This window comes from Varanus komodoensis, unplaced genomic scaffold, assembly GCF_004798865.1.
Source record: "Varanus komodoensis strain SLA01 unplaced genomic scaffold, ASM479886v1 scaffold15, whole genome shotgun sequence".
Lineage (NCBI taxonomy): Eukaryota > Metazoa > Chordata > Lepidosauria > Squamata > Varanidae > Varanus > Varanus komodoensis.
Genome location: NW_025335440.1, coordinates 17,213,258 through 17,285,346, shown reverse-complemented (window position 1 = coordinate 17,285,346; position 72,089 = coordinate 17,213,258). Strand labels below are relative to the sequence as shown.

The window sequence follows — 72,089 nt, the reverse complement described above, 5'->3', positions numbered from 1 at the left end:
GTCAGAAGGGGTCTTCTGGGCCATCTAGTCTGACCCCCGGCTCCAGCCAGCTCCACTCATGACATGCCCACCATGTGGACGTCCAGCCTATCCTTGAACACCCACACCGATGGGGCCTCAACGGCCTCTCATGGAAGCCCATTCCACACCCTCGGGGTCCTGACTGTCAGGAAGTGCTTCCTGGCATCCAGATGGAACCTTGGCTTCCTGAGCTTTGCTCCATTGGAACACGCCCTGCCTTCCTCTGCAGGGGAGAACAGGTCTCTACCCATCTCCATGTGACATCCCCTCACATACCTGTATGTCGCCAACATATCCCCTCTGAGTCTCCTCTTCTCCAGGCTGAAGAGACCCAGTTCCCTCAGTCTCGCCTCAAACTCCATCAGTGTTAACATTTAAATCTCATAGCTACTGAGACAGGGCATAGTTCTGGGGCTGATGGTACCCTGGGAGATACTTAGCCATGGGATGAAGCATCTGTGGGGAAAACCTTGTTTTTGCAGAATGCCGTCATGTACTGCCAAGTGTTTACCTAGGAATTATGTGGTATTGGCTGTGTGAAATCATTTTCCAAAGTATATGTTTCCATGGAATAGATGGAACATTGCTGTTATGGTCAGAGAAAGGCAACTGAATGACAATACTAGAAGAAAAGGATATAAAATGATTGAAGTTGATAGAAATCAGAGCCCAGCTGACCACCCCATCCACAAATAAGACTGCTACCGGCACCATTTAATCAGCACTTCCAGAATTCTTCCTGTAGCTGTTTTTGATGATGTGGCAGAATTCCAACCCATGAGAAAAGCTATACATGTGAAAACATGCCATTTCCTGGCTATACTTATTCATTCTATCCGACCCACTAGCTGAAGCTCTCTGGTTGGTTCACGACAATTCATCAAATGCAAAACATGCAATAAAAATATAAATACAAGAAAAAACAGTATAAAATTCCAGTATGCAAAATTAAAACAGCTAAAAATTCCAGTAGACAAAATATAGAAGAGTTTAATACTGAAAAAAATCCAATAAAAAGAGGGTTATTATTAACAGACATAACCCATCCTATGCTATTAAATGGCTGGGAAAAATATCAATTTTAACCTGATGTTGAAAAGATGACAATGTTAAAGCCAGGATGCTCCAGTGGGGAGGCCATTCCACATCTAGGGGGTCCCCACTGAAAAGAGCACCCTCCTTGATCCTCTTTCTGGGCTTCCCTTGGTTGTGACAGTCAGAGGAAGGCTCCAGATACAGATCTGGGCAGAGTTTGGTCCGCAAAGGGGTCCATCAGGTTCTGGGGTTGTCCAAGCCATGTAGGGATTCATAGGTTAAAACCAGAGCCTCGAATTGGGCTCTGAAGCATATAAGAAGCCAATTCAAGTGGGCCAAAATTGGTGTAATATGTTTGGATTTCCAGTCCAAGTTCTTAATTTTGCTGCCACATTTAGGACAAACTGCAACTTCTGAACAGTCTTCAAAGGCATTTCCCCATAGAGTGCATTAGAGCAACCAAACTGGACATTACCATGGCTTAGATGAACAAGAAGATGAACAAAACAAAAGATAAACAAAAGATGAACTGCTTTCTCTTTTACAGAAAGAAGTACAATATATATCAAAAATGAAGAGGAACCTAACTGCATCTTGCAGGACTGCAGCTAAGTCAATGAAAGATAATAATATAAAGTAACTTGAAAACTCTTATGAGGAGATAGATACAAAGAAGTTCCTGCACTGCATTTATGCATCCATCCCAGGACAAGTATGCTTTACATCATCTTACCTGATACAGATGTTTTAATTACAGCATTGTGGTGGTTAATTACTTCCCTGGTGATGGGTATTTGTGACAGATGTTGGACTCAACTGATAAGGTGTTGCTGAGAATGGTAAATCCCAGCAAAATTAGCAACTCTTTGGTCAACAGAAAATGAATGGTTCTTAGGATGCACCTGGAAGCGATGTCACAAGACCCTGGCAAAGAACATGAAGACGTTATTCTGGAAAGTCTTCAGCACTGGGCAAGAGAATGTTCTTAAACTCCTTGGCAATCTGGGTGCTTAGAAGAATTTACAAAAAAGGACAAACTGTTAACTGAGAAATTCATAGGTTAAGTTTATGTCACAGGGCCCAAAATAGCAGGGACTGGAGAGCTTTGCTAATAGGTGTTTACAAAAAAAGAGACTCAAGGTGAAAAGTTGCACTAGTGAAGACTCCCGAGTGTCTTTTATCAACAGAACACATTATCAGACTATGGAGTGGCAATATGCTAACCAGAAACATCAACATTTGCTATTCCCTTCAGAATTTGGATGGGAAATTAAAGACATCTAGCACTTGCCTGTTATGTCTTCTTTCCCATGCATACCAGACACTGTACATAAGCTGATAAGGTGTTTTTGTGTGCAAGATAGATATGTTCTGCCCTACAAATGTTGTGCATGGTCTCTTAGCTGCATTGAACTGTATACGTGCAATGGAGAGGAAGGTGTATGTGACACTCAGAATTCAAGGAAAAGGATTATAAAAATGATGTGAAAATGAATTTCCAACAAAAAGTCCAGTTTTTCTTATATGTTTTTATTCTGAATGATACATACAATGTAAAGTATTTACTTAGCTGAAATTATCTCTTTGTTGTTTAGTTGCAAAGTTGTGCCCAACCCATCATGACCCCATGGGCAACATTCCTCCAGGCTCTCCTATCCTCCACCATCACTTGGAGTTCGCCCAACCTCACACTCACTGCCACAGTGACTCCATCTAGCCACCTCATCTTCTCCTGTCCCCTTCCCCTTTTGCCTTCAATCGTTCCCAGCATCAGGGTCTTCTCCAGTGAGTCGTTCCTTCTCATTAGGTGGCCAAAGTATTTGAGTTTCATCTTCAGGTATCTGGCCTTCTAAAGAGCAGTCAGGGTTGATTTCCTTTAAGATTGACTGGTTTGATCTCTTTGCAGTCCAGAAATTATCTCTATCTACTATTTTTGAAAAATCAAGTTGAAGCTTCCGAATGAAATTAAAATCTGGTAGATTGCCTTTCCCTATCAATAACTATTGGGAATAATTTTGGTGAGACAAACTCCTACGATAACTGAATGAGGTACCAAGGTCATTTCAATCTGTTTTCTTTTCTTCACAATGAGACGTAATGTGCACATTGTTCATAAGGCTGCTGTGAAAGGATTTAGAATATCTTTTTGTCATTTGTATTCATAAGAACAGTTATCTTGGTTTTAGGATGTCACATGGTCTATATTGGTCACTTTCTAGCAATTTCGCCCCACCCCCAATAGCACAAAACTGTACATCACATGAGGAAGTTATGACAAATACTGATTCCTTCTCATCACTAATCCCATTGAAATGCTTAACTTTGACCCAGGACTAACAGTCTGAAAAGTAGCTGAACATGGAGGAAGGTTGGAGGTGCCCCTCTTCATGCACATGCCACTTTTGATGGTGGTGGACTTATATTCACTGCAGGAAAAAGAATCTGTTCAGCTTTTCTTCTCTGCCCCGTGTCCTCAGAGCTGCTTGAATCCACCCCACCCCTGTTTTGTATTTCATTACAACCTTCCCCAATTCTTTGCCTGAATTGCATTCAAACAAATAACACTACATGGGTATTTATGTGCACATTTCCCCCACATATACACATCAAACATGCATATTAATTGTTTCAAGTGTGCCTCTGTGCATTTTTCAGATGTAGCCATTTTTCCAGACTGTTGTTGTCATGAAAATCGCCTTGCAATTTTGGAAATGTACAGCTTTCAACAGAGGATTGTATCTGGGTTTCTATTCAAGGCCAGGAGGTGCAAACTGAGCGAATTCTTATCAAAACCAGAATGAAATACTCGATTCCATGAGTTTCCTTGAGCGGTTTCCCACAGCTGTATTTGTTTCCTTTACTAGCTGGTCTTCCAGCATTCTCCAGAAGAAAGCGAGGTGATAATCCACCAAGATTTCCTCTTGGAAGGCATATAGCTGAATGACTGCGCAGAAATAGCAGCATATTTTAGCTTTACTGTTTTACTACTTTTGACAGTATTCACCCAGTTTCTTTAAATTATATGCTGCTATTCTGAGGGGCAATCTGAATTTGACTTCATTATGTTCTTACTCCCAAAACACTGATCTAAGGCACATTTTTCTTCAGTTTGTGTCAGTGCAATGACAAGATGTCCTTGAATCCCATTTTTTAAAGCCCATGTTTTTGAAGTTGCTCAATAATTTATATGAACTTCACTCTGCCGACTTTTATATTTGGTGACTTTACAGGATCATTTTTTATTGATATGGAACTTTTAATTAAATATTTAAAGCTGGTACTGTACTTGTGAATTGATTTAGTTCAAAATATATTGTGATCAATATGTTTGGCATTAATAAGCAAATTGCACTGTAGCAAATGTTCATATAATCCTGGTAGTTTCCAACCTATTCAATAAAATCCATAAGGAGTGCCGTTTCAATGTGCAAAGCCAGACTTTGAACCTGATATATTCTCAAACCCACTTCCTTTTCATTGTAATTCATTTGATCCATGTGTCAAGTATGGCAAAAAATACTTGTTCAATGGATGGCAGCAAGGGTGGGCTTTGACTGGTCAAAAGGTGAAGCCTGCTTGATTTTGGAAGGCTGAAAATGGTGCTTGGAAATTTTGGAGGTTAAGGAGATGTAGTCTAATGAGGCTTGGTGTGGCATTGATAGAAAAACCAACAAAACCCTAGATCAAAATGCTATTCAACACCATATCTGAAACCTCATATAAATATTACACACGAAAAAGTTGGATGTCTCATGAAAGACTCGGGCAAATTCCCAGTGAAAACATTTTGGTCGCATGATACTGGGGCTAGTTTTCTCCTGATCTCTTCTCAAGAACATGTCCGAGAATGGTTGCCAATTTTTGCAGGCAGTAGGTACAAAGTAGCTGAGATTTTTCTGGTGTTTTTCCCTTTTCTTGTCTTGGTTAGGATTTAGTACAGTCCACCTCAACCCAATGACAGCTCCCTGCCAGCTGTACTTCCAGGAATGCTTTGGGAATGACGTGACATGGCATTGTCCCAAGGAATTCAAGGAAAGGGGGACTGGATGGAAGCTGCAAAGGGCATCACACTTCACTTCCCACCCGTAGAACTTCCCGGCTTACAGTGGGGGCAACGTGATAGGACATGATGTTGCTACCAAGCCATTCCAGGAGGTGCAGGTAGGAGAAGGTTGCAAAGAGACTCTCATGACCAACTAAGTGTGGCAGAGCTTTAAAAAAAATGAATCAGGCAGTATTACCAGTCACCATACTGGAAAATCTTCAGTTACTTCATAATACTCAGTAGAATAATCACCCACCCCACAATCTGAGATTTCAAACGTTTCTCCTTTCCCTTCTCCTATCAGTGAAAGTGAGCTATGTTTCCCTCATCCATACGACAAATGTTCAAAAATGCTTTTGTTTTCATTCGTCACCTTAGTTTAATGATTTACAGCCTTTCCATAAAGACGGGAAGCAGTTCCTAATTTCAGTAAGACTTGGAGCCATGCAGTGTTTGTGTGTATTTGCGTAACACACTACCCTCCATACACTTTGCAAAGGTCTGCTAAAACTGGCCATTTCCATGGAAACAGCCATTGAATCTGCTGCTCTTGTAACCCCGCTCCGTTTCCTTACTCTCAATTATTTTGTAAGTATAATTAACGTCTGAAAACAGCACCCTTATTTCTCTTCCTCCTCCTCCTCTTCTTCATTATCTCTGATCAGCTACTTGAGAGTGGTTAACAGTGCATTAAAAATTGAGTGGGGTGGAATCATGCACAGACTGGTGTATCCAGTGGTTTTCCTTTGCATGGGATGCCACAGCAGAGCTCCTCGCAGGAACGGTGTGGAAATGAAGCGCTGCTGCTGCAAACATTTTGGCCAGTTGAATGTGTCCATTTGTTCGGGCTGTTGGAGGGGAGGGATGTGAATCAGGACAAGGAAAAAATATTTGCGTATCAGAAATACAATGAAAATCGCCACAGCTGGGAGGTGGACATTTCTCGTGAATGAATAAGATAGTGAGAAATGTTCCATCCTGGGGTAAACAAGCCTTAGCGGATTACAAAGGGAAACAGATGTGGAGAGATAAGAAAAGGGCTTGTTTTGTTAGGGGAACACCAGCGAGGTCCAGTGTGGGGTGGATGGCCGGGGTAGAAGTTGTTCAGCTGTTTCCGCGCTGTGCTTAACAGTGATTTGGCAAAACAAGGATTTTGTACTCTGGCAAGGAAGTGACTGCTTACTCTGGTGTAATAAAACAGAGTATTCCTTTCATTCTTTTGCACAGAGATGACATCAGGAATACAGCCTGGCTTGTGGCAAAGCAAGGTTTGGAGGAGATTTCTTGGGGAAAACATCCTCAAAAACAAGGTGCAGAATATGGTTTCCAAATATGAAGGCTGGAAACTTAACGAGTCTAAGGTGTGGCCATACGGAGAAGAAGGCTAAGGATGTAGTCCTCCAGCCATTTTCTTGAGGGGAAATGTCACTGGACTCACTTTAATGTTGTTGGTACATTATTAGTAGCATTTAGAAAAATATTCACCATTCAGATAAACAGGATATGGACAGGGAGAGGCTTTGTAGATCACACAGATGTCCGTGTAAAGGTAGTCATTTGCTCTCCTGTTTGTGTCCCCTGTAAGGAGACACGCTGTTGGCATTCCTCTGAGTGAAGACACCTTTGTCCAAGGTGGTGTTAGCGGTGGATCACCAAAGCTAGAGCCCTGAACCCTTCTCTTAGAGCCCCAAGTCTCCAGGGACTATCTGCCCCACCACCGCACTGTCCATAGGAACTTTCTTCCAGGAGGATGTGGGACCATAATGGTCTCTCTTTAGTCTGAACCTCTTGGCTGTTTTGCCTAGAAATGCTTCATCTGCTGCTGCCGATTCTTTCTGCCTGAGGTGTCGCCCCATCACACACTCATTTAAGAACAGGTACATTAGCACATTCCAATTTGCACTCCCTTTTTGTCCCATGGGCCTGAGGCTCAGCTCTTTTAGGTACCCAGCATTTACCCTGCCCTCTCGTCAGAAAACCACTGGAAGAAAAGGTAGCTTTGTGGAGCGAAACCAGCTGCAACATGCTGCGCCCTTCAGGGTTCCCACCAACCAGCCCGCCATGCCCATCTCCCGGTTATACCAGGCCAATCCCCTTCCCACCAAGTTGTGTTCTCTTGTGTGTTGTGTTCTCACCCTGTCCCCAGCAATCAGGTGGCATTCTTTGGCCACCAAGCAAGCATGCTAAGTTCTGGTTAGGCTGGTTTGGGGTTCTCCAGCACATTTAACCTTTTTCCCTGCTGGTATGCTCTGTGCTTCTTTGGATCTCGGGATTCCCCCAAGCCTGCTGGGATGGAGCATTGCGGCTTGATAAACATGTCAGATCATCAGAACATGAGGCTGCCCTTGCCAGTGGTCTAGGATCAATGGCTGCTTTGCTCTTGTCATTTCCTATGGGAACACTCTTTCAGTTGGAGTCCTCTTCGAGTTCTAGAGTCTGGAAGGAAACCACAGAATGATTATGAGTGGTTGATAGAGTGGGTTGGCAGAGGAGTGGGTGGGCACACAAGAGGGGGCCTTCTCTGCCATGGCCCCACATTTCTGGAGGAAAAAAATGCCATTAGCAGTCTGCCATGCTCTGTCATTTTTAGGAAGGCCTTGGAAATGTGTATTTTTACCTTGACCTTCCCTTGATAGAATTGGTGCTCTTCTGCTCTTCTTGATGGCTTTAACATTGCTGTTGTTTTCACTGTGTTTATGTTTTTATCACTTTTAACATCCTAATGGTACTATATGTTTTGTTTCAGTAACATGCCTCAGAAAGGCTTCTGCCCTGAATGGTGGCCAAGAAATGCTTTAAATGAATGAATGAATGAATGAATAAGCATTTGTCATATTTGGAACATGCAGGGGGGCAACTTTTCACCAGGCCAGTCTCATTATGAACATGTTTCTGTATCAAAAAATGAAGGAAAGACTGGCTTCTTTGCCAAATGCATTTCCATGTGCTATCCTAGATGTGTACCTAGATTGCTCTAAAGATACACGACCCGTTAAAGTGTTTGAATCCCGTGTATTGTCTACCGATTTGCATTTAGTTATTCTGCACACAACGGCTCAGTCATGGCTGTACATTTGGTTTGTTGCAACCTGTGATCAAGACAATAAAACTATAACAGTCTGTACAATAAATCCAAGTAGAGCAAATTATCTGTCTTCCAGGCTCAAGGGGCAGGCAGGCATTCACTAGTCATAAACCGCCTCCGAATGTTCACTTCCTGTATTATAAAAACAATCACTGAACCATATATTCCCAGGGGAATATAGCCAAGCATTTTCTGTTCTTAAATGATAAGAAAGACATATCTTTTACATTTAATGTTTTACGTATTAAATCTCTTCTCCATTTTAGTAGCATATTGTGACTTCCGATAGACTTATTCCGTACGTTTTGTACTCTTGATTTCTCAATATAATACCATTTTTTAATGTTGGGTTCATAGGCCTGATTTTTTTTTCTGTTCCTGATCTTTTATTTATGCTTGGAGGGCAGTCAAAGTGCAATGTGCTGTCATCCAGCGATACTATAATTTAATGCTTTTAATAAAGCTTTTTTTTTTAATATAAAGCTTCTAAGATATGCTTCCTCTCTACCACCATCCCAAAGCCCCTGACAGAATTCCAGTAGGTAAGGCAGGAAAATAAGAGCACAGGACCAAAGTTGCGCCCCTCCCTGACCTGAAAAGCTCCAGGCTGGGATGGCACCGAGGAACGGAAGGAAGGAAGGAGGCAAGGGGTTCTGACACGGACACGCAGAGGGTTGGCATGTTGTTGCCAAATGGGGCGGAGGGGAGAGGCTGTCTGAGCGAAGCCTTGCCTCTGGAGTGTGCTTCTTGGTACGTCCATTGCCTTCGGGGTGGTCCTTCCACGAGGCAGGGTGCACCTGCTGCTTCAGGTAGCAGGTGGAGGTGCGGCACATTGCGCACTCACCCCGCCTTCATCAGAAGGGCCTGTGGCTGCTGGATCCACACGCACTGCAGAACCCTGCGGACCTCGTGCCTGAGGTGGCTCTTGCTGCAGTGGGAAAGCAGGGGCGGTGGCATTCCCCAAAAATGTCCCCACTCAGTGACCATGGTGGATGCTCAGGAGTCCTGCTGTGAGGTTCCGAGGTAGCACCAGGGCTCCCTCTTCTGGCCAGAGACCAGGATAGCAGCCCTGGTGGTTGCAGGACTGGGCCCACAGTCCATCGCAGCCACCTGGGATGCTATGAGCACGACCTGGGAGCCCTGAAGGAAGAGCTATAAAAGAACCGGCTCTTCCCTTCAGATGCTGTCTTAGCAACCATTTTTTGATGCTGTTGGAGCTCTCTGGTCCTTCTGGAGCCTGTCTCGGGAAACTCCGCCTGGCACCTTGCCTCTGCCTCTGTCTCTGGACCCTGCCCGGCTTCCCACTCTTCACCTGCTTCACCTTCCACTCCAGTCCCAGGGCCCTGCTTCTCCTTGGCTTGTCTCTCTGGTTTTCAACTCCTGGCCTGCTTTGGCTACTCTTCGTCATTCGGACTGACTTACCTTGTTCTCCAGTTGCTGGCCTTGAACTCTGGATTGCTTGACTGACATTTGGAACGGGCCCTTGTGGCGTACCGGTTGCCTGGGTCCAGATGCCCTGATCTGATACCTAGCTGCCCACACCTGCTGGTGGAGAAATCCCACAGGGAGCTTGCTCAGTGGGGCTCAGTGCATCAAGTGTCCTTCTTCTGGTTTGCTCTGGGAGTATCCTCACTGCAAACACAGGATGGGGAGCTGCTCTCAGCTCATATTGGGAATCCTCTCAGTGTGAGCCACGGCATGGGTGGGCTCTCCAGACAGAGAAAGTGACTTGCACATCTCCTTCAAGAACCAGGAAGGCCCAAGAGAAGTCGTCCTCAGAGCCCAGCAGTGCCTGTTTGAAGAGGTGTTCCAAGAAATTGCCTCTGCTGGAGATAACTCCTTTGGATAAGTACCTGTGCTCCAGGGTCCCACCTCTGTTCGGTTTTCTGTTTAGCCCAAAGAGAAGGGGTGGTTGCTCCACAGAAGAGGCATCCCAGGAGATCGTTCCTCTCCAGACAATGACTAGCTTTCTTCTCCTGATGTGGCATTCCAGGGACTGGGTGGCAGCTACCGTGGCCATGGGATGGTGCTTCTCTGAACCATCACAATCACAGAGGAATGTGGGGGTGGCCAGGCGTGATGGTGGTGGTGGCTGAAGGTCCAGAGGGGAGAGGTGCATGGTGCTATTGGTGGTGTAGGCACTTCTTCCATCTCAGGAGGAAGGATTGTGCTGGTGCCGACCCAATTGTACCACTGTGATGCTTTAAGGACTGGGTGATGTTAATAAATGGCCATGCCAGACAGATTGTTTCTTAGGCTCTGCACTGGTCATGGTGGGAGAAAACGGTTAGGTGATGGTTCTCCATTAGATTCATTTGGTTGCACAGCAGGAATATGTAGGAAATGTTCCAGGCTGGGATGATGCAGGTAAGCATCCAGAGGTGCATTTTATGATTAATTGTGTTTCCCAACCTGGCCTTTCAAGTTTATGGAACCCTTGGGCTAATCTGTCTCCTTCATTTGGAATTGTGGGACCTCCACTGGTGAATAATAGTGATGGCCATTTTTTCTGCAGTATTTGTGGAGGGAGGCTGGAAAGTTATGTATTTTCATCCAGGGATGGATGAATCTGACTATTTTTGCTTCTCTCACATTCTTCTTTCCACCCTATTTATGAAGAATGTTGTGGATTTCAGTAACAATTAAAAAAAGAACCAAAAGAAAATTCTTATACATCTGCATCCAGCAGATTTAATCAGTACAGCTATTCCCAGCACCACAGACATGGTTGAATGCATCAGAGTTCAAATTTAGATTTATTTACATCTAAACAGATTCCAGCATGTTGAAAAATACAAAGAAAAAATATAAAAAGAAGAAAACACTATACTAAAACAGAATATCAGAAAACAAAGCAGAGTAAAACAAAACCAATAAAAAACAGTGCCAAGTCTTCCAAGGAAGGCTTCTTGAAATAAATACATTTTCAGGAGGTGTCAGAAACACAATGCAGAATGAGACACTGAATCGCAGAGGAATGAAGGAATGCCACACTGAAGTGACTTCTCCACGTGGACTCCAGTCAGACCACAGGGCCATGCAAACCACCAGAAGCATACCATCTGATGACCTCAACACAGATGAGAGAGAAAGTACCCCTCACATAGTCTGGTCCCAAGCGGTTTAGGTCTCTGTTACACTAGTACCAAAACCTTAAATCTGGTCCACTAGTAAGAAGGCAACTAGAGTAGTTCCCTCAACATGCAGGCATGTAAGCTCAAAGCAGGCAAAATGCTGGGCCCAGATGGACAAATCTCACATTTTCCCACATGCATTTTTAAAGTAACAAGCCTTCTGTTTCATTTCTGGATAAGCTTGCAACTTGGTAAGGTTAAAAATGAATATTTTCACCTATATATATGGTTAGCCATGCATAGCAGCATCTCTTTAACTATCCATGTAATATTGCTTTAAGGGAATGCCTGATAACCTTTTCTAGACACATTTTTGTCAGAACTACATGAGCGTTGCATGAATAGAACCTTCTTTGGAAAGGATTAAACATGCCAAATTTCAGGCATGTAGGCACAGGTCTTTTCCTGAGTGAAGTCTTGATCTTTTGAGGATGTCCAAACAGGGATGTGCTTATCCGTCTTTGTTTATTGTGTACCATTATTCTAAAAATACAGATAGACCAGCGGTTTCACTACACAAGAAACTTGCAATGTTTCAGAAGAACAGGTGCAAAACTTCATATCAAATGGAGGACTTCAGATTTTGTGCACGAGGATGTGATCCATACTTGTCCTTTCCTCTAGAAGTGAGGGTTTGCTCGTTTCTTTTTAAAAAAATGTATGGAGAAGGCACACACAAGAAACTTGCAACTTCAGGAGGAAAGATTCATGGGTTAGATGAGTGAAAACCCAGTTTAACTTTCTCATAGTTACATTTGATGGTATTAGAAGAACTTGACTGATGATTACTAGGAAATGGAAGGCTCAAGGCATATTAGGAAATACTAGGGCATACTAGCAAATTGTTTGCATCATGAAGCAAACTAGGATATTCTTTGAGCTGGAAGGTTTACGAAACAGTTGAGCTGCAAGGCATATTCAGTTTGTCTGAGCCATAAGGAAAGCAGTTATTTTGAGCCAGCAGTCATTCTTGGATTTTATTTCAGCCACAAGATGGATTTTTTAGTGTATCTGAGCCACAAGATGGATTTTTTAGTGATTGATTGATTGGAAACATTTTAGGGCCCACCTCATCATAAGTGATTCCAGAATGGTCTCTATATTTTAAAGGGGATATTAGCAAGCCCCACTTGGGACTTGATCTTCACATGCAACAAAATGGAAAACCCTCAGTCACCTCATAATGTTAATTGAAGCACGTGAGAAACAGGACAAAATGCAAACATTAGCTGAACGCCTCTTCTTCTGGAAATCAGTAGAAAAGCAATGTATGTAATATCCTGAAAACCATTTTTATGAGGGGATACTATTTTGGAGGAAGAGGAAGCTAGAATTTTGACCCAGTATTCGGTTAACTCCCCGCTGTGCTGCTTACCACACAGAGAAGGATGTTTCAGAAGCTAAATTAAGGGTTTTAACTCTCTCTTAGCCAAGCTGAACAGAAAGACAGGCAATAAGAGGAAGCTGAGAATATGAGCCAAATTGATGCAGCCAACCGTGTCAGCTCTTCATCCCTCGTGCAGATCAAAATATGTTTCATGGTGTACCCGTCTTTTGCTGCATCCTGCCATGGTTCTAGTTTGTCTTCTGTCTTTTGCACAAATCAGAGAGTCTTCTGATTTTGAGAATAACATTGTATTGGTACATACTAACCAATTTATTCTACTCTAAGGCACAGTGGGCATGGCATAAGTACTGTTAATGTAAGTTAAATTAACTATTGTTAACTGAAATCAGAAGGAGTGAATTGGCAAGGATGTTAGGTCAATGCAAATTATATATCTGGCACCTTTTCTGCATTGTTGCAAAGTCAATATTTGTCTTGATAAGAAAATAGTAATTAAGGAAGCAGTTTCTACTGTCTGCAAGAGACTTTAAACTTTATTGTCAAGAAACCAGAAGGCAAAGTCCCCTTACGCCTCACTTGTGTATGAGGATAATTTAGATTTGTGACTTTGGAGGAACAGTTTGGTAGCCATCTGTAAAGTATCAATTTAGGAGGCAGACCTGAGATAAGACATTCAATTATCTTGAAGTCAGATTTTGCAGCCTTATTTCTGTTCTAGAGGGGGAAAGATGCCCCTAACTCATCACTGTCCTATGATGTCAGATTGGCACCCAGTAATGAATTCTTCCTGAGATGCATTTGTCATATATTATGGGGATTTACTGCTGTTGGATGAATTGATGCTAGTGAGCAGTAACCTCAAAAAAGATTAACGCTCCACAGGAGCTATGAGGTGGAACATGAAAAATAACGGAACCAATCGCAACTACGGGGAATGCTTGTAAGCATATCAATGGGGCAGATTCCTTCAAAAATTGTGCACCTGTCTCTCTTAACAAATCCACAACAGTCAGCCATTAGCTTTGTGCTGCTTGAAGATATTCTTGAAGATGATCAAGAGAGCTCTACCATTCATCCAACTCTGATTCCTTCTCTTCATATAATATGCAAACATCCCATATTTCTTTTGGATCCAAGGGTGCTGCTGGAACTAAACTGAATCTGTAAATGATATTCTAGAATCCAACTTTGATTGGCATTAAGTTTTGGGACAGGGGATTTCATCATTAGGGATACATTATTTTTACAATGCCCATTATTTGATTAAAGCCGCTTCTCTGTGCTTGCAGCTATCAACATGTTTTTTTTAATGTCCACTTTGGGTAAAATAGAAATTTGATTAATGCTGAACGTAAATCTAGAGTAAATCTACAGATGTCATGATTCTGAAACACAATCACTGAGATCAAATTCTGGCCTTTGGTATTTGTCCAAATGCACAGTTCAAATGGTAACCTTCTGCAAACTTAATTCAAACATAAAAAACAGACATTCTGGCCTGTGATTTCAGTATTTTGGAAGCATACTCAGAAAGGTCATTGAAGGGGGGGGGGGCATTTCTTTCTTTAAAAAAAAAGGATTATGTAGTTGAATCTTTATGGAAAACCTAGATTTTCATTCCACAGGCATAGGATTAGATCTCATGGGGAAAAGAAACAGTATTTGTCATGCCAGGGATTTTGGAACAGATCTAGTTTACAGATTAGCCCTCTTTAGGGAACACCAGAACATTTATTTCTTTGAGGACAATTTCAGGACCACCATTTATGGTGGTCATGTAGAAATCCTCAGCTTTCTCATAACCCCAATTAGAACAACTAAACTGTTTTGAAAACATGGTGCTAATCAAACATTATAGAAATGCTTTAACTAATTAAATACATAGATAGATAATATGTTAGTGTCAGAATCAGAGGCAGGACACCTTTATACACAAGTGCTGGGGAACATGGGCAGAAGGTTTCCTCATATCCAACTTGTGGATTTCCCATGGGCAGCTTGTTCAGCTCTGAACCCGATGGACCTTGGTCTGATCCTGCATGGCGTTTCTTATCTGCAGGTGTTCAGGTGGACTCTGAGAATAGTCAGGATCTTCTCCAGCAGCATGGTATGACTCTTGACCTCATGACATGGTGTCAGGAGAGAGAGGCCAGCCAACTAAGGGAGAAGCAGATAATAGGTTTTCCCACTTCCAAAAGGATCCTTCCAGAGAGAGGGGCCCAGGGGTGCTCAAAAAGACAGTTTTCAGAAATATTTGCTAGATCGGGTTCAATAAATCACTCTGCGCTTGCTCAGAGACTCTTTCTGTGAAGACTCTGCTCACTGGATGTACCATAGAGAATAAATACATTTTGCAAGGGAGTGCTCTGTTGCTTTGCATGTGTGAAGGGGGAAACCTAGCTTATGACAATAACCCTCTTTCACCTCTGATAAACTTCCTATATTGTCAGGCTGCCTTTTCATCTTAATTCTCCCACCTGTACACTAAATAAAGAACCCATGTTCATGGTCAGCTCACTTAGGGCTAACATATTGATTAACTCCTCTCATCAAATTCCATTTCCAGTTTCAGCTGTGATTAAGGTAAAAGGGTTTTATATTCATGTAGCTGAAGTCAGAAGGGGGTCTTCTTTTAGTTTCTAAAGACCAAAAACAAAAGCTTTGATGATATCAAAGTCAGTAGAAAAGGTCAAAGTCATAAAAAAATCACAGATGTTTTAAAACTGTGATGGAAAACCACTGGCTATTAAATGTTCAGGCTGGTGAAACTGAGCAGGAAGACAGAAAGAAAGACATTAAAACTTTTGAAATGGCCTTGTAACCTTGATATACCTCCCAGAATAACTGCCTCTTGTATTTCTGTTCAGTTCTCACTTTGAGAAAACTTACCTAGATGTTTCTCCCTCTCCCTCTCTCTCTCTCTCTCTCTCTCCCTCTCTCCCTCTCTCTAATAATATTTTACAAGCAGATGCTCACTTTCTCCTCAGGGGAAGAAGAAAAAAGTCCTTAAATATCTAACAGCTCCATAAGCTCAACTTAGAATGGCAGAAGGTTTGGTGGAGACTTGTCATTATTGTCCTCCATCTCTCTCAATTAATGCTCCTAATTTTAGTTAATAGGAACTTTGGTTAATATTGAAAAGTGGATGGCTAGAAAGTTATCATATGTCATAGACAGAGATAGTCAAGGATTTTGTTTCTGTGATCCCATTCCTTCCCCTTCCCTTCCCTCCCCTTCCCTTCCCTTCCCATTTTGGTTTTCTAGTTTGTTTTTGAGAAGCATAAAAAAAATTCCATTGCAGATTGCAATTAAAAAAACATAATTTTGAGAAATTCACTTTCAGGTGAGCATCTTTCAAAAAACACAAGTTTGCTCACTTGAGCCAATGGGGGAAGTATTCTTTTGAAAACTATGTGCAAAAATTTGCAATTTTCCACTCAAAATATGCACTTTTTCCCCATTCAGGAAAAGAACAAGAATTAGTTAAACTGAGCTTTAAGGTTCGAATTTGGAGATTCTCCCTGCACTTGAGCCTCCCTGGTTCTATGTTCTGTGACAGGCTATGGAAACAAACTTAAGTCGTGATTCTGGCCATTCTGCTAGTTTTTGTGGTATGGCTTTTCTAGCATGTCATGTGCATATTTGGAGAAATCTCTAAACATGCATTCTGCAGTCATATTCTGAAGTGTGCAATACAGTTACTAAAAGTAATAACTAATATGATAGGGAAACGGAGATGATATACGGGGTGGAAAATAGGTCTGGAACTGGGCCTGTTCCACCTTGATAAAGTAAGATTATGAGGTGACACTATAGCACCCTACGGGGGCCTCAAAGGCTGTCCCAAAGAAGGAAGAGACCTCCACATACTCATCCCAGATTGTAGGACCCGTAACAACAAACTTAAACTACAGGACACCAAGCGCAGGTGAGACACAAGGAAAAAGTCCCTGACTGTGAGAGCAGTACGGCAGTGGCAACAACTGTCAAAAGAGGTTGTGTGCTCTTCCACACTAAAATCTTGCAAGAAGCAATTGGACGGTTCTCTGGTCAGGATGGTCTAACTGGTGTCCTGCACTAGCAGGGGGTTGGACTTGACAGCCTTCTTGGCCTCTTCTGACCCAACTATTCTATGATTCTGTGAAAATGGTTTAAGGTGGAAGGTGGGCCTTGACCTTGAGCAATTATTGTTTATACAATTCTATCCTTTTTGTTTTGTTTTGTTTTGTTTTGTTTTGTTTTGTTTTGTTTTGTTTTGTTTTGTGGTGGATCAAATTTCCATTCATACATCTATGGACCATTCATCTTCACCATACACCAGGTGTGTGTGTATTGGTGGACAGTAACCACCACGTCTGTAGCGGATAGGTTTTAAAACTATACTTTCACAAACAAGGTGGGCAACCTTAATATTGATTTCTTTCACTCTATTAACCAAATTGCTAGCAGTACTCAGTGACTCCTCTCTGCTGGTTCCACAGTGCCTCTTCCGATGGCTAAATGATACTTAGCTGAACAACAATCTGAATTCGCACTGCAGCACTTTCCTTCTCTTGTTGCCCTCCTGGTCCAGAATGGCCCCTTCCCAGTACAATAATAGCCCTTCAGGTAAAATGCCAGAGATGTAGCCATGTTTATCTGCTGCAGCAAAGACCAACCAAGAGCCTTGTGGCACCTTAAAAACCAACACATTTATTTTGGCATAAGCTTTTATGGACACTGTCCATCGCATTTGATGAAGGAGGCTCGATCCAGGAAAGCTTGTGCCAGAATGAATGTGTTAGTCTAAGATGCCTTAAAGCTCTTTGTTGCATCTACTTAAAAAAAAACAAAGCAAAACCCTCATTAGTACCAGGCTGTATTTGGCACAAGAATTGCTATGGAGATTCATCAAATGTTATGCTTCTGAACCACTATTCAGCCAAAACTCAGTTTTCCTTTGGAATCTGTGGTTCTCAGAATTATAGAGTAGTCCATTTAAAAATGCATACAATAATTATATATTTAGCAGAAATGCATAGCAAAATGCAAGTATAAGAAGTGTACACAACAAGGTTCATCAGCTTTCATGCAAACTTTCTCTGACCTTCAGATTAACTGATTATAAGAATGGAGAAATTCTCAAAGTGTAAGAGAATTAAACTTGAACTGAACTTGAGAGGAAAGGAAAACAGAGGAGAGCACGGACACAAAGAGAAGAGGGGAGGGGAGGGGAAAGGAGGGGAGGGAAGGAGGGGACCAATTTTGACACTACTAGCCTCTCCTAACAAGCTTTAAGTATGAAAGAAAAAAGTAGAAGAAAACCCTTGGCCACCAAGTATGACAGCCTCTGAAATTTTGAGATATTTCCCCTTCCTTATTTCAATGGCAAGTTATTTTCACCCCTTACTCTACACTTATCCTGTTAATGCTCAGAAAGAAATAAGCTGAACATTCAGCCCATAGCTACTTTCATTATATGAGAGCCAGTGTGGTGTCATGGTTAAGGGTCCAGGACTGGACTCAGGAGATTTGGGTTCTAGGCTCCCTGCCATGGAGCCAACTGGGTGAATCTCGGCCAGACACAGACTCTCAGCCCACCCGACCTCACAGAGTTGCTGTTGTGTGGCTAAGACTGAGAAAAGGAGGAGAAGATGCCCTGTAAGCTGCCATTGAAAGGCAACATGGTGGGATATAATGCTAACAAATATGTAGGGTATGTACTATCTCACTCTCCACTTCCAACTTCAAGAAGATCTCAGAATGGTTTATGAAAAACTGAAACAAACACGATCATTTGTGGTGTCTCTCAGCATTTGTGTGTGTGCTAAATGATGGAGAGTGTGGTCCTGCGGCCAGGCCAGGAGATGCAATCCAGATAGCCAGAGGATAGACTGGGGTCTCGACTCCAGCTTTAGAAATGCATTCCAATGGGCTGGGACTCCAGCCATGAAGTGCTCTCTCTCTCACTACCCTCTTAGGCAGCATATCCCTTTGCAGACCCACAGCAGCTCTGGAGCTGCAAGTGCATTTTGGAGCGAGTGCAGGAGAGGCGTTCCAGGGGGTGGGAGAGAAAGGGCAGGCCTCACCCAGATAAAGGGCCCCCAGCGGTGCTTCAGCTCTACCTCCCCACGAGCAGGAGCAAAAGCCAGGCAACTGAAATCAGCCAGCTTTGTCTTTTGCATGGCAGGAGAAGATCTTGACTGGGAGCTCACAACCTTTCCAGCTCAGAGTGTTACAGGCATCCACACTGGATGGCCCCTGAGTGGGATCTAATGAGATGGGCCACAAAACAGAATACAGAAGACATAAAACAGGCATTCCCTGAAGTGCAGGGCCAAAACAGTGATTGCTTTAAAGTGATTGCTTTAAAGAAGTAGCCACATTTTGTAGTTGGTTTGTTTTTGTACATGGGCGACATTTGTGAATTGGTTTCTTTAGGACCAGGATGTGGGCATAACAATGCAATGCACTCTTAACAATGCCATTTGTGGACACTGCCTTCTGTATTTCTATTTTCTGAGCTTGCTCTTTTCGAGTCACCCCACTCCCCATATGTGCTGCACACAAACTGGAGACTCTCCTATAGCTTTCGTTGCATCTGATCAAGTGGGCTATAGGCCAGAGAAGTTTATGTTAGAATAAATGCATTCACCAGAAAAGTACCACAAGACCAGTTTTGTTCCGCAACAGATTAATGTGGCCATCCTTTGGAATTATTGCAAAACAGTGCTGATAAAATGCATGGATGATTATTTTGTAATAGAAATTGCAGGAGTGTTCCCTTCCAGATCCATTCTCTTCTAGATCCAGTTCCATTGTGGGGGAGAAAGAGTTAAAGCCCCTAAAATCTCTCGCCTCCTACCCTGATGCTGGGAACGACTGATGGCCGAAGGAGAAGGGGACGGCAGAGGATGAGGTGGCTGGATGGGTCACTGGAGAGGTGGGTGTGGGCTTGGGTGGACTCTGGGGGACGGTGGAGGACAGGAGAGCCTGGAGGAATGCTGTCCATGGGGTCGCGAAGAGTCGGGCATAACTTTGTGACTGAACAACAACCTATGACTCCAGTCCAGATAAATGCCCTGTACCTAACCCAGAATAAAAACCACAAACAATTGCAGTGTCCTTAAAGTAACGTGATGCTTGTTTGCTTTTTCCTTCCTGGAGGTGTTATTCCAAAGCTATGGTCCTTCATTGCATAAAACCCCTTCCATAGGCATAGGCACCACCTGCTTCACCTGTGAAGACCGGAATCTGCAAAGGGCCTTTGAAGGTAACTTGAATACACAGACAGATTCCTGTGGCAGCAAGTGATTCCTATAAAGATATTTCTGTGTGAATTTCTACTCCACTGAGTATAAGATTTGATGATTGCTGTCCAGCTCACAGGCACAAAACTATATAAATCAAAATCAGATGTGTGTGATCCAGTAATGGTGTGAGATGGCACCTTTTGCAAGTGAACACACCAGCCACTGTCTTAACACCTGGACACTCTTAATACCAAATTTAAGATTTTGTTCTTTGTTGATCCACATAAATGTTACAATAGCTCTCCAAGAATATTTTGATGCTTTGATCGCTCCAGTCACAGCTTGACAAAGAATTGGTCACATGGATCTGGACTCACACCCCATTTAAATGTACTTCGCTGCACCACAGAGGCAACCCTAAACATTAATTTGTGACTCTTTCTATTGAAGTGTATTCCGCACATCAGTGGATGATTAAAGGTATGAAATGCATATGGGCTAGGAAAATGCTGTGGTCTAGGTGAGTTTTCAAGAGGAAGCATTAGCAAAACTGCCTTCTTTCTTTTTCTTTTTCTTTTTAAAGAAATGGCATTTCAGTTTGATGACTTTTGGTTCCCAATCTGAAAATCCAGGCAATTATTTTAAAAATCATTATTCTTTCAGTGAAGCCACTTACAAATCACAAGTGCTCTGTTGCCAATAGGCAATGTTTCCTTTCAGAATTCAGAATACAGTAAATGAATGAATTGGAGAGGAAAGATTGTATTAAGTAGGAACAAATTAACAAAGTCAAAGTAAGTAAATGTTACAAAGCAGGATGATAAGTGCTAGGGACCCCATCAAAATATGACAATGGAGCCAACTTGGAAGTTAAAAAAGCAGGCAGGATGGGGAGAAAATAAAGTCAGATGCATCATTTTTGGCCTCGGTTTGAGCACATTTATTCAAGGCAGATTGGCAAAGGACAGGGATGGCGCAGGGCGCTATTGTTACGTGGGAGCATCCTGGTAGCATCTTACATGCTATTCTATCCTGTAATGTTTCTGGGAGAGACATCCAATTCCTACCAGGTGGTGTCTGGCCACAGGGAGTCCTCTCCATCTTCCACTCCAGACCTGCGACACTCTGAGCAGGTGTGTTGAGTCAGCCGCAAAGGCAATCTACACGTTGAACCTTGTTGAACCTTTTAGAGACCCACTTGGTCTTTAGCCAGGTGCCTTTCATTTTGGCCAGTTGTTTTTGTTTATTACTGTTTTAATGCTCTTACGCTTTTAAAACTTAATTTTAACTTTTGTTAGTTGGTTTTATCTATTGCATTTTAGTGTTTTCCTACCATTTGTAAACCACCCAGAGAGCTTCGGTTATGGGTGCTATAGAAATGTAAATATTAACAATCTTCGTGGTGGGCTGCAACACCCCTGCTGTGACGTCTCTGGAATTGCCAATCACTGACAAGGGGCATGAATACTCACCAAACCTTAGCTTAACTGAATTATGCCTGCACCTATCTGCTGAATGTGGCTGAATAAATGCAATCCAATCAGCCTAAAATGCTAACCATCCCACCAGTGAGGCGCAGGACAAAGGGACAGGCAACTTCTAGCCAATCATGTTGCCTGCCAAAAATTCCTGTTGCTGTTACGTTACATCAAGTCGTCTTCTACCTATGGTGACCCCATGAATGAAAGCCCTCCAAAATGTTCTGTCCATGAGGACTACATTCAGCTCTTCCCAGTTCAAGGCTGTGGCTTCCTTGATGGTGTCAATTCATCTCATACTTGGTCTTGCCTTTCTTCTTCTGCCTGCAACTTTCACTAACATGATGGTCTTCTCCAAGGAGTCCTGTCTTCTCATGATGTGACTCAAGTATGACATCCTTCATGTTGTCATTTTTGCTTCTAGAGAAAGCTTTGGCTTTTTTCCTGCTTTCTTTTGGTCCAGGGTAAAAGCTCTCCTCCAGCACTTGGAGACTAATAAGGCAACCAGGCACCCTCATGCTGCATACAGCATGGAAAGTCCAAAGAAGGTGACGGAGATACTCTGTGGGCTAATATCTTCCCATGAACTCCATTCCTCACCTGATATGACAATTGTGTCGGCACACACATCACTGGCCCTTTTGGGCTTTTCCCCGGCCCCCACACAAAATCTCCTTTCATGCCAAAGCACCTCTTCAGAGTAGCCTGGACTGAGCTTACCATAGACAAGAGTGCCCCAGGGACTCATGTCTGAAGAAATGATTCATTGTACACCACTGAACTCCTCAGGCTTGCAATTATCTTCTGCAATTCCACTACAAGCACTGGTGGTTTCCCAAAGCACCAGAGGTTAGTGGTAGAACACAAGCATTGTGCTCAGTGGAGCTCATATCCGGTCCTTGATATCTCCAAATATTGACTCCCTCCTGAAACCAGGAGAGCCATTGTGGTCTGTGTAGACAGCTCTGAATGGTAGACCGACCCTTTCACTCTGAGGTTTCCTGTGTTCCTGTTTTAGCTTGAATAAACATTGTGATAACTATTTTGATTCTCATAATACTTCCTTGTATCTTACTGGTTTGTTTATATCATGTCATGATATTTTAATTGACTTGTGCTTATGTTTTAATCAAATTCCTTGTTTTTATTTGGGATTTTTTACAATGTTTATCAGTCACCTTGATCTCCATTTTTGGTGGGAAAGTGGACTGTCCATTTAACATATAATGAACAACCAAACAAGGCCATCTCAATTACGTTGAGTGAAACAAGTGCCATAAAAGACAAGTTCAGTAGACTCCTCGTCCTACGTCCAATGCCAAACAATCTTCTTTCCTGTCTTAATACAAGCACACAACCTTGAGGAATGAATGAAATGACTACTATCAGTCAACTGACTGCATGATCCAGTGGCTGCCACTTGCTGCTAGACGGATGTAGGAGCTTTCAGAGACCTCACTGCAAGACTGGAAAAATACTCCAGCCTTGTACCTGGTCTCCAAGCTCGGGCAACTGCATTGCCTATCCTCACAGCCATCATGAAAAGACAAGCTGTCTGCATCTCCAAGGTTACAAGAGGGACTTTGGAGATGAGGTTAAAGGGGGAGGGGAATGAGGAGTAGGGTGGATAAGTTAGGCAGTGCCAAGTTATGAAATATCCTGGCAATGCCTCGGACTCTTCTCCTTGCACTCCAAAATAGGCCATCCAACTTTTGTGGGGTGGAAGGAGTACAGAAGTGCCTTCACCTCCACAGATTCTTCCAGTCGCATGGGATCATGGTTAGTTGCTTGCAGAATAACCAACTTTGAAATTAAGCTATTGTTTCCTTTTCCTTTTTAAATGTATCAGTATCTTTAATAATACAAACCATGCATGCACGGCAAAGATTTAAGCATCCAAAATCCAGAACCCACAGTGTTGAAGAGAAATATCCTTACATACAGTACTTCTCAGAAACATTAAAGAGGAAACAATACTGGATTGATGATGTACAAATGGCAGCCCTGGACATTCCAATTGGTACATGGATCTTCCATGGAGATGTTTGTCCAAAGGCTGACAAACAAAACTACAGAACCACAGTCTGTCTCCAGGTGTTTGCATATCCCTGGTCCAACAAATATAGTGATAAATCCCATAGAAAATGGCACATAATGTTGAAGCACAAATGAGAACAATTGATAGACTTCACAAAATTATTCTGTATTGAAATGCACAAGCACCTGCAACCTCAAAGGAAGATTGCCTCAGGACAGTTTATCATGTCAGATAAAGATGAGGTAAAGTACATTAGGATACGCTGTATGAAAATAAGCAGAGTACGAATGACACAACAAATACTGTGACAGAAGAGAATTAAATTTCCTGTTCTGTATGATTACATTTTAGACCACTGGTGTTGTATTAAACATCTCTCCTGCATTATTGTTCTTACTTTTCTCATGCCGCTTGATGGAAAAGAATCAGCTTTCAAAAAGAAATTCAAAAGAGAGAAAAAATTCAGAGAAAATGTTCATGGGTTGCCTTTGAGAATTTTATGTTTACTTGTGAGGTGACCAAGGATCGTGCACAAGTGTCCTCTTTTTCATTGTACAATCATCCCTCTGACAGCCTGTAGTGTATTCATCTTCTCATACTTTGGTTGAAGCTCTAGGGAAGACTCCATGAAGCTATTCCTACCACAGAGCTTTTCCAGAGCAGAAGCAGAGACAGATCTGGAGGCTGCAAAGCAGAAGAGAAATGGGTAATAGAAAGAAATTGCACACACATACACACACACACCACAGGCTCTTGGCCACATCACAGTGATTCAGAATGCTCAACAATACCACGAAAGTTGATCCCAAGTCCATTATAAGATGCTCTGAGAATGGGACACAAATACGAGAGGATCTTCACAGGAAAAGAAAATTGCGAGGAAATTGGAGGACAAATTTTGGCATCTGACTACCTTCCCCTTTTCCCTGGAACTGGATACAATCCAGCGAAGTAGCATTTTGTATGTATATGCATTAGAGAAGAGAGGTATCCATAATCATCCATCAGAAATGTAACAAGGGGAATTACAGACCTCTGAGGAATAACAACTAAAACAAATTAAATTCTGAAATGTTCTGAGATTTTCTTTCCCCCTTCTTCTTCTCCCACAGTGTGCTGGAATGGCACTAGCCATGGGTCATATTTCAGGATGCAAAAAGATGCTGGGCTGCTAACACAGTTGCTGCTGTTGCTGGTTGCAGTGGAAATGTGACAACCATAAAACACCTTGGGGAGAAAGAAGAAAAGAAAGAAGCTTTGCCACAACCCCTGCTGCCAATGGTGAGATTTACCTGTTGGAAAATTTCTTCTGTCCCTGGAGAAGTTCAGTGAAATTGCCCCCTCCCACACACACACACCATTTCTCTGCCCACAAATGTGGAGGAGAAATACTAGCTATTGTCCAACGGGATGATCAGACCTACAGTCCATGCAGTGCCAGCTCCAGTACCATCTTGGATCAGTATCGTCCAGGGTGCTTTAGTTGCCTGGGTTATTAGGATGCTGCCTCCCAGTTTTGGAACAAGGTAAAACAGAGACCTCCTTGGCCAGACTTAAGGATCAGATGGTGAACTTGCCCCCACACAATTTTGATTTAGCAGAATCTGGATAACAGATAAACCATGCATTCATGATTTCAGGAGACCGCATGCCCTAGAAGATCACATGCCCTTCTTCATATATAGCAGTCCTGTATCTGAAGATATTGACTATCTGAATTGCTTTCTAGTTCAAGTTGCTTTAAAGGAAACAGCTGGGATGAAGGACAGACAGGGACTTGGACTTAATTATGAACTGTTAGCACCTGGGTGGGGGGCTGAGCAAACAGCCAGTTCACCCTGGACACTGTCTTCCTCACTATGGCAGGATGCATCATATCTCTAGTCATGGTTTCCAGTTTTTAATGATCTTCAAGTACCCATCCTCTCTACCACTCTGTCATCGGATCCACTGAATCTACCAGATCTTGAAGAACATCTTCTCCCATGGTATCGGGCCCATGCGCTAAGATTCTTCGAGGAATCCCTTCTTGAAATAAGACTGTTGAGGGACATATGCTGTGCATTTGTAAACACTTCTCTGTGGAGGTACCGTCACCTTAGATAGTCCAAAGGAGATATGGTTAGTGCTGACTTGGGTTTTTTTCAGTACCAGATAAAACATGTTTTTCCCAAGCAGTCGGCAGACTTTAGCTTTCTTAAGACTTCCTTAATTTTTAAACTGAATTGATTAATATGTTTACATTTAGCTTGCTTGTTGAAGAGCTTTGTTTTAATTTGCCTTTTTATGTGCAACTTCATGGTTTTTCTCTTGGATTTCCTTGTTTGTTTTAATCCTGTGTACGCTACCTGGTATCTCTTTGTGATCTCTATATACCTATCCCCATACTTACACAGACACACAAACGTGTGTGTGTGTGTGTGTGATTTAAATTTAAATAAATATATTGTTCTGCTGTTAGTTTGCCTTCCAAACTAGACAGATAACAGCAGAGTAATTTCCAAATATATTTAGTGCTAAACATGTTGGCTTCAGGCCTCACCAGTAGCTATTACGGTAAATGAATCCCAAAATGCTAGTTTAAAATGCTTGGAGATAAAAGATTTCTAAGAAGAAAAAGAAACAGGTGTGAGTGGTTTATCTATCTTTCTTATATCTTCTAATTTAAGCCTGACTGATTCCATCATAGATCCGGAATTCTTTGTTGCATTATTCTTGTGCTACTTTATTGCAATGTTTACCTGTTTATCCATCAATAGACAGACAGATATTCATGGAGTCCTCAACAGTGAGGGGCTTCATGATATCCAGGAGCCCAATGCTCTGACTTATGATCTGGGACTTCAGATGGGAATAGAATTCTCTGAAGTTACTTTGTCGGTGGCTACGTGGCCCCTAAGAGCGCAGCCCCTTTCTGAGATCAGCACCGTCACAATATCTGCGCAGATCCCTTGCGTTTAATGTCCCGTAAACCTAGCCCCCATCTGCACGAGGCCTGCTTCCTCAAAGCAGCCTTGCTCTAGTCAGCAGAAACAGCACTGCATTGCCAAGACCAGCTCTTTAATTGCTAGGTCCACCACTCATAATTTCATGAAAATTATCCTTTCTGTGTAATTACTCAGGCATTCTGCTTCTCAGTGCACTGTTCTGATGCACTTGAAAATATGCACTGAGTCATTAAAACCCTTCAGCTGAGAGATGCTGGGCTTTTAACTTCCCATCCCTTGAGCACTCCCAATGCTAGGAACCTTCTTGTTCCAGTTTTGCTCTATTCTAGCTAGCTTTTACACCAAGGGGCATGCTAGCAAAGGTAAGATCTACTGGGCAGTGGCAATTGCATCATGGAATGCTTGCTCTAGAGAAGTTTTATAGACTTACTCTGGTTTGAAGCCCAGCAAGTGATTATAGGAAGGAAGCCTAAATTTAAACTGAGAGGGTTTTATCTGCATCTGGATTTCCTTTTAAGTTAAATATTGCTAAATCTGAGATGACGCTTTAAAGGTGGCTTTCTTAGAATTCTATGGAGCCTTGGGATGGGATACAATGGATATACTCCATGTCGGTTTGTAAGTAGCTACAAGCTAAGCATACAAAGAATAGCAACCTAGGATCCAAGCCATTGCTACTGTAGTGACCACAGGTAGATAAATTCTTGTACATCTGCATGCCTGCAAAAGAAGTGTTAAGCAGAATTTCCCTGATCATATTGTAGCTGATATATATGTGGGAAGCAAAATACCAATTCTATCATACCAAATCTGTGGAGAAAGCTTTAGCTGTGATCAGCACCCAGATGGTGATGATGGGACTGCAGAATGTCCTAGGAGGCTGATCTTCAAGGCCCTGATCTCTGCTTCCCCATCACTTGCTTTCTCACCTGAGGCCAGAGCTCCAGACATGGGCAAGGAAGCCTTTTGCATTAGCTTGTATCTCCATTCAGATTGCCCCTTTTGAGGTTGTAGCAGTATCTACGACCTCAAGAGAGGAATCCCAGAGTTGCCTATGGTCCTCAGGATGGTCTCCAACAAACCACATGATTTCCCCCATACCCATTTCCCGCCTGGAAATGGACTGGGAGCTGGTGTTGTACACTCCATTCACACCCTGCTATTCAGCATTACCAGTGCTATATTTAGGAACAGCTGCAATTCTGAACCACCTTCAAAAGACATGCAGTGTAATATATTACAGTGAACCACATGGGATGTTAGTAGCATGACTATCCATGGGCAGGTTAAAATATATTAAGAGATGGATATTCCTGATTTTAATTCATTGAATACTAGGTGATCACACCAATACATACACTGGAAATTGGGACTGGCTTATATATTTGAGTAGAATTGGGTCTGCCCACTTTATCGGATGATTCTGTTGGTTAAAAATGTAGACCTGCACTTCTTTAAAAGACTGGAAACTTGAACATTCAGCACAGAGACCTGGAAATCTCTGAGACAATCAGGTGCCCACAAGCTCTCCCCACAGGAAAGACCCTGCACATGTTGGAAATTAGCATTAATCCAAAGCAAAGCAGAACAAAACAAAACACTCTGATTCCACTTTTCAATTCAATCACCATGTATAATTTTGTGCTCCATTCACAGCAACATTTAATATGACCCAGGGAGTGCTCTTTTAAGTCCCATTTGACCAGGCAAATGGCCATTTCTGGCAAATAAATCACTCCTAGCACTTGGACAGCAAAGATACCCTAGGGTAAGGGAATGGCTGTTAAACAATTTTGCTGGTAGTGAAGATTTGCTTTTAGTGATTCAGGAGCAGCTCCTGAAATAACATATATTTTGCAGAGAGATCCATCTCTTTTAGAACTCCTAGCCCCTTGACAAAACGTCCTGCCCCAAGCCAGATATTCCAAATGCATGTTTCAAAGAACTCTGCAACAGCATGTCAAAAGTAAAAAGGCAGCCCCTGTGGAATATTATGTTTATTCAGCTCCATGTGTGGATTTTATACCACACAAAATGCAGACATGCTGCAGGAGGGCCTAATCTACACTTCCCTTTTCTCCAATTTGTGGGAAGGCACATGAAATGGCCCTCTCTTTTTCCACCTCTGCTTACTGGAAAACAAAGTATCATAATGCAATGCTGCAGCCTCCCTGTAGGCCCAAATGGACTCTGATTCCATAATCACATCACTTCCTTGCCTGCCAAGAATGTTGCAGACATTTGAAGGATGCTACCCTGGGCATCTCTCAAAACAAATGGGTGAATAGCTGGGCTGCAGCCATTTAGGAGCGAACAAAGCAGAGAGCAGCATAACCACCCTTAATATGCTTCCTATAGTTTGTCTCAAATAGGCCATGCTATATTGGAATCTGCTTGCCAGTCATTGGCATTGATTGGTCATGATTCATGGCGTAGGGCATCTCCTGGCTACAGAACCAGTTCCTTTCCTTTGGAGAGAGGACCTTATTGAGATTTCTGTGGTTAGTGGGCATGTTCAGGCAATGATACCTGGTCTTGACTCTATTCACAACACAATGCAGAAATATGCTTGGCCAGATTCCAGACATGGCTACTACAAAATGGAGCTGGAGAGAAGCCAGAAGCTGTGGTGTCTTTGCAGTGGATGTGAATGTTACCCTGGGAGTTTTCACTGTGGCCTAGCATTCAGTCCCTCAAGCAAGAAGCTCTTGGGAGCGGGCAGAAGTGTTTGGTCTTGCTCCAGCACCATCCTCTTTCCTGCTGCTCTAGCTTGACACCATGGACCAGCCTTTCTAGCCTTTCTAACCCCTCCAGAAATGTCTGATGACAGCAGCCATCCACCTCAGGCAGAATACCCCTGCTGGCTGGGGATGATGAGAGCAGTAGTCAGATATGTACCTCTAGAGGGCACCAAATTGGAAGGGCTGGCCTATACTTTCAGTATTGATGGAGGAGATCCAAACATGCTCTTGTGGGAGCATGGAGCAGGGCATCTTCACCATCGCCACCATCATTTTTATTTCTATAAAGACCAACAGCTGAAGGTCTCTGGGTGGTTCACAGGAACAGATAAAATACAATAAAGTCACAATAAAAATCTTGATTATATAAAACAGTACAATAAAACTCCATAAAATACTATGCAACATTCAAAACCCAAATTTTAAAAAGCTACAATAGCTTACTCAAAAGGAGTCATGAGACCTGTTAAGCAATTGACAGTGCCCCATTAGGAAGCATGACCTACAAATGGGAATCGGTGGGTGAAAAATGGCCACAACTTGCCTGGGTTGGAGGTCTGATGTGGCAGGTTTTCAAGTGAGAATGGACAAGGGAAAGCTGGGAATACGTGAGGAAACTGATTCTTGAGAGTTGTCAAATGAAAGTCTCTGATTCACAAATCTTGAGCCAAAGTGTCGGTTGGAACTTGGCAATGTACCAGGTTTGGCACTTCTCCAAATGTTCCGGGATTTTAACTGTGCAATCCTATACATGTCAGTTCAGCAGGAAGTTCTACTGGGCTGCAATCCTATAGAGAACCTATTTATTTAGAATATGCCTTACTGAGTTCAGTGAGATTTAGTTCTGAGACATATAAAGGATTGCAAGATAAGTGTGTCCAAATGCAGATTTATATGCCTATTTTAAGAAAAAAACACATATTTTTCATTTCACTTTGTAGAGGGGTGTGTGTGTGTGTGTGTGTGCAGGTTTCTTCCTTACCATTTCTGCAGCAGGATGAGTTTTCCTTTTTAAGGTATGCATGAAAATTGGCATGCATTTCTATGCACATTTCCTTGTACATCAAGGAAACATGCACTGTGGTACACATTGTCCTCATTGTATGCCTCTGCAAACAATTTCCCCTTAAATGTGTGTTCTCATACATGTATACGAAATTGCTTGCAATTTTCTATGATACACATATTTTGTATGCATTTTTGATCCAAGATCTAGATTTCAAATTTCAGAGAACAACACAAACTGAAGCAGAATTACATTCCAGTTCACTTTTTGGTTCATAAAGTGTGAATGAGTTTGACTTGTACCAAAACAGGAGCCAATGGAATTTCTTTCCCATCCCTAGTAAAAACTAGTCATGTCTCTCAATTTTACAATTAGTTTGACTGTTGGTTGGTCCTTGCCAGTTCATAATGCTCATCTTTTTAATGAGCCTGAACTGACAATTTACAAATGCAATATTAAGATCACAAGCTTCTCAACATGTGCTGTCTGTACATTAACAGTGTGATTCCTGCACATACACTGTATTCGTATATTAATTATTCCTTGCTTTATCTGGTGCTGTTTTCCTCTTTGCCACTGCTGGTACCACATCAGGAGAGGACGAATCTCCCTGGAGAAGACGATCATGTAGGAAAGTCAAAGGCAGAAGAAGGGGAAGAACAAGTTCAAGACTGATTGGCTCCATAAAGGAAGCCGCAGGCTTGAATTGAGAACTGCTAAGCAGGGCTATCTTGGATAAAACGTTCTGGAAAGCGTTCATTCATAGGATCACCCTAAGTCAGATATGACCTGACGACATGCAGTGACAACATTAAGCTGCCACCCCTCTTCCTACATGAAAAGATGAAGGTTTATGCAACAGCTTCCATAGGGATAGTCACCCTACCAACTTCTAAACACCACTTTTCTGTCTCCAAGGAGATCCCTCTTAAAGTGACCTCTCATTTGAGCCTACATGGACAAGTTCATTATTTCCTAAGCAAATGACAAACCCACTTGAAGTAAGTTTACTCATCACCTGTAAAAACATGTGAAGGTGGCGTGGAGAGGAAACAGACAGCTTCGTTCATACCTGCCTAAAACTGTCTATTTACTGTGGTCTGAATAATTCTGTGACAAAATGCACCCGGTTTTGAGGTCACCAGGGTGAGCGTGGATGTGATTACAATGTTTTACAAAGCACAAATCTTTCCCTGCTTTTAGGGAAAGATAACACTGGGGCATGTGCATAGGTTTTGGTGCCACACAGTGATCTTTTTTGGGTATTCTGTTGGTTACCTAGGAAACAGCTTTCAGATCAAACTCCAACAGCTATACTATTGAAACAGATATTTGGAATTCCGGGTAATAGGCATGTAGAATTCATGGGATAAAGAGCCAGATGCTCCCTGGATGCAAATCTAAAGAAACTAGATTCATTTCTGTATGCCACAGACCTTTCAACATAGAGTTTTTGGATATGTAAGACTCTGCACATGATTGCCACAAAATAAAGGAGAAAGAAGAAGGGAAAGATGACGGCCAGTTCAGTGGTGATTAAAGTGCTGAACTGGAACTCTGGAGATCAAGGTCCTAGTCTTCACTTGAGCCATGAATCTCACTGGGCCAGATACTAGCCTACCTCGTAGGGTTGCTGTGAGAATAAAATGGAAAAGAAGGAGGAGGCTGTGTAAACCACCTTGGATTCCTTGCAAGAAAAGGCAAGAGATAAATGGAATAAGTAAATGCAAATGGATGTAGGTGGAAAAGCTTTCTAAATATATAGTCTATTAGCAAAAGGAAACACCAATGCACAGGTATGATATCATATCTATGATAACTAATAGAGGCAGACTTTATGAAAATCACCTCTAGTAAATTATTATCATTTTGTTCCTTTTTTACATTTTATTTTACAGATTGCTGTATTGCATCTGCCTCTCCAAGGATCGTAGGGAGGCATCCATAAAAGCTCTCTATTAGATGCTCATGATTATGAGTTTCCTGCTCCTGAGTCAGCAGGTGTGAAGTTCATGTGCTTGCATCTTCAGTCCAGAGGGCAGCCTGTAGAATTTGTCATGCAGAGTATGAGGAGCTAATGAAAGGTCAAGGACTCTGTCTAGTTCCAAAGACCAAGGCAAACACTGGGCTGAAACTTTGTTGTCTGCAACAGAAAGCAGGCTGCAGAAGGGCTGATCTATAACTAGCTGTAAATCAGCATGGCTTGCTAATTAGGTCAGGAGGCCACTCTGAAGGGAGGCCCTGCACTCTACCTTCTGCTCCCATATCTGATCTTTGGGCTTGTGGCTCCTCTTTTCCAAGGGCTGCATTCCCTCTGTCTCTGCCCCTCTTCATGGGGAAGTCCAGGAAGAGTCTAGGGCCCCCCAGGTTGCTCTTCCAGTGGAGGACTGTCAGCTGCAGCCTCAGCTTCATTGCACACCTCTGCCTGGGGCCCACTGCACTGGCTCTTCCTCTCCTCTTCTCCTGGTGAATCCTCCTCCAGGCACGACGATGGGGCACAATCCATCAAGGCTTCCTATTTTTAAATCCCATGATTCAAATCATGCCATTGAGCATATGTCTGAGACTGTAGTCCTGTGCATCCTTATCAGGAAATAACCCTCACTGGATGTGCTGGGATATATTTCTGAGTCAGCAAATGTTGGCTTATCCTATAAATCTCTCCTGGTGAAATCTATGGGAATTTAAAGTGATTCTCTTATAGGTGGATCACACTCCAAGCAAAAGGCAGTATAGAGGCTGTCAAAACTCAGCTTTCTTTTGTGTCCATCAGTCTGTGAATCCAGACTAAAGCCGCATGGAGTTCAATAATCACCTCTGTGTGTTATCTCATGAGGCTTCTAGCTTCTCATCAAGTTCTGTTTAATGGGACCAAGCAAGCTCTGCTTCACATGCACCAAAAGTGTACAAATTGAAGGTGTACTGAGTAAGCTTCTGGTCTGGTAAATGGGTAGAATCAGTGGGTAGAATCGAACAGCCAATACAATGAAGGCTACATTGGCTGCCAAGTTGAGTCCAAGGTCAACCAATCCACCACAGGTCCTTGTGGGGCCACTTGAAGGTTTTCCTCGGACAACTACAGTGACTAGGTAGGCTGGTAAGGGAGAAAGCTGTCTATTGCCTATTTTGGTCCACAGTTGTTTAGGATGCTATACGCCAATAACAAACCTGAAACCTGGCCCAACCATGGATAGGCAGTCAGTGTAGCTTCCTAAACAGAGGACTTTCTTGGTGAAAAGGGGGCTCTCTGATAACAGCTGCTTCATCCTGCACTAGCTGTGGCTTCGGGACCAACTTTAAGGGCACTCATACTCTGACCAGGCTGCAGAAATCTTGAGCTTAATCATGCTTGTGGCTAAGCTATAACAGCCCAGTTCAGGCCACATGTGGTATTCCAGCTGGAACCGGTAGAAGGCTCTACAGACTTCAGAGTCACTGGGACTTCTAGTGACAGAGTTGGTCCAGACTGCTGACTTCATTTTTCAGAGGAAATACAACCCATCTGGAGCAGGTCTATGTCCCAGCCTTAGGGACTACTCACTTATGGGGCCCCTATCTTGCTAAGAGTCAGGTTCCTATTGCTGGCCCTCATCCAGCCCTTCACTGAGATTTGCTATGGACCCTGGGACTGCCTCACTTGATTTGGATGTCACAGAGAGACAGAGCTGTGTGTCCTAAGGATGTAGGGTCATGACAATCTTTTCCAGAATCCAGTCCTCTTCTGGTCATCAGGCTTCTGCTCATAGTTGGCCATCACTTTGGAAGTAAGCTAAGCTGAGAGGAAGTCTACAAATGCTTGGGAGACCTTGGTTGCACAGCTAGCAACCTTCTTCTGCAGTATAAGCAGCACAAAGGTTGCAAGTCACATGCATGGAGCTTATGGAGCATTCGTGAGGGGTTGCTTCCTGTCAGGAATCCATGCAGACATTCAGTGCACTCATCAGGAACTTGGTCTCACAGTTGTGAGAAAGCAGGCTGAAGTTTGGAAAGCCAAACTCAGGGAATCGGATGGACTTACAGCCTCCAAAATGACTTCCTCACACATGCCTTTAAGCGTGCTGTTGGTGCTTGGCTTCAATAATTGCCTAAGGACCTCTCCCAGCAGCACTGCTTAGATAGTGAGCAATTTTAAGGACAAGCTAGGCTGTCACACAGTGGAAGGCCAGGATCTCTTCTCAATCACCCCATTGTGCAGGACACAAACTAATGGGGTCAATTGCAGGAAGCCGTTTTCATCTGAACATCAAGAAGAACTTCCTCACTGTTAGAGCAATCCAAGAGTGGAACAAATTCCCAAGGAGGCTTTGGAGGGATTCAAGATGCAGCTGGGAAGGTAGATGTAACTTTGAGCCTGGCACTGAGCAGGGGGTTGGACCCAGAGGCCTTCTTGGCCCCTTCCAGCTCAGCTATTCTACGATTTATTATTCTATAATATCTCACAGAACCCCAAATTCTGGAAAGTGCTTGTCAAACCCCATTATGTCCTGCAAGGGCCTCTTTAGCTGGGCCTCCTTAAAATCAGGAGGTACTGACCCTTCATGCAGAAATGCCTCTATCTGTTGCTGAATGTCACCCAGGTGAAAAGAAAGTCACAGAATGCAAACTGTAACCTGCTACTTACCTTGGGCTAAGCTTTAGTCAATGCAGTGCAATTTACTTCTGCGTAGATATGCACTGGAATGTGCAGTCACTGTGAAAGCAAAAAGAAAAGAACATGAATGTTGACAGGTCCTTAAGGATAGGAAATCAGACTTTCAAGATCAGGAAGTTCTAAAAGTTCACTTTCCTAATATAGCATCCACTTGGCTCTCTCTAAATTCCCTCTATTTCAACATGAACCTCAATGCATTGCTGTTTATTTTTCAATGTATGTCATACTCAGTACAGGATATGCAACATGGCTGACTTAACTTTTGGCATTTCCTGGTCTGGAGTGCTTGATTTCTTGTTCCGAACCACATTGGAGGCAAAGGCTATTCAATTTGAACCCTGAAAGCTATATTTACTGGCTCATAATTCAGGAAATTATTCGCTCCTTTTTGGTAGCTCCACTAAATTCAGCATTTGGTATTTGCTTTGCTGATAACAGCTCTCTCTCTTCTCTCTTTCAACACACATACACGCACACACAAACACAGAGAGAGACATGAATGAGAGACTCAATATATCCCAAGGTGAGGAAATAAAGAGACAACACCAATAAAAGAGGCAACTAAATAGGTCAAACTTTATTGCATGAGAATAGTGGATTATTTCTCAGGTCAGAAATACCAGTTTGAAGGGGGCATATCACAACTTTTTAACACACTGATTTTTTCCAAGCTACATCTTCCAGTGGCTGCTAAACTAGGAAAAGGAGCCATTGCTTGAGTGAGCTAGGAAACAGAGTGGCACTGACAATTTTCCTATCAGGGTTTGACAAAAAGTCAGCAAAGGAAATAAGGCTGGTCTGCCATCACTTCCTTTTCCACCTTGTGCCCCCTTGCCTACAGCTCCCCCCACCCCCAGACTTCCTCAGTAAATGGAGGGGGGCAAATGCAGTGCTGCTTCCCCCTTACCTTCTTGGGAGAGGGAAGGATATACCTATCTACTCAGAAGAAAGCCAATTGTCTTCAATGGCACTTACTCAGAAGTAATCCCATTGATGTCAATGCCACTTATATAAACGTATACACAGAAGTAGGAGTGTGTGAGGAGCCTACCTAACAGGGTTGTTGGAGGTGATATGGAGCACAGGAGGACTAGGCATGCTGCCTTTGATTCCTTGAAAGGAAATACAGGAATAAGAGTTAATCAGGTTTATGTGTCAAGACTTGGTTTGGAGTCTCGCTTGAGAGATATTCATGAATGGACAAACTCACCCATTGAACACCAACCAGAAACATTTTATGTTAGCTGTTATTATTTATTTATTTATTTATTTATTTAGGGAACTTCTATGCCGCCCCATTCGCCGAAGCCTCGGGGCGGCTTACAATCATAAATAAATAACATAATATTAAACAATATAATTTAACAGTATAAATTAAGTCCTGCTTTGGAGTATGTTAAAAAGTGACTTCAGATCAAAGTCTTAGTGTAATACCTTCCTGACCTATAAAATGATGCCCAGTAAGGTTTCAGCTTAAAGCCTTGTGTTTCTGTATTTAAGTCATTGGAATTACATTAGCCATCTTAATGTAATGATAAATGCATGATAAATTATAATTATTATAATTTGATTGGTTGTGTTTTGTTTATTGCATTTTGATTTTTTTAAATTTGTACACAAAGCCCTTATGCTTTCAGTGTTGTGTGAATTGGATACATGACTATTGTCCATTCCATAAACGATCCCTTTGTGGACAAGTAATAGCTTCAGGTGTGGATTTTGGAGGTGGTAGATGTGTTAGAATAATACTTGCATCTCGAATGGAGCTTCCCATGGCTGTTATTTCTGGAAGAAATTGGACAAACAGTTCCATGGCCAAGTACCTGCTAGTGTAGACAAAATGCAAACCTTAGGAACATAGGAGCTTGCCTATGAAAGTCATACTGAACCACACTGACTGCATTCAGACATCACAACAAACCCTGCTGTCTTTTACCCTTGTTGGTCTGCTGTGTTGTCTGACTCTAGTCATGGTGAGTATATCACGGGAAGTTTCACCATGGGAAGTTTAATCTTTAGAAACAATGATTTGCTTAGAAACAATGATTTATTCTATGGTTTCTCTGTACCATCATAATTTGTGTTGTCTCAACCCAAGATGATGGTTTCCATGGTCCTGGTGTACAATTACCATGAAGTCCTATGAAAAGAGTGACAACTTCAGGAGCCACTCCTGCCATCCAGCCATTCTGTGTGGACCAATGAGGAAGAGGCAGATGTCATCAGCAGAGGGTACTGTACCTGGGGACTGAATTTCAGGTGGAGTGACTCATGGCATACTTGGCAACAGTGGAAAGACTTGAGAGAGAGAATGGAAACCACAATAAATTAGAAACCACTTGATTGTCAAGTAGATCATGGCTAAATGTGTGAACCATGGTTACCATTCCAGGTTGCTTATTGTGTTGTGTGAATGCAGCCACTGAGTCAGGCCAATGGCCTGTTTAGCCCAATATTGCTAAAAATGGCAGCAGTAGTTCTTCAGGATTTCAGGTAGAAAATTTTGCATCCCTCCCTGGCAATGCTAGGGTGGAATCTGGGCGCTCCTGCATACAAAATATGCGTTTTATCACTGAGCTCCGGTCTGTCCTTTAAGGCAGGCCTTATACTGCATCCGATAGGTTGCAGAACTGGACTGCAAGACATTTCTGAAATTAAACCATCTGTTCTACAGGCAACACATGAGCAAATGAGTATGAACTGGGGAATCATTTTTTGTTTTCAATTTGCAGCTTAGCACCAGTGAAATTAATTATTGAGACAAAAAGCTTCATTTTGCAATTAGCAACCAGGCTTGATATTTCAGCTAGATATTGTGGTTCAAAACCACATTTGTGCAATAAAACACTGCATAATGTTTACATCAGTACTAGCCTATTGTATAAAAGTGTCCATTGTCTTTTCAGTAAACAATTTATTTAACAACGTGCATAAACAGACAAGTCAGAATATTGTATTACAGCAGGTGAGATAACAAAACAAGTTGTTCAGGTGTGTAAGTAGAAAATAACCTGACAAATGAATTAATTGCAATATTTCCATATTTAGTTTGAGAGAAATAAGGCTTCCTTCTTTAGAGAGAGAGAGAGAAAGAGAGAGAATGACAGAGAAAAGAGAGCGAGAAGAAATGACATAAAGATCAGATCTGACCAAATATACCAGCTGTCCAAAGAAAGGATTAACAACAACAACAACAATAAAAAAAATGCTTGGTGACAGACAAAACCCAGTTTCAGATGGCCCTTAGACCTGAGTTTACCATAGCATTTTCTTTTGCATGACAATAAGGATTCATAAACTCACAGTATGTGATTCATGAATTTTAACCAAGGGCAGAATGTTGATAGAATTTTAACCAGGGGCAGCATGCATAATTATCAATGCTAAATTTCACATCCAGGCCCTCACTGTTTGGTTCTTGTTTCAGCTTTTCTTCCATGAGTTATAAATTGCAATATTAACCAAAGCGTCGTGAAAAGTATCTGAAGAGCTGTTGCCAGTCAGAGTAAGTGATATTGGGTTACACAGATTAATAGTCTAAGCCAGTGGTGCTGAACCTATGGCTCGCATGCCACAGTGGGCACACAGAACCCTCTCTGTTAGCACGTGAGCCAAGTCACCCTAGCATTGCCCCAGCAGCCAAACATTGGATAACAGCGTACACAGGGGCCATGTGCATGCTCAGAAAGGAGTTGGGTTAGAAAAATGAGGTGTCCTGGCATGGTTTTGATGGTTGGAATGTGTCTTAGAATGGGCAGAAATGATGAGCTGTGCAGAAAAAGCTACTCAAGGAGGGCTTTTTCAAAATTGGCCCTTTCAATGGTATTTTACCTCTGTACTAGGGTTAGGGGTGTGCACAAGTGTAGGGTTAGGGTTAGAAAAATGAGTCCTGGCATGATTTTGATGATTGTAATGTGTTTAGAATGGGCAGAAATGTTGAGCAGTGCAGAAAAAGCTACTCAAGGAAGGCTTTTTCAAAATCATCCTATTTCAGTGGAACTTCACCCCTGTATTAGGGTTAGGGGTGTGCAGCAGGGTAGGGTTAGGATTAGAAAAATGATGTGTCCTGGCATGGTTTTGATGGTTGGAATGTGTTTAGAATGGGCAGAATGTTGAGCAGTACAGAAATAGCTACTGAAGGAAGGCTTTTTTCAAAATCGTCCTATTTTCAATGGAACTTTAGCTGTACATTAATTAGGGTTAGGGGTAGCACCAGGGTAGGGTAAGGTCGGTGGTGGTGAACCTATGTCACGTGTGTCACAGCCATGTGAGCCAAGTTGCCTCAGCATCGCCCCAGCAGTCAATCGTCAGATAGCAGTGCACATAGGGGCCCTGCGCGTGCCCGGAAAGGAGTAGTGGTGCCAGGCGATGCTGACACAAGCTGCGACTCATTAGCTGCGACTCATCCAAGCTTTTGCATGGTCGGTCAGTGTGCTGCCAAGGATATATACACATATATATTTGCTTGGAATGGCTGTGAGTTTTCAGGTTTTATTGTAGTTTTGGCACTTTGCGATAAATAAGTGGGTTGTGGGTTGCTGTTTGGGCACTTGGTCTCTAAAAGGTTTGCCTTCACTGGTCTAAGCAACTCTAAGCTATACTCCTATGAGTATGTCTACAATGTGGGGGTACCGCCTAAGAGTGCAAGTACAGGCGATTCACCTGGGCCTCACCTGCAAGTAGGGATGGATATACATCAGTTTAGCTTTCTCTTGCATTCTGTTTATTTTAAATAAGGGAAAAAGAAAGAACTGAAATGACATTTTAATCACAAGAAGATAAGGAAAGCCATGCTGGGTAAGACCAAGGGTCCATCTGGTCCAACATTCCATACACATGGTGGCCAACCAGCTGCCACAGGATCCCTCCAGCAGGACGGGTGCAAGACCTCCTCCTGTCCAGCTCCTCAGCAATTGGGGTATTCAGGTAGGCCACCTCTGGGGAAGGAGCGAGTCCACAGCCAACAAGACTAGTAGCCACAAGTAGACTCCTCCCTCATGAATCCATCCAACCCCTTTTTAAAGCCATCCAAATTGTTGGCCATCCCTACTTCTCATGGCATCAATTTCCATAGTTCAACTATATTCTGTGTAAGAAGGACCTCCTTTTGTCTGTCCTAAACCTTCTACCAATCAGGTTCATGGGATGACCCTGGGTTTGGGTGTTATGGGAGAGGAAGAAATGTCTCCCTCTTTACTTTCTCTACAGTTGGATCAGCCAATTTCAAGAGGGGCATCTATGCCCAGCCATGAGACTCTCTTGTACCTGACTGCCATGTAACTATGGAAGATGAAAAGCCACTTAGAAAAAAAGAGAGACAAGAACCCAAATTCATCACTAACATAGTTGAATGCTAACCTGAAATTCTCATCTACCTAGTACCCATGTCGTCATCCTCCCCAGCCCTGACATTCCCATGTTGATCTTCTGTGCATCTTCACTCAAACAAGTCTACACATGGTTTAGAACTTGAGTAATTCCATAAGAAACTCCAGTTTGTCAGGAAGCTGTTATGTGTGTTCAAACAAACAACCAGAGATCTCTCCATCATGCCCCCCAGATCAACATGGAAAAGATGAGCTGCGTATTAGGAGCTTAGAGGTGGGACTGCTAGGCCAGCCTTCTTCAGGAGGGTGTTCTCTGAGATAATTTGCCCTACAACTCTCAGCATTCCCAACCTTGGGCCCTGTTGACTGGGGCTACTGGGAGCTAAATGTACAAAATATCTGAAGATCACGAGACTGGGGAAGGCTAACCTAGTCCCTATACAACAAAGTCCTTAAATATCTACACAGGCCTAATATCAGAATCCAAAGTGAATCAAAGCACACTCCAGTTCTCTGAGAAAACCATTGCTCAAGAACTAACTAAGCCTGCTAGGAGTGATAACCAAAAGGCTATCTGAAGTGAATGTCTGCCAGTTTGCCCGTTTTTTTGTAGGAGATATTTTCATTATCATCTATCATCTTCCTTAAATCCTTTGGCATGGTGTGCCTATTATTTCTGTTAGTAAATCAGTAACCTCCAAGATTCAGGGGAGTGAGCAAAACAGAGAGTTTTTGCTACTCTCTGTTTAAGATAATTAAGATAATTAAGTATGAAATGAAAACTTGAGGAAAAGCAAAACTTGTCAGTTTTGTGCACATTGTCCCCTTGTTTTAATTAAGTGCTTTCCCCCATTCATCTGAAAGCATGCGAAGTATTTTTTCATTACTTACCTGTCTAAATAGTATGGCTGACTGCTTTGTGGCTTTGCTAAAGGAATTACATCAGTGCCCTCCCCCATCTAGAATGTAAAGATTTAATAAAGCCAGGATCAGACATTCCGGCAATGGCACGAGATCTGAGCCCGAGCATGCGGAGAAGAGGAATGGCATGTCCCATCCTCCATTTCACGTGTATTTACCACATGCTCCTATGCTTCTAGGTACATAAGCACTTTGTCCTTTGACTGGAGCCTATGTGAAGTTGGAGTTCCCAATTGCAGGGCAAGGTAGGGAGGAATTCTTGAGTTTGCCAAAATTTCTGCACCTCCCTTCAAAGGTCAGTTTAGTTTGTTGCCCTTTTTGTTTGCAACCTATTCCTTGGTTGGTTTGAACAGGAAAAGTGCATATTTCTGTGCATAGCTTTGCACCACTGATGAAAGCATGGCAGTGCATATGTGTGGGCAATGAATGTGCATTTCAATGTGCCCATTTTTCAGATAGATAGATAGATACTATATACTCAATTTGTGTACTGTTTGATAGCCGAGGCTATCTGCATATGTGTTTATGTATACATGCAATCTGGGCTTGTGCAAGCATTTTGCTTTCCTTTGCATTCCAGGCTGTGAATGGGGCAAAGCCAGGCAATTAGCAAACTGAAACAAAATCCTCCTAGATCCCTAGGTAAACACACATATAGCAGGTGTGCAAGATAATGGGATGGAGCTTGGTCTTGATGCGGCCCTGCATGAACATCTCAAAATGGCTTTGCCCTTCTTGCCCAGCCAGATCAAGCCACGTTTCTGTCTAGACCCACAGCCTATTTCCACTACGGGCCACAGATGCTCCTGGACAGGCATAGCAGAGTATAAAAAGCAGCACCTGTTTTCCACACTGCTGTGGCAACGCCCCTTCTAGAAGCCACACAGAGGAGTGGGTAGAATAGCAGGTGCTGTGGAGAATGCCTTCCAATGGTTAACCAATGGGTGTTTGTCAGGAGCACATGGAGCTGGTGCAAAGCTAACCCTCTGCATGCATGCATGCAAGCAAGCATCCAACCTGTCTCTGTTCTGCAGCCCTCTGTTCCATGGAGAGAGGCTGCAGCTCCATGGTGGAACCTGCAGTTTGCATGCAGAAGATCTCAGGTTCAAGCCCTGTGAGGCAAGGCAGGAAAGACGACCCGAGACCCTGAAAACCTGCTGCTGGTCGGAGCCAGAAATCCCAGGTTACATACGCAGCGAGGTCATCCCCTTCTTCCTCTTCAACTAGAGGGTGCTGAGTGGATATATGGGGATGTGCCAAATGGCCAAATGTGAGCTCACCAGAGTTCTCTGGATTCCATATCCAATCCTGTTCAGCCTCCAGGCTGTATTAGAGGGTGACATTTTCTCTCTCTTGCATCAAAATCCATGCATACGTCCATGTATTTTTTCCCAAATGAGACACCTGTTGTGTGCAATTTTGAAACGTGTGCTGTTTGGACACATTAAAAAAAACCTATACCCCTTTTTGTTTGCTTTGCAGATCACATGGTGAGCTTAGTGATGTGGTCTTTAACTGCAGACTGTATCCAAGCAGAGAAGCAGGACATGAGAGATTCCACTCTGTTTAAGTATGATGGGCTTGATACTATTTCCAGTTTGATAAGCTTCAGTGGACTCTGGTGGGTTTCAGAAATGTCCATAGGTATTTTTTGCACATTTAAATAATTAGATGGATTTCTTGGCAGGGTCCCATGATTTGCACAAATGGGATCGTGTTTCATATTATAATTATTACTTTGGGGGCTTTACCTTTGCACAAAAAGAATCACACCTTACATTATTTTGGGGTCTTTAAATTTCAGCAAGTACTCATATGGGCTATCAATCAATCTATCTATCTATCTATCTATCTATCTATCATCCATCCATCCATCATCTATCTATTATCCCCCGTTTCTCAGTAATCAAGTCCTCCTGTGCACTATGTATTCCCTTTGTAAATATTTTTGTCAGTTTCATTCTCCCCACACACTGCGTCATTTAGCCCACTAGAATCATATTCCATACCTGTCAAAAAATGTGTCAATTTCATTCTCCACTCTGGCACTTCCTGAGTGGAGGGGGCGGGGTTGGTCAAAATCCCAATCAAAAAATGAACTGAAACAAAATTCTCATACCCCATTGTAAGTCACTTTCACCAAAATGATTGCTGCCTTGCAGCTATTTCCAAGACATTTGGGGTCACTTACCTGAAACTGTCTTAACAAAAGACGTGACTGGCATTTCTGATGACTGAGGACATTTTAAGCAGGCATTCTTTCCCCCATGCCTTAAGCCTGTTCTGTCCAAAGCAACATTCCTTCACAACAGTCAAGAAGTAATTCTATCATTTTTAAGGATGGACACCCTCATTTTTTTTAAGCCTGTGGAGGATCATGTTTATTTTTAAGTCTGCCATGCTTCTGTCAAAAAAAAAATCAAAATAAAATTGTGAAAATTCACAAAAAAACTTAAACTGAGCCAAATTCAGCTGGGACAATTCTGCAGTAAAGAAGAGTGATTTAGTTCCATGGAACCATTGAAAAAGGAATTGCCTTTTCACACCTATGCTGACTTGCCTTTGTTTTAATGCTCACAACTGGGACGAGATTTATTTCTCCTTCTGTGTTTATTAGCACTTTATTGGTTGCCACTGAATTGATCACAGTCTCTAGAATCCTGGCATTATTCCTTCCCGACATTTCTTCCACGTGTCTGTCAATTCTTCCTATAATAGCACGGATAGCTCAGGGCAGCTGTTGGAGCCATAGCATGAAAGTGACGTGATCTCCTTGGTATGGAATAGCCCCCGCTACCTGAATGCAACAGAGGTATTTCTCCATGGTTCAAAATTCCCATGGAGCTTGCCTGACAGTAAGCCTGCTTGCAGAGAAACTATAAATTAGAAGCTACATTTGCCAGCTCACAGAAATCTCTGCTCAAGCCAATTTTGCACACTCACAGCTCTTCCTGTCCATATCATTTACATTTACTGCACCTGTTTTAATTCTTGGTACATAGTCCATGAACCTCAAACACTCCTGCTGCTATTTGTCTCTCCTCCCTCCCTCCCTCCCTTCTGCAGGAAGGGAAGGGGAGTTCTCCAAAGTAGATTAAGTTCTTTATGCTGAAATCCTGTACCCATATACCCAGCACCGAGCTCCACTCAATGGAATTACCGATGTATAGGATTGTCTTTTCAATGTGTCTACCAGGTGGGAAATCAAACAAAGAAGATCCAATATTTCTTGCCAGGTATTATGCTTTGGTTCCATGACTTCCCCACACCATTAGTCCTTTCCTTTCCCATCTCTACCACACACATTCCTTGTCCAGAATTGTGAAGCTTAATGCATAGCCATCCTCATCGAGTAGCATTTGTGCTTTAGATATATCAGGTTTTTTTCACAAGTCATTGGAGACACTGAGCAAGGATGAATTACTCCAAACTGTCTTTCTATCTCTTGACAGGTCGGCTTGAGAGTCAGTCTAGCCTCAAGCCGAATTCATTGTTATTTCACTTATCTTGGAGTCAGTGAGAGAGAGACTTACGTACATTGTATCTCTAGCAGAAGGCATAAAAATGGAATTTAAAGGCTGCTACCACTCCATATTCCTTCTTTCCTTCCTTCCTTTTTTTCTGTATTTATCTTTGAACATCACTGATGGGAAGACTCCTCTTCATGAAGGGATTTTTCAAAAATAGAGTCAGAGAAAGTAAAAACTCAGTCATTGTAATGAGCAGTCTTTGGAAATGGTAGTGTTTTTGTACAATATTTGGACAAATCTCCCATGCAAGATGAGAAATTAGGTCTGGTTCTGTCTAGTTAAGAGAAGTTTATTAATTCAACATCAAGGCAGGTAGAAGTGTACTCAGAAATCCTGGGATGAGCCAGTTTCCCCCAGTTCGTTCTACTATTGTTCTAACGGTTGGTTATCCCTTGGATACCATTTAAATTTTGGATTTTGGAATGCTGGTATGAGTTCAAGATGAGTTCAATAACATTTTAAAGCAAATTGTAAAAACAATTTAAACAGAATGCATTGCTTCCAATGGTAGTTCTATTTTGAGTATACCCATTAAAAGGAAGGAGACATTGGACAGAGAATATTGGATGCAACCTTAAAACATGCTTTTCGGTGCTTTGTAGGATTTTATTTGTTAATTTATTTCATTTTTATACCACCCAATAACCAGGAATCTCTGGGCAGTGAACAAGGATAGAAGATTTTTATTTTTATTGCTTGGAATTTACTTTTGGCATGTTTTATAAGTGGAAAATGACAGAAAAGGGAGTAGGAAATCTAGCTTTCAAAATTCCCAGATTATACCCCTGAAGGTATAATGCATCCTGACATTTTAAGTAGTGCTGTGCAGAATTTTCAATTCTTACATTTTGTGAAATCCATCGGGGTGGAACTGAACTGAAAACTCTGAGGAAGGTGAGACTTGAAAAAAAAAAGCACACACATGTATATCTGTGGAGAAGGACCGTGGTTCCTTTTACCGTTTGTGGTGGTCCAGGGGGTCTTCTTTCTGTTCTTTTAAATTTTATTTTTAAAATGCCCCATGCACTTGCATCAGTATGTGAGTATCTTTTCAGGGAGACTGCTTAAGCCTGGCAAATCTTCCTGAATACCCACGAACTCTCAGTGGAGTTGAAGAATGCTCCTAGACCAAAAGCCTTACAGGAAGTGCCTGGAGATGCTGAAATGGTACTTTGAGGATTTTTTTCATGTGTTTCAAAAGAAAAAAAAGGAAGAAGACCCCTTGGCCACCTTGCATATTTAAAAATGTAGCAGAAGACATGCTGTTTCCTATACTGAGAACATTATTCAAATTCTACGCTTTCTGTGAAAGGGACAGAATCAGACAATGCCTTTTTCACAGGGAAAGGGAAAAATTGTAAAGATAGAACTGGGTTTGGGACAACACTAATTTTGACTGATGGGAGATGCATCCAGGAAAGCAGAACCTCATCATCTAGGATGAAATCAGTGTGGCGTAGTGGTTAAGAGCGTGGGACTGGGACTCAGGCGATCTGGGTTCTAGTCCCCGTTCAGCCGTGGAGCCAACTGGGTGACTTTGGGCCAGTCACAGACTCTCAGCCCAACCTACCTCACAGGGTTGTTGTTGTGGGGAAAAGATGGAGGAGGAGATGTAAGCGGCCTTGAGCCTTTTGTAGGAAAAAGGCAGGATATACATCAAATAATAAATAAACAAATCCCGCGTCCCCAGTAAAACCACCAATTTTAACATTCAGGGTTTTGGCAGTAATATTTCTTCTGGCTTCATGTTCTCCATATTCTACATGGTCCAGTTGCATTACATTTACGGATGTACAGATTTTGTTAAATCAGTTCTCTCCATGTCATGAAATATCAGGTGTTGTTGTTCTATCTGTTGACTTCTCATGAAAAGAACTGGAACTTTTTTCCCCAATTACCTGAATTTGCATTCATGTGCACTTGGGCAAATGTGTACTCTGGCAAATGTGCAAATTCACCCCAAAGTCCATTCTGATGTTTAGAAATAAGTCAGCTGTCTCTAAACTTTCATATGTTTCCACAAATAAGTTTGTGTAAAATTTCAGAAACTAAAAAAACTAAAAAAAGCCAAAGCAAAACAAACAATGGGCAAGCAAAAACAAACTACAAGTCCATAGAATCTCTGTGAATCAGGGGGAATCTGCTGTGGAATCCATAGGTTGCAAAAGTCCAAAATAAATTTAAACATATTTGCAAATTTCTTCAATAACCTTAATTACAATTTTGTCAACAAGCAGAATCTCGCACTTTCAGTAGCTTATTTTATCCAAGCATCTCATGCTACAGTTTGCTCCTGACTGTAGCTGCTTCCAATGCTTCAGTGAAGCTTGTGTCTCATTGCATCAAAATGAATGGAACAGAGACAGGGAGCCAGCAATGTTCAACATCATTGTGGTTTACTGGTTTTTATCCTGAAGTCTGATATGCCTCATTTCCAGTTCTGAACTGGTGGGTTTTTTGTTAGAATGGAGAACATGTGCATGCCTGTGTGCACTTGATGTGCATGGATTAATCATCTAACCAAGTGTGCACTTTCTGCCATATAAAGCATGGAAATTCACATTTCCTCCAAAATACACATTTCAATAAGTTGGCATTTTTCTAATGTATGCATTTTTCAAACATGAATTCCAGCTCAGGAATTACACAAGGGTTTCTCAGAAAACACACTTGGGGCAAATTCTGGTCCAAATCAAAGGAAAAAAAATGTATGTCCCTAGAATGGACTTGGGAGGGAAATCCCGAGTGGAACACTGCACCCTAAATTCATGGATTTATGCCGCTGAGCCTCCGAGACAGCCGCTAAACCTGAACATGTCTAGCTTTGTCAAATAACCGGATTATAGCTACAGAGCAAAGCACGACCGGGTTTCTTGGTGGTAAATTCCCAGTTAGTAATGCACCATAGCCTTTCACTTCATCCAGAAAACCAGATAAAGCCCACCATGACAGGGATTTTCTAATCAAACACAATTAGGCAGCCAATGACATAATATTAATCCACAGCAGTCAAATTAAAGTGGATGAGCTTGTCCTCCAGGCTTCTGCTGTTTCCAAGGGAAAAGATAGCAAATGGAGCCCTAATGGGCTGCACATCGGAGCGCATGGCCTTTTGGGAATGCCGAAGGCAAAGATTTCCCCAAGAGACACTTGGGGAAACCTAACTTATATTAGGTTTCTCCCTCTGTTCTAAATCCATTCCTGGTAGTTTGGACGTTTTTTTTTTTTTTTCCCCTTCTGCAAAAGCACAAGCAAAGTGATTAAGCACTGTGGAAGCACACATGGAAAGTCAATGCAAGTGTTCTGGGGATAATTCAGATTCATTTTCACTCACCCCTCCCTTTCCCTTTTTATACAAAAAAGCTAGAGTACTATAAAGAGAGATACTACCATTGCAATTCTCCCTCTCAGATCTTCTGGCTGGAGCCTGGAAGGCATTTGGACCACACAGAGATTTTCTCCATGTGTCCTCTTTTACAGTCAACATAATTATTTATTCATTTGCCTCTTTCCACTCCACCTTTCAAGTTGAAAGGAATTTCCATCACGGGGGGGTGGGGAGGAGAGAGAGTGAGAGAGAGGTACATAATGTTAAAATAGATGAACCTAAAATTGTTTTTTTTTTTAAACATAATAAACAGTAGAAACAAAACCCATTGAGCAACAAGGCCGTGCATTTGTTGTCAGAGCAGTACAACAAAGGAACCAGTGACCGAGGGAGGCAGTGGGCTCTCCCACACTTAGTGGCAGTCAAGATGCAACTGGGCAGCCATCTGTGAGGGATGGTTCGACTTAGAGTCCTGCATTAGCAGGGAGGTCAGGCCCAATGGCCTTCTTGACCCCTTCCAGCTCTACAATTCTGTGATACAACCTCAGAACCAACACTTGAATAAATAAAATGCATTAATCTGGCACCTGAAAACAAACAAACAAACACACACACACACACACACACACAAACCCATGATCCAGTGAAACACTATGTGATGAATAAGGCAATGTTAAAAACTGAAATTATACCAGTTCAAATCGTTTTCTTGATCTAAACAAGCTCCCCGTCCTGGCCATCCGCTTCTCCCACCTCTGAAATCTGGCATAGGATTCGGTTTAGTGGAAATCCAAATTTTGTCCTGAATTCTGCTTTAAGCCATATTTGTCAATAGCACAAATTCCCACAGAACCTCCCATGGATAGATGCAACTGATAACATGGATAGATGCTCCCACTGATATTCATCCTTATGCAAAACTGCAGATTCATCTTCTAAAGTAAAGTGGGAGGTTGAGACAAATCAGCTTCCTCACCATAGAGCAGACGTCTTGTCTACACAGCTAAATAGATTAGCTGCAGTGGTTCCACTTGAATGGAAATGTTGCACTTGTAATTCATCAGCCCAACACCCAAACAAACATGGGGATTTCAACATTTCTAAGACTGTTTGTGAATATTCAAGCGCAGAAATACTTCGTCCTTCCAAATAAGCACCCTATAGCCTAATGTTGAGGAAATGGAAGATATTTTTTTTTTACTGTATCTAATTCAGTAATAAGGATTGGGTTGTCTTAGCCTGGGGGGATGGTCGAGGCAGCTTAGTTACACCTTCGAACAGATGTGGGCTACATTGCACCCCTACCCAAACTTCCACGGAAATAGTTTCTGGATTCACTGCTCATGGCATCAGCAAAAAACAGAAAAACAAACAAAGCCACTGCAAAAGAAGTGCTTGGGAAAATTTCAGACAGCAGACGCAGGAGCGCAGTTCTTGTGAACAAAATGCACACCCTCAGGAGAGCGTGATTCTGTCTCCGAAAACCTGTGCACTCCTACAAGTCAAGTTTGCACACAGAACCAGAAGTTCAGTGGGCCAGAAAAAGGTCATAAAAGCCAAGCACACTGTGCGTGGCTTGCCTCTACCTTACATCCTCCAAACATCCACTGTCCACTACCCACAGGAGTCATATGCTGTGCTTTGTATTGCACTGTATCACCAGAGAGATGAAATGAGTAGATAGAATGTTAACAAGTTATGTGTATGGGATACTTTTTTGTTCTTGCAATTCAGGAACCTATAAAAGTATCCTCTGAATTGGCTGGCATATTTGCAGGTCCCTTCTAGATAGTATTACCCTTCTTCCAAAAGGGAAATGTGGATTTTATTAAATCCATTCCAGTGCCAGTCACATTTCAATCTATTCATTGACACAATCAGATTTTTTTTCCAATTTCCTGAAATGGTGTTGTCCACCTGGATGAAAATATGCAAATACCCCCTGTCCCCAACACACACATCCTGCCCAAATGGACATGTCCATCGTAGGCTTTAGCCTGTGAAGAAATGCACATTTTGGTCTGTGTTTTTTGCATTTTTTGAATGATTCAATTTGTGTAAAATACTGGAAAATAAAGGGAAAAAGCCCTGCTGATCTGTGACTTGTGAAAAACCTGTCTGCCACAGAATGTGTGGGTTGGATGCCTAGAAATCCAAACACATTTCAATCTGTCATAGATTTCTCTGACATCCCTAACTCTCAGGCAGTACAACAAAGGACTCAGTAATCCAGAACAGAAGTAAGCTCTCTCTGTGAAAGCTTAGCTTGCTGGTTGGGAGTTATTTTATTCTATGTTTTAAAATCTGAAAGAGCCTAATTAGATATAGCAGCAATTAGCAAAGCACAAAGGAGGGTCTTCCTTTTGCCCCACTTAATTATACATTTTGCCCTGTATAGACTGGTGAAATTATGATCCAGGAACCATGTGTGGTTATTATGCAATTCAGACACAACTCCGAAGTATTTCAAGTTAAATCAACCAAAAAAGGGCAAATATCCCTACTGTAATTCTCTTCCCAAGGTCAGAAGTGGGGACACCAAGGGTAGTAGCAGACTGTCCTAAAAAGCAATAGTTCCATCTTGTCTCCTTTTCTCTTTTCTAGATAAATGTAGCGGGAAAAGCAACACTGCATAAAATACATGACCTTAATCCACTTCATTGGTTGCTGCACATCACAACATTTCCCTGCTATTTTTTCCTCCTGGGGGCAAAGGGGCAGTTTGCCAGGGGTTCCTTCATTTGCTGGGGATCATGTGCCTTTCATAAAACACAAAGGAGTTTAATTTTCACTCCCAGGATCTAAAGCAGAGGTCTCAAACTCAACTGACCTGGGGGCAGTCTGGGTGAGGCTGGGCCGCATCAAGTATTCCACCACCGGGGTGGTGGTGGGCCGCCCATCCCGGAGGCCGGCCTGGGCGCCGCCGGCGCTTTGAAGGCCGCAGGGCCCCTCCCCTGTGCCCCGTCCGTCCCGGCAAGTGGCCCGCGGGCCGCGAGGTTGAGACCCCTGATCTAAAGCAACCTGGGGTTTGTGCAACATAGGAGTACTTGGTCTTAGCCCCAAATCCTTCTGTGGATTTAAGTATTTAGCTATTTAAGTAAACTTCTAAAGTTGCTTGTTCCTTGGCTGTAGGTTTGGGATGCTCTTCATGAGGATCTGATAGCCAGATTTTGGAATTCTGAATTACCAGGTCTCCTTTCCAAGAGCAAGGTAGTTCATCAGGTTTCTGCCTTTGTTTTCTCTGTTATTTCCAAATTCTGTACAGCTTTCAGTTTTGCCTCTTCGTGTGTTATCTTCCTTCCTGTCCCCTACATGCCCGATGCCTGTGTTTGCAAAGCACAGCAATCCCTGTCCCATCTCCGCGTGGAGATCACACACACTGTCAGATCAGCGTTCTGGTTGCATGTTCTTTCACCACTGTGCAGCACCACCTCGGGAGATCAAAAAACACCATAAAGGAAGAATCTTGGCTAATCATATGTGCATGATTGCTTTCTTTCCCCTGTTTGTTGTATTTCATTAATGCACATGGAAGAGGGGAAAGAGGCAAAGGAAGTGCAGGAGGGCAAAGGAGCAGTAAAACGCATATGGCCCAATTCCGAAAGGCGTGGGTTGGATCCACATTTAGTCATACTTCAAGCAAGCCCTGGAATGCTCTCCCCAGAGAGATCCACCTGGTGCCAACATTACACTCCTTCCGGCGCCGGGTAAAGAACTTTTTATTTAACTATCATTTTAATAATTAAATTATTAATATTAATATAAACTATTAAGGTTTTAGATGTTCTAAGATTTTTTCTTTTTCCCACAGTCACATTTTCTATTCTTTTCCTCCTCCTCTAGTTTTATGATGCACTGTTTTATATTGTTTTAATAATGGTTGTTTTATTATTGGATTTTTGTAATGTTTTACACTGGGTAAGCCACTTGTCAGAAGGACGGGATATAAATGTTAGTAATAAACCAATAAACCCATTGAAATGAATGAGATTCAGGTTAGTTTGCCAGCAAGTATGGTCCAGTTTATAGGCATCTGTGCATTTCCTTTGTGTAAGTGTTTGCTACTCAGCTTTGGAGAGTACCAGACTCGAGGTGATAATGCTGGGATAAAGTCCTGTCTCAAACCCCAGGGAACTCTACTATCCAGCAGAGGTGAGACTTGGTAAACAGCCATTTCTTATATTCACAGATGGAGTGATTTAAGACCTTCTAAAAATGTCGGGACCAAAGATGTGCAAGTGAGCAGAAAGAAAAACTTTTACACTTTCAAACTGTTGTTATTAAGTGAAGTTCAGTTATCCTTTGAAATGTACACATTTCTGAATTTTAAAATGGAATATCCCAATCAAACCTGTGTACTGAAAAGCATACAGTACATCGAGAAAATTAATGCTTTATGTTGCACTGTATTAGGAACATTGCTTGCAATATGTGCATTAAGCAAAATGCATATGAAATTGCCTGCATTACAGAAAAAGTGCACGAATGTGCCTAGGAATTTTCATGCAAACTTCAAAAAAAGCCCTCAAACTTCAGGATGAACCCAACTAAAAGCTAAAGAAGTGAGAAAATGGAAGAGCCCAATGTTAACAAATTTGTCCGCCCTTCCACAGCCGTTCCCTGTATGCACATCCCAAATACCCAAAGCCTCTTTGATTCAGCTGGTCTTGTCACTTCTTATCCTGTTGTTCATCTCTCCTGGATATTGGCAAGCTCAGTTCATGCACAATATGACAGTAATCAAAATGGATGGTGTTTAATCGCAATGCTGTGACAGCAACCACCCTAATGCAACCGCATTTTTTTAAAGACTGGACAAATGTCTTGCAAAGCCGGAACACCTCAGTTGCTGAACTGTATTATCATTTATGGAGGACGGTAAAATGTAATTACACGGGCAATCTGTTTGCTGTTATTCCTCATCTGCCAGATGAGAAAGTGGAAGTGTGTTGGCTGTTTGGTTGTTTTTGTTTTTTTAAGAGGGTATTAAAAGGAGCATCCCCAGCCAAGAGCATGGACAGCCACTCCTGGCTTGGCTCTTACAGCAAGCAATCGCATATCCTTTTCAATTAAGCAAAAATATGGATGTGGAGGTGCACCTCCACATCAAAAGAGAAATTGTGCAGAATGTTGTGATAATACTTCCAGCATCAGTCTTGCTGGTTATATAAAAGATATAATTAGAACATTAGCCATTAGCAAAGAATATGCTTAAAACCGTCAGAGTCATTGTGGCTGTAGAACGGAATGAAAATCCAAGATAACTCCCTTAATGGACAAGTGGTTACACAATGTGGGGAATCCAGCAAAAAGGGTCACACGGACTCATGCTTACATATGTGACACAATGACTCTCTTTCTGGATGTAATTAGAATGAAGGAAAGGTCCTTCCTTCCAAGATGGGTTGGGCTTTCCCAACTTGGTGCCTCCCCATTGTTTTATTTTTTATTTTATTTATTTAAATTGTTATATGCTGTCCAATACAAGAGTCTCTGGATGGCTTACCAAAGAAAGGGGCATAAGTCCCCTTGAAAAGAGCCATAAGGTTATAGCCGATGGGACATTTCTGGTTGCTCACCTTGTGTCTAAGGGTAAGGATTTCCCCCACTAAAAATCTCCCAGCACTGCGGTTCCTTTCTTAATCATCTTCATATGGACGTCAGTTTGCTTGGGGGTTTTTTTTTGGTGGTGGGACAGCAGGTTATAGAACAATATTAAAGTGATGGATTTTGCAAAGATGCAGTCTGGGCATCCAATTGCACAAATGGAAATCCACTTTTCTGTTCTCCTTGCTCTAGCTTTATCCCCTCCTGCCCACAATAGAGAAAGTAAAGCAACAATGGGGTATGTTAAAAGAGTTAGCAGACACACTGTGAAACTGCCGTGACAGCAGTAGCACCAATAAAAGGCTTCAAAAATCAATTAAGGAAGGGGTCTCCCCCAGTACTAGACTCTCTCTCTCTCTCTCTCTGTTTTCAAAATGGCTTTACACTTATGTCATGCCTTTCATAAATATGAGAGATGGAAAAAGGAAATCCCCCTTTCTAAATTACCCTCAGAGTTTTCCAGCAGAGGAACTGGTCACAGGGCTGTGGAAACATAAGATGATATTGGGGATAAGGCAGTGCGGACTGACTCATGATCTCATTCTGGTTACGGCTGGAGGGAGAGAAAGGAAACTTAGATCTGCCAAGTCATGTTGGAGATGGCCATGTGGCAAAGCAATCTGCACAGGCTACCTCTCTGGCAGGAGCTGGGGGCTCCCTCGGGTTGTACAAGGCAAGATCATGGAAGGCACGGTCCTAGGTGAGTTCGTGCAGGGAGAAGCGGCCTGCAACTCACAGCTGAGCCCAGCCATCTTTCTCACTAGCCTAGCAATGTAAACAGATGCAGGAAGGCAATGTGCCTGTCATTCCTAGCACAGAGAATTCACATCCTGACTAGATGCAAGCCATTGTTCAAGCTGATATGGTGCCAAAGACAAAGAACTCACATCCAGGCTTCTATTTCTGCCATGCAATGATCCAGAGACGTGTCCCCCACCACACACCAGGCACAGTGGCCAAGTGTCTGACTTTGCACAGGATAGTCCACTAGCTGGAGCTGTCCTTTATCTGAGGAGACTTCCAGTTCAGACTCAGTTAAATGTAAAAGATCCTGAAGGAAAGCAGCTGGAAAACGGGCCAAAATCTAATAAATAAATAATCAAGACAATTGCAATCAATAGGTCCAGGACAGTATATCTATTGCACTGTGGCAGAGAAATGCATGTAAAAAGCACGCATTGTTTTCAAATGCCTGTATGACAGGCATCATGTGCACCAGTGCACCAGGATCAGCTGTCACTCACAGACACATGTGCATGCCTACAGGGAAGCATGCTTTCTCTATCGTGTAGCATGTGTTGCAGCCCCTAATCTCAGCACAAGGAACCAAGAGGCCTGTCTTGTATTACTAGTTCTATGTATTTCTGGCCTTTTAAAATGCAGTTGTTTTTCAGTTGCTGTATCTATCCCACGGGAGGCAGAGCCTTGGATCTTAGGCACCCTTGTGTTGATTAAGCTGCTGAAATGTAGGAAGTATTTGAAGGTCTGGATGGTACAGAATACAAGGCATGGCTCCAGTTCTTTTCCAAAAGGGAATATAATGCCCAGTGTTGGCATTTCAAATGGGCTTTTATGTGCAGGATAGAGGAGATTGTGTTGCTGATATTTGCGTAAACTGGGAAGACAGAACTCCAGAGCTTTTAGCTGGAGGATGAGATGGAGCCAAACGTACTGCCAAGTTCCTATAAATCATCACTTTCTGTATGCAGTGTGCTGGAGACCCCCTCTCCTGTCTGCCAAATCGAGGCTCTAATTTCACAGCTCTGAACAGTGTAAAAAGTCCACTCTCTGCCTGCTAGCCTTGCTGAAGCAGACGCGGGGGAAATCGCCTATTCCTATTCACATTTTTCAGGAGCGAGTGTGTGGAGTGCAGCATACCTTGTCATGCATTCAGGATGCGCAAAGAACATGGGTGAAGGGTCCCCATGCTGGGGGATGCCTTGGGGCTTGATGCAGTTCTGCTTTTCTCCCCACGCTGAATAAAAAAGTGTGGGGTCACATTCAAAAAGCGCAAGGAGCATTTCAGGAAATGGGTAGACCAAGCCCTCTCTCTCGCATCGGTAAACATGACTCCTTCTTCAGAGTGTGAAGGAGCATGCGCCAAGGATTGGGAGAGGACAAGAGGAGCATTTGTGGATGGAGCTTCCATTCCCCATGCATGCTTTTCCTGATGCGTGCATTTATTTAATTTATTTAGCAGACTTATATGCCGCCCATTCGCCTAAGCCTTGGGGCGGCTTACAAACCAATAAATATAATTAATGCAGTAAAATACAGATGGAGGCATCCTGGCTAAATGACACTGCATGGTCAAATGAGTGGACTGAGGGGCAGGTGATGAGGGCCTATTGAGCACTGCGGAATTCCTTCAGCAGGAACTGCAAATACTGAGCAAAGGATTCTTTTTGCATGCAGTTGTGCGACCACGTCCACACTGTGAGCTAGAATATCAGATGCCGAAACAACTTGGGCTCCGTATGGGAACATTCTTGCCCTATGAAGAAGAATTATTCCATTCTATAAAGAACTTGAAGGCCAAACCATGGTCCATGAGTCAAGCTCCCAGTGTGTGCATGCGTGTGTGTTTTAATATGTGTTTTGAAACACTGGAATGGGACTGAGCTTTGAATTTAATTGCAGAAGTGGCTCTGGGCAGTGTGGTTTGCTCCTTGCCTCCCTATGGATTCTCTCTTCCTCTCTGAAGGTACTGGCCTGATTGCAGGGGGCAGGGGCGGGGATATGCCGTGCTGGTACCTTCCCTTTGTGTTGAGCAATAGCAGAATAGCTTAGATCAAAGTAATGGCAAAGACAAAATGGTAAACAGTAGTTTCCCCAGAGCCACTGCTCTGATTGAATTCAAAACACCCCTGAACTTCTTCAGCTCAGGAGGTTGGAACATGGCTCACCCACCAAGAAAGAACTGGGCTGAAATGGAAACACCAAAGTTGTGTCCTACTGGAAAACTCAGGGGAGGCATTTCAACTGCATCTGAGGTGCATGATTTCTACATACAGAACTGATATGTTTACAGTTCTGGAAACATATCAGAACTGATGACTGCCATCTTTTTCTTCCCATTCTGGACAGCTTTCTTAGAAAAGAACTGGTGGCCACTCACAGCAGCAGCAACCTTCTCTAGAAGTTTCCTCATAACAGGGCATTTGGGGCACAAATGGTCACCAGCCAAGCCAAAGAAAAGAGCTCCATCAGGTTATTCCTCCTGTGTCATCATGCATTGCTCTCCCCTGAATTACAAGAGGAGAAGCAGCTCAGCCTGGGTGACTGATTGGGCCACACTTTCAATCTATCTGCCAATATAAGCTGATTCCAAACTTTCTGTAACCATCTGGTGTGACCTAGGAATAGAACCTTGGCTGGGGCTGCTGGGATGATGGGCCAGGGATAGGAAGGCAGTTGGGACCTAGTCCTCAGTGGTTGGAGTCTTGGAGAGGACTCAGCACTGGAAATAGATCTCCCCTCATCTCAGCAGGATCCCCAAACAGAGCCTTTTGCTCCCTCCCACCCATGTGAATATTAGTTACAGAGCAATGCTGAGCAAACCAGTAGTCAATTAGGGCCCTTCTCTAAAACATTGCAACTGCTAAGCGAAGCCAGCCGGGCTCATCTTGTGGAGATAAATGTAAGTCATTGACTGAGTTCTTCAGCTCTTTATCAAACTCCCTGTTGTAGCAACGGTACAGTACTGTTTTGTTCCTTCCCCTGTTCTGCTTAACCAGTGGATGACTCAGACTTACAGAACAAAATAACATAGCACAATTATAGCATTCAGAAGGGTTTCTATGTAATTGACTCAGCACTAGGTTCATGCGCTACCAGCAGTTAAGCTGCATAGAGAGTGCAGATTCTTAAAAATACCTCTGGGATGAATCACTTTTCTCAAAAGAGTTCTGGAGTGTGATCATTACCATGGAGACAGTCAGCCAGAAGGCAATGAAGGAAAAGGCCGTTTTTACCAGAGAGAGAGAGAGAGAGAGAGAGAGAGAGAGAGAGAGAGAGAGAGAGGAGTGACAAAACGGCCATGCATCGAATCACACTGTGGCATGTTATGCTTCCTCTCATTGTAAAGTTGCTTGCAGAGTTCTAGGTCCCACTGAAGATGGTGGTAAAGTTCACATATAGCACGCTCGTAGTACGAAACGATTATTGCTTGCATTGCTCATTTTTATAATGCATCAGGCATCCTTGCCTAACCTGAAAATCTTACCCTGTCTTAATTTATACTGACAAATTCCTTGAGATAATGAGGGATTTCCACTGCATGAACCTGAACAGGCTAGTGAACAGGTATGAGAAAGACACGTGTTTGACACTCTTGAACTAATACACGAAACACTGAAAATAGTGGGAATGACATAGGGGCTCCCTGCCTCATTGGAGCTCCTTGGGGTCTTCCTCTTTGAGGCTCTGCCACTTCTTAGGATAGCATGTTGCAATCCATTGAGAAGAGTTAAAATGCATTCAAGGAATCCCAAACCGTGTTGGGATGGAATCGAAACCAAGTTGTCTCTGGGACCAGCCATCTTTTAGTGCATCATCTGCCATTTTCCAGGTTGGTGCTTGACGTTGCCCAAATGAGAAAGGAAATCAGATACTTGCCACATTAAATGAGTAGGAAACATTATTGAATATAATTAATTCATGCGAACGAAAGAGCAGTTTGGAAACTGGAGCAGCATTTGCTGAAGCTTCCTTCTAACATGCTCTAGATTAAAGGGAAAGGCTGGCCATTTTAATTTGTATTTGCAGAAGGACATAAAGGGAATGACTCCAGTGATAATTTAATAGATATTCTTGACTTTTTGCCTGGCAGCTTCAATCATTCCAGGAAAGGCAGCTTGACCTGATGCCTTTCAGGGCTGTGCCAAATCCTCAGTGTTCCTTCTTGCCCAGGAATGGTTGAATACGGAGGCCCGAGACGATTGAGGTTCTCCATGTTCACAGTGGGGAGCCTCAATTTGCCTGCTCCATCCCATTCACAAATTCATATATTCCCAAACTGATCTTTTTCAGTCTGAATGGCAATATGCAAGAGTTTTCATGTACCCAAACCTACTATGCAGTAGAAATCACCCAAAGGGCATTCCACTTCCCACACATGTTTTGGGTTAGGGGTTTTAGAGAAATATACAGGCCGGATTCAAATGAGTCTGGATTTCTATGAATCTAACCAGCAGATCATACCACAGATCTGCTTATTTTAAATTATGTGAATTGTGTGCCTATGTGGATCATGAGGATGATGATTTACTATTGCTGGGGATTTCTGCAAATTCACATTAGCACTAATGCACACTTGTGCTAATGCATGAAATTGCAAATGTTCATTAGTGCAAAGGCAAATGAGTGCAATGGTGCCTTGGCACTCATGCATATGAGTGCAAATGGAATAAAAATCCATTTTATTCCATTTGCACCCCTGTAAAGAAAATAAAAGGCTGATTCTTTCAACAAAGGAATGAAAGATACTTGGCGATCTGCAAGACATTGATGGGATTTAACAAGATCCATATACCCTGAGTTTACGTACCATGTTTTAAACTACTGGAAAAAAATGTTGCTTCTCCATGCATTGCACACAGGAAATACGAGGAGGCGCAAGGAATTATCAAGCAAAGAGAGTTGGATAGACACAGATGGTCCCACATACAGGAAAAACAGGGCATTGCAGATCTAGCTGGTCTGAGCATTTTTCGGTGATGTATTAATCTGGCCCTGAGGGAGATGGTTGTATGAGGACCGCACTGTGAGTCTTTCAAACGGAATTTATCTATTCCGGGATGCACATTAGGGCAGGCAATTCTGATCCTATGAGAAAGGCTTATGTAACTTGCTGCTATTTGCCATATTTGTAAAGATGAGTCAAGGGAATTGGCTGTCAGAGAGAATTTTGTGTGAAAAGTAAATGGAGTATCTTCTGGATAATTGCTTGTATTTATGATTCACAAATATGCCCTGGCACACTGTTGCGATAATAAACACTTGGTCCCTCAAGGAACTGGGAGGGTGGGATGCCATCATAAATTTGCATAAGACAGCATCACCATCAAAGTTGCAGCTACACTGAAATAACAATAGTGATAAGCAACTCCAACCATCTCTCTGATCTTACAGAATAGCATTTTAGGTTAAACAAAATAGTAGCAAAATAGCTGCAAATCCAAAAATGCAAATACAGGATAGCGGAAAATGCGATAGTATGTCTTATTATATTTATTATTGATAATGATCTGCACAGCACTATTTCATATAACCAGTGAGTTAATTTTTATTTTGCTTTTCCTCACCACTTCAGCATGGCCATATATCTTCTTTTACTTCAGCTTCCCCTAATTTTAGCCTCCTGACTTTCATGGTTTTTTTCCCCTAAAAACCAGAAAATGGCTAAGACTCTAAAGTGCTCCAGGATCTCCATAGGAATAGATTTATTAGGGTACTTTTATATGCCAAAAAATAAGCCCCAAGCAAGGGTACTAGAGAAGGTGCAATACAGGACATCTTGGTCTCTTTTTAAAATTAAGTTTCTTAGCTAAAACCTTCAGCAAACATAAACTCCACTGAGGGAAACCTTTGTTATGCTATTAAAAAAATTGGAAGGCTTTACTATTGTTATCCAAAGAAGAGGCCATAAGGCCAAGCCTTGTTATGCAGAGTTATTGTTTTGAATAGGCTCAGTAAGGATTAAACCTTAAATTACCTGTACTTGCTGAGAGCAGAAAGCCATTCTTATGTGGATTGAAACCCCCTGGAGGAATTTTTCAGTCATAACAAAGGATTTTCATAGGAAGCATTCTCCTTGCTGCAGACACATTGGCCTGGGGTTAAAAGTGACCCCAACTATGACTAATGCTATTTTGTATCAATGTGGTGTGAAGGGTGGAGGATAGTATCCTATATATTTATCTTTTGAAAGCCTAACAAGGATCTCTTCATTTGTATCTATTTATACAAATCAGCATGTGCATATTTCATGCAAATTGGTGTTCTCATTTACCTCTTTCCTTGGGAGGTAAGTCCTCTGCTTTGCAGATTGCCGTTCTGTACCACACTCTGGGGGCTTCTTTTCCTATTGCATCCCTTGACCTTCAGGGTGCAGGGGCTGTTCCACGGGGACTTCTTGATATGCCGAATAAGCTGAATAAACAAAGGACAGAAAGAGCTGGGACTTCCTTGTGGGAACTGACTGGAATCAATTAATCCTAGTTGCACCATCAAGGTGTCATGGACACAGAGTGTCACTTTTAATGACATGGGCACTTTTCATGCTGTCAGCAATCCTTTTAAAAGCGAAATACACATATCGCTTTGTCAGAATTCAAACAAAATCTTTCAACTCCATCTCTTCTGTTCAACAGAGGCTGGGGAAAATGTAATTAAAACAAAAATCTCAGGTCATTTTTTTAGATTTAAGGAAATGCTAAGGGTGAGTCATTAAGCAAAAGACAAAAGTGCTGTTCTTTGTTTTTACTACAAACATTTGCAGTCATCAGAATGTTTTCCTGCGGATTCAGCAAAGAAAGAATGATGTAAGATCCTGTTCTTATCCCACCCCCCTGCTGCAAAACCCCTAAAAGCTAGCATAAATAGATTAGAAATAGAATAGACCCTAAGCATGTACCTGGTTGACTGTTTCTCAAACTACGAAATCCAGGTAGGAGACTATTTTCTGAATAGTATCAGATAATGTGACATTTCCTGTAAACTGAATGTAAATGAGAGTACTTGAAGACAAGGCAAGATAAGTCCTTAACTCATTGTCACAACTGCTTCACCTCCTGCGTGCCCTACATTACCCACCAAACAGCAAGGCTCTTTGATTTAATTAATGTTTATTTGTTTGTTTTAAAACACCATCTGTGATATTTGACAAGGGCAGAGAGCTTTCATAAGTGAGAAAAGGCAGCAATACTGGTCTTTCCTACATCCAAGGCAAAAATTAGGGTCGAGCTTTTCCCAAATCCACATTCTCTTACAGCTTGTGTAAATCCTGCCCAATTAATATTAGTTTAAAACAACGGAGGAAGGTATTGCCAAGTACAATACAACTCTTGCTGACTAAGAGTGAATACATATGTGAGAAATTCAGTAGAGGGCTGGGTGAAAATCTTAGGGTTTTTTGCTTTTTAATTCTCTCCTGGCTCGGATTCTCTGTGGGGCAAGTTGTCCAAACTTGTGGAATTCGGCCTGGAACAGATTGCAGTTTGTGGATCACATTAATAAAATTTGCACAAATGAGCACATGAAAGCCATGCAGCTCTCCTGTGTTTTGTGTAAAATCGCACAGTTTGTGCAAATCCCATTCTGCAAGGATTGTCATTGACTGAAAGTAGGATTTTAAGCACCACAGCCAATTTGGCATGAATAAGGCTAGAATCACATAGTTTTGGGGTGCTTCAATGCACACTTCCCCCTAGGGATAAAAAGGGTGGGCAAATGTGGGTCTGTCTTAAAAATGCAAGATTGAAAAAACAAACAAACAAAAATGAAGCTCCCAACTAGGCCCACTTCTAAATATTGGATTGCAAATACAGGAAATCTTTCATACCCAAAAGAGCCAGATATTGCTGCTTTGATCATTTAACTATAATGTAAACCTTAACACTAAACATAACATTCAGGACAAGCATTTTGCAAAGCTGGACTTTACAACTCAGATTTGCACTGATGAAGTGATTGACCTGAGAGGACAGCTTTGTTCTTGTTGTTGTTGCTATTTTATCTCCCACATTTTCCATTCTCAAGGAACTCTAGCTGGCTTATGTGGTCCCCATTTTATCCTTAAAACAACCCTGTGAGGTAGGTTGCGTTGAGAATCACTGACTGGCTGAAAGCCAACTGGAAAAGCCAGGTCACACAAGTACTAGCTCAGCCCAACACTTTAAGCACTAAGGTAATTTTTCATTTTGCTCTGTTTGACATCCAGCAAAGTTTGGTCTGGCTTGAGCTTATGAACAAGAGGCAAGAACTATGTCAAGACAAGAACTTTCTGAAAGCACAAATAACCACATCTTCTTAGTGAGAGCTGGCATGGATCTCTTTGTTCTAGGAATGATACCATATGGGACCATTTTTGACTGTTTCATTATTTTGCACGTCCACCCCAAGTAAACCACAGAGAAGTACCTGTCAGTTTCACTGGTATGAAGACTTGGCTTCCGTTGAAGGCTACATTGCTATCTGATTCCTTGCAGCTTGAACTAGGAATTTCATGGACTTAATTCTGGACCCCTCCCTGGCTTTGATCTTCTCTCCTGCCCCTGGCTCAGAGGAGGACTGCAAAGAGGAAGACGTTTCATCCAGAGATCCATCATCTTCTACTGCAGGACCTTGCAGGTCAGAGGACATGGCCTTACAGGGTGCCTCAAACACTGAAATCACCCCTCTGTCGCAGTTCTCACTGCCTGCATGCTGGCAGAGACAGCAGCTGCAAGATCAGATGACCCTGTAAGAAGTCGACCTCTTCAGAGGGGGCAGCGTGAACAGCAAGTTCAGACCCAACAGCCTTCACATGAAGTGCATATTGAAGGGGTGTGTATACGATCCCTGACAATAATGCCATCCTCATCTCACTTCGGGGCTTTATTCACTAACATAAACTCATGTGTCATCCTCAACTTCCAAAATGCAGAAGATGCAGCTGCTCCCAAAAGTCATCCAGACCTGATGCTTATTTATCTTGGCCATGATGCTCTTCCCTATCTAAGTGGCAAGGAAAGAAACAAAAAGAGTATTGGAAGATGAGATTAGCTGGAAGGGACAGTTATCTGGCTGTATTTCCTCTGTATGACGTGAGCAGTATACAATTTTGGTTTGTTAATGGAGCTAGAGTCATGCCACAAATTTCTTTCACTTTTTTAGCAGTACTCATTTGATTTGATAGAAAAGGAGCTGCCTTGGAAAAGAAATGTGAAGGAGAAGAACATTTCAGAGACATTCTCATAGGTATGGTTTCAGAATACATAGGATGTCGCCAAGAAGCATGTGCAAGATCTCTCATTGCACAATAGTCTCTCCGGCCTCCTGTAATTTCGGGATGTGTGAAGAATCTGATAAAGGACTGGAAATCCAGCAGATTTTCTTGACCAGAACCTGCAGCTTCTTTTCTGTCAACCCTGCAGTGTTACTGATTTGAACTATCCTGAATTAAGCGAGCATGCAGATTCCTGGATTTGAAACAAGACCCCGTTTTCAGTTTTTAAAAGAACTGGAGGAACTTGTGCAAAATCTGAGCCTCTGTTCCACATCTTTGTGCTCTTTTGCTATAATGGAAACAACAAAAAGAGCAATATGATTCTAACAGGTTGGTTCCCATTTTGTGCAATTTGATACACCATAATTTGCTTCAAATTTGTGCAAATATTTTGAGCAACTTCATGGAAACTGTCCACCCAACCTCCTCCTGGTTTTAGCCAACAATATGTCCCATGTCCACCAAGTTCAAATGGAATGTATTTTCCAGCATCACACATACCCACAGTTACCTTTTACATATAGTTAAAGCCCAAGAAAAAGACAATAACACCGTCCAGGGGCTTTTGCAGATAATGAAGGAAATTTGTAGAGTAATGGCAAGATGACTCATAGAAAGAAAATACTCATATATTGGTTTGACCAACTAGCAGAGATGAGGCAACCGCAGAAGCACCAACCAGATACACTCAAAATGAATTTATTTCTGTACCCTAAGAATGAAGCCTAACAATTGAAGTTTCTTTTATGAGGATAGAAACTTTGAGGACAGAGTTCCACACAGCAAAGAAAAAGAAAGAAAGGAACGAAAAAATGAAAGAATGAAGCTGTACCAATTGTGATTCGCACTTTCAAGAAACTCATGAAAATGCCTCTTGCTTCTGGAGAGATTCAGCAAAATTGTCTCCGCCGTTTCTATGCCCACAAATGGGGTGGATAATTCAAAGTGGTACCACCCAGAAGGGGATGTTGACAAAAAGAATGAAACTGTTTTGAGGTTTAAAAAAAATAAAAAAACCAGATGTCGCTATCCATATGATATTAATCTCCCTTCCTTAGATATAGAATAAACGCAGAATCTGATTCTTCTGGATTGCTGAAATTATTTCTGGACTGTGACTGGATTATAGCCATGAAGCTGAAGAAACCTAGCAGAGACCTGCAGAAGTAGGCCAGAAGGACCATCAGATCAGATATGAGAAAAATGACATGTTTGACATGTCAGCTCTAATGACATGCAGCAGCTTCTAGTAGCTGAGGTCCAAACCATCTGGAGATCTATCTTCTGCCCATCCCAGAATCAATATTTTTGTTAAAGTCATCTAAACAAGTAGCCAAGAATTCATCAAGTGGCAGGAAATTTTTTACATTACTAACTGAATTATTCATTCAAACAACATTTCTGATCAGCCAATTTGGGGATTTGTGCTTTACCCTGGTGCAAAGAACTAATGGAATCTAGAATGATGGTGATTTTAATTATAAATTTTAATATATCCTCTTAGAATATCTAACTTCACAGGGCAGCTCACAAGAACCCACGCAAGGTACAATACCAGACAGGCACTTACAATATTATGTATTTATTCTTCATATTTCTATGCCATTAAAATGCCAAAGTTCTACAAGCTCAACAACAAAAATATTTAAACAAAATGTAACATTCAATGAAGTATGTGGAACAGTTAAACATGAGCATCAAGGGTGCAATTCTACAGCATCCCAGCACTTTGAGGCCAGAAGAGTTTTTGGAGTCCCAGCACCAAGTTCATCTGACCTTGGTACTTGGACTTGGTTGGTCGCACCTCTGCCCACCTGTCTTACACGTGGTGCAGGAAGAACCATGATGGCTTCATAAGTGGAAATACATCATGGAAAGGGGAAATGGGGCCTGCGAGGAAAGTAGTTGGCTGCAGTGGTCCAGATACAGCAAGTCCTTCCCCGCTCCTGCCTCTCCTTCCCTCCTTGCACAGACCGTGCTTCTGAATGCCAGAGGCTCTGAAGTTCTGCACACAGGGACAGCCAGCTGCCCACAGGAGCCCATGTGTAGACATGAGTGCAGCAGCACCCTCCAAGCTCTGCTCTCCAGCAACAGCTGCGCAGGGGAATTGGTCCAAATTGGTGGCCATCACTCCATGTTGTGGAAGTGGATTCCATAGTTCCGCTATGGACAGTGTGAAGACGGACTCCCTTTTATCTGTCCTGAATCTCCCACCAGTCCACTTGATGGGATGACTCTGGGCTTTACCATCACACACACACACACACACACACACACACACACACACACGGTAAGAAAAAGAGAGAGATGTCTCTCTATCCGCTTTATCTAGAGGAAAGAGGCACAAAGTGTGTGTCCAGACTTTCCTTAACATTAATCTATGCTGAAGGCTAGAAAATTGGACACCCCACCTGCAATTGCCAGAGAATGTTTTCCTGCTCTGGAAGCAGCAGTGGCTTATTCTGCACACCTTTAATCTGAGAGATCCCCTTAACCAGAAGTTGAGTTTCTGTAGCTTTAGCAGTGTGGTTTCATTGCATTTTCTTCTCTGGCTTCTTTTGTGTGGTTGGTCCAGGGAAAAAAGCGGTGCTATTGTCTCCCAGTATCATCTATCATCAGCAACAAGAAGGCACACGGCCACGTTGCTTCTTAGTTCAAGCTGAGTAAGAGATGGATCAGCAATTTCACTCATGGTATTATTCAAACTGAATCACCCAGGGCAACTCTAGCATTTAATAGAAGCGAAATGGAATTGCCCACCCCCATGTTCTCCCTCTCAGCTGACTGGTTTGGTGCCACTTCTCTGGGGCTATATCCTAATGCTTCCTGTTCATACCATAGGAAAGAAGGGGACTTTATAGAAAGCAAAGAAAAGCACAGGATAGGACAGGACAGGTTCAGTTTCATCGGAGAGGCTGTGAAGTTTTATCTTATAATGGTTCAATAGAGAGGTTTTATCCCACCACAGATATTAACTAACTTTCCAGTTCTTTGGGAATGGTCACTGTGCTTGCTTGATATACTTTCAAACTTTAACATGATTGCAAAATTTATTTCTGTTCATTTTTGACCAGAAAGTACCCAGTTCACGTCTCCCAGACTGAAATGCAATCTGTAGTCAACGCCTGTAGTTGTCTGAGCTTGCAATGCAATACAAAGAACAATCACAGAAACACATACACATATGCATGCATGCATATTTAAAATATGTATATTTGAAACATAAGCATGAAAAATGTATGCTTTTAAAACATGCCCTTCAACACGTTCCAATGAATGGGAGAAAAATGAGTACATGGCAGAAATGTGGACAGCATGGAACATATGAACAAAAATATGTGTGCATTTCCATACAAAAAGCAGGGAGAAAAAAGCTTGTGGGCCAGAAAGAAAGAATTTGGAGCACCTTGCTAAGCTTGCTGTTTGTTGATTCACACTTCCTGAGTCACAGCTTGCTGGAGAGGAGTGTATTAAATATTCCCCAGATCTGTTTAAGCCCCCTATATACATGTCTGTGTGTGTGTGTTGTATGTGTGTTGTGTGTGCATAAAATAACATGCACTGACTGGTAAAATGTGTCCTTGAAAGTATCTACCTAGTATCTCTTCGAGGTGTCATAACGCTCTCCGTTATGTCCCCAGAATACACACTCACTGCTTCCCCTCGATGCTTTCTAGCCAATCTGGACCTCCGATTTATTGTTGTGAGCCGCCCCGAGGCTTTGGCGAATGGGGCGGCATAGAAGCTTTCTAAATAAATAAATAAAGCCCAGGATGGCCCACATCCATGCTCCACTTAGCTGTTGGGTTTGCCTGGTCCACATTTTAAAGATGCCATGCCCTGCTTAAACTGTTTATCTTTCCCACGTGTAGGAGAGCTTGACTGATTGATTGATCTCAAGTAACAGTGGTTTTTGACATGGCGGATAAATCAATTGATTTTCTATACACCATTCAAAGAACCCAAGGCAGTACCAGATTATCCTGCTATCATCACAGCAACTCCATCAGGCAGCAGAAGCTGAGAAGCAGCGAACGAGCAAAGTCACCCAGTAAGCCTCATGGCCAGATCTCCCGAGAGCCCCTCCTGCCCCCTGACCACTAGGCAGGCCTGGCTCTCCTCCTTCGGGTGAAGCTTAGGATCCACAGCCCACATGGTACAGGCAGAGGGGCTGGTGGCAGAAAAGATGATCTGTGCTTTGCTTTCCCTCTGCCTGCCACTGCTTTGCCACAGGTGAAATGCACCGGTGTGTGTGTGGTGGTGTTAAGTGCATCTTGCTATCCAACACCCTGAAATCTACCTCCCCCTACTCAAAAGCTGCTTTGCATAGGAAAGCATCCTCCAGGTTCTTATATTATCACTGCATGCCATGTTTTCCCCTAGTTCCTCAGTGGGAGATACATAGGATGTGCGCCTCTTAAAACAGTCCATTAATGAGAGAGAGAGGGAGAGAGGGAGAGAGGGAGAGAGGCATGCAAAGAAGCACAATAATGCAAGTCATCCGAGACATTTTGTACTCTGTTGGGTGAAGTACCAGAAAACATGCAAGTAGGAACAACTGTTTTGGCAGGGAGCGGCCTCTTTAACCTCCAATGGCTATTTATGTATCGGGGAGTGGCGGCCGCTTAGCCTTTTGTACAAATTGGAAAGAGTGAACAAGAGCATGGCATTCTTGAGCCAAATTTAGTCTGAAAGGGGATTTGTCGACAATGTTTTAACGCTGCTTTGAAAAAGACAAGCAGAGAGAGGGGGGGGAAAGGGAAAGAAAGCGCAGCAAGCTCTCGGTTTGGCCTGTTGCAGTTCTCTTTTGGGTACATAGGAGGAAGAAGATGCTTGCAGAATATCAAACCGGCTGCTTTTCTGACTTTCTGCTCATAGCCTTTCAAATCCTTGCAAGGGGTGCGGGTGGAATGCAGGGTGTGCTTGTGTGCAATATGGAGAATATTTGACTGCTGGGGAGTGGAAACACTGACTTTCCCCTGCCTCCTTTCCCTCCTTTCTGTGCTTGTTGGCCTAGAATATTGGAAGATTCCCATGTGATCCTGCATGCTAGAAAGGAATCAGTATTTGTACCTGGCGATCTCAAGGTTTCTGCCATTCCGTGCGGAATACACATGAAGCCCTCCTCAGGAATAATGCCCAGGCTTCCCCCCGTTCCTTCTTTTTACTTTTCAGGTGGAAACAGCACTTGTTTTGTCCAGTGGAAGCAGCTAGGTGGGGTAGCCACCACTGATGTGTTTTGCAGCGTACCGAGCAAAGAGAATTAGAATAGGTTAATTTAAATTAGGTTTGAGTAGGGTTCTTTTTAATGCAGGGGATGTGGAAATGAGCCAGATGACACAGGTCAAAAAATATCTTTAGTGCTTGTGGACAGCATTTTAAAAACAAAAACGCTGCCTCTGTTGAGGTACTCTTTTTAGGATTCTGATCAACTAATGAGGTAGTCAAAAATTCCCTGTCAGTTTTCCTCAGGGCTGATATGGTGGAGCAAATGGATATATTATTATTATTATTATTATTATTATTATTATTATTATTATTATTATTATAACATTTCTATGCCTTCATTTTATGAAGTCATATATATGGACTTCATAAAATCCATTTTATCTGTGTCATGGCTTCTTGATTAGCTTTTGTTTTGTCATTTCTCATTGGCATAATTGGTTTTTGTACAAATGTGTTTAGGCACATTTGTGGAAATTTGCACACCCAGATGTGTAAATCTCCAGCAAGACACAGTCCCCCCACCCCCGCAAGCATATCTTCATGTTTTAGCCTATAGGGGAAGTTCACATTTTTGGAAAGTTTTCATTTTTTTCTGGGACTAAGTGTGTGTGCAATTATAGGAAAATTTTTCAAAGGTCCCAAATCTGAAGAATCCTCATGACTCAGGGAAAAACCAGTCCTCTCTATCCAAGTCAGATTCTACAGTATTTAATTTACTTGAGTTTGTTGCAGATTTTCTCACATCCTTCTCATAGGATCGAAAGAGGATCAGACTGGGGAGACCCTCATTCAGATGTCCACTCAGCCTTGAAGCCCAATTGACTTTTGCCAGTCAGTATTTGTCTCAGCCTAACCAACCTTACAAGGTTGTTGCAAGGATAAAATGGAACTCCTGCTGGGTTGAGGAACCTCCTGCTTCTGGGTGGGTCATACATGTAGAGTTGTGGGAAATGGGTGACCTCCAACACTTCAAATTAGGGGTGCAGAACCCAGAGTCAAAACCTGCCCCCCCTAGGGTTGGCTCCCTGGGGTCTCCATATGGAGACACTCCAACTGTTGACAGTTTACTTTCATTCAATATTTTCCCCATTCTGACATGGGGTGGAAGTGACATCCCTAAGGTTTATTTAGAGGCTATTAGAGGTCTACAATCAGATATTCATTCATTCATTCATTCATTCATTCATTCATTCATTCATACATTCATTCGATTTATATCCTGTCTTTTTCCCCAAAGGGCTCAAGGCAGCTTACATCATTCTCCTCCTCCATCTTATCCCCACAACAACAACCCTGGGAGGTAGATTGGGCTGAGAGTCTGTGACTGACCCAAAGTCACCCAGTTGGCTCTATGGCTGAGCGGGGACTAGAACCTGGATTATCTGAGTCCCAGTCCCATGCTCTTAACCACTACACCACACTGGCTCTCCAGATATGCTGGTAATTTTGGGCCTGCTCTTTTGCCTTTGGTTCACCCCTCTTGTTTCAGCCTTGTCCACCAGGACAGTGCCCTGCCTAGCCCAGGAGCCCCGAAAATGGACTCAGGCCCTTGGTTTGAAAGAGATTCAGGTCTTCTTAGCAAATATAGCCATGTGGAGGGGCAGTAGCAGCACCAATTCCACATCCAAGCCGACCTGATTCCCATATTAACTAACCCTAACAGTACAGCTACATCTAGGGTAGGATTGGGATGAAGCCTAGAGGGATCCATCCCTTAGCACTTGCAGACTTCCTCTTGTCATCAGCCCTCTCTTAGGAAGAGTGCCAAGCCAAGAGAAAGTCTACAAATGCTCACAGAAGAAAGGATGTGTGACTGGCAACCTTCTTTCATGTCAGGTGTGGCACAAACAAAGGTCTCTCCATGTGGTGTAAAAGAGGTCACTGCTTGGCTGCAATGAAGCAGGCTGGAGTCCACGGAGACGAGCCCAGGGAATCTGACGGATTCCTACACCCAAAAGCTGAGAATTCCTCGCTCTTCCCTAATCTGGGGCAGATGTTCTTGTTGCAAGTGAATAAAATTGCAGCCCTAGTTTACCCAACCTATTGTGTCTTGGCTCTCCAGTACTGGACGAGGTTGTAAAGTATGGTAGAAAAAAATAACTGAAAATGTAGCACATAGAAACCTTGTCCAAGAGATTATTTGTGACCACACTGGTGGGTTAAAGCCAAGATAAATTTAGGAAGTATTTCACTTTTTCTGGGTTTGGAAAGATACATAAATGCATCGGATGCCTTACATATGAATGGATGGATGGATGCCCCGCAGGCTTGCAGAGAAGAATTAGGTGCTTATGTTGCGCTTGCAAATTTATATGTATCCACTAAGATGCTCACATTTACAAAGGCAGCAAAAACAAAGGCAAAAGGTACCAGAAACACTTGTACTGACACTGGCATTTGATGCCCGTGTTTTGCATTGGTACTTCTTAAGAGGCAGATGAATTCCACTGTCCCAAAGTAAGGATGTGCAAATCAGCAAAACTTATGTTTGCTGTAGTTCTCCAATTTCTACTTTAAATCTTATTCTAAGCTGAGTCCATATCAGATGTCTAATTTTCTCCCCCACCCATTTTTGCCATGAAAATATGTGAATATTTGGTGCTTCTTTGAACTGAATGCATTCTTGCTGCACTAAGCAAGGAGTAATGCCCACAGGCCTTACAGGTCCCTTCCAACTCTACTGTTCTCTGATTCTTCCAATAATTTAAGTGCAGTTGTGCACAATTTCCAAAACTACCCATTTTCTGTACTTTTTTCAAATATATACACACTGCTGAACACATGCTTTTGGTCCATGAATCACAGTGCAGACTTGGGAATATGTGGACTTCAGTTGCAGATTGTCTCCGTGTCTGGTCTGGAAGGTGCTGATAAAATTTCTGATCAAAAGGAACGGGGGGAAAAGGTCTCATACATCCCTACCACAAAGGAAGAGATTGATTGTAAGCTCACTTCACCTCCCTTCACCTTAAGATGTCACATGGTTTAGTATATGTCAGCCATTCCAGTGCTGTAAACACCTCACACTATTTATTTATTTTTAAATAAATCTTGGGCACTGTATTTGGATATGTTCAGCTTTAGTGTTCTGTTTGTGTTAGCTGAGCCAACATTCAAGGCAGCAGGTAGGTGGGGTGAGGGTTTGCTGCTTGGCATTTTAAAACATGCAGTCTCCAAAGCTGGACTCTTTTTCAAATACAAGTATTTTTTCTGGAATGTGTAAGTTTCATTCTTGAGGGGAAAAACCCGGTGTTCTTTGCCTCTTCAGGAATCAAAACAAAACTCTTGGCGTGCTTGCAATTGCGGCCTTTTTCCTTCTTCCTGGTGTGACATGATGTCATTTTGGCACAAGTTGAACTATTGTTTCACCAAAGCTCCATTAAATGCCCCTTGCACA

At 42.5% G+C, this 72,089-nt stretch overlaps 1 long non-coding RNA gene across 1 annotated transcript; it reads right to left on the bottom strand.

The window, feature by feature from the left end:
• Positions 1-23,562: 23,562 nt before the first annotated feature.
• Positions 23,563-63,054, bottom strand: LOC123020979. The gene is made up of 4 exons (XR_006414233.1): positions 62,617-63,054; positions 60,488-60,627; positions 34,733-34,801; positions 23,563-24,100 (listed from the first exon to the last, which is right to left on the bottom strand). It is a non-coding gene; the product is annotated as an uncharacterized LOC123020979 (long non-coding RNA).
• Between the last annotated feature and the right edge of the window lie 9,035 nt (positions 63,055-72,089).